The sequence below is a fragment of the Impatiens glandulifera genome, chromosome 1 (assembly GCF_907164915.1).
Source record: "Impatiens glandulifera chromosome 1, dImpGla2.1, whole genome shotgun sequence".
Taxonomy (NCBI): domain Eukaryota; kingdom Viridiplantae; phylum Streptophyta; class Magnoliopsida; order Ericales; family Balsaminaceae; genus Impatiens; species Impatiens glandulifera.
The window spans coordinates 151,746,937-151,819,025 of NC_061862.1; the positions used below are offsets into that span (position 1 = coordinate 151,746,937).

The following is a 72,089-nucleotide window of genomic DNA, read 5'->3' on the forward strand; positions in this document are numbered from 1 at the left end:
AGGCCCAGATCACTAATTAGTTCTTTCAGCCATATTCCCTCTTTAACAGCTTCTATTAATGCCATGTACTCTACTTCTGTTGTAGACAGAGTCACAGTAGGTTTCAGAGTCGCTTTCCAATTAACAACTGAGCCCCCAAGAGTAAATATATAACCAGTCATAGATCTCCTACTATCAATGTCTCCAGCATAATCAGAATCTAAATACCCAGTAATAAGACATTGTGTATCACCTGTTGAGTTATGGAGCCTACACTTATAATAAACTCTACATTGTTAATTAGAGTTTATTGGGTTTTCTTTTTTTGGTTTTAGGCTTGGGCCTGACCAAAGTTATTTAGGTTTATTACCTGAATGTTTACCCTATAAATATGTGATTATTAAGGGTTTACATTGGTTAGACAGAATTCTAGAGAGATAAAGTGTGAGGCAAAAACTCTGTATTCCTTCTTCTTCTTCATAGTAAATCTGGTGGTGGCTGAAGTGGATATAGCTCAATTTGAGTGAACCACTATAAATCTGTGTGTTCTTGTGTTCTTCTTTCTTGTGTTTTTACAGATTGTTTTCAAGCTGGTAGGATTTGGGAGATACAAATCCTAACAACTGGTATCAGAGCAGCTGGTCTAGATTTGAGGATTGGAAATGATGGAAAGTGAGAACAGTATAGGACATGGGATTGGAAGATTTGATGGAACAGATTATGCCTTCTAGAGAATGCAGATTGAAGATTATCTCTTTGGAAAGAAGCTTCATGTTCCTTTGAGTGAGAAACCAGAGAAGATGGATGAAGCTGAATGGAAACTCCTTGATAGACAGGTTTTGGGAGTTGTCCGATTGACGCTAGCCAAGACAGTTGCTCACAATGTAGCAAAGGAGAAGACCACCATGGGTCTGATGAAAGCTCTTTCTGATATGTATGAGAAACCATCTGCTAACAACAAGGTACACTTAATGAAAAGACTCTTTTACTTAAGAATGGTTGATGGTACTTCTGTCACTACTCATTTGAATGAATTTAATACAATTGTGAATCAATTGCTATCTGTTAAGATTGATTTTGGGGATGAAGTTAGTGCCCTGGTTTTGTTAGCATCTCTACCAAATAGTTGGGAACCTATGAGGGCAGCAATTAGTAATTCAGTTGGAAATGCTAAACTGAAATTTGTTGAAGTTAGAGATCGTATTCTTGCTAAAGAGGTTCGTAAAATTGATTCTGGTGAAACGTTCAAAGGTTCTGCTCTGAATGTGGAAAATAGGGGCAGAGGTAATGATAGAAATTTCAACCGAAGTAAGAGCAGATCTATGTCAAGGAGCAGGAGGAGTCAGTCCAAGTCTGGGAGGACATTTGAGTGCTGGAATTGTGGTAAACAAGGTCATCTGAAGAGGAACTGCAAAGCACCGAAGAAAAACGGTGATGATAAAAATGATGCAGCCAACGTTGTTACAGAATCTGTCACTGATGCATTACTTCTGTCTGTTGATAGCCCGATAGATTCATGGGTTTTGGACTCAGGAGCGTCTTTCCACACCATTGCTCACAAAGAATTAATGGAGAATTATGTGGCTGGAAACTGTGGGAAAGTTTATCTCGCAGATGGTGAGCCACTGGATATTGTTGGCATTGGTGACATCAAATTGAAGATGACAAATGGTTCTGTTTGGAAGATTAATAAGGCGAGACACATTTCAGGTTTAATGCGCAATTTGATCTCTGTTACACAACTTGATGAAGAAGGTCACAATTTCAGTTGTGGAAATGGTGCATGGAAGGTGACTAAAGGAGCAATTGTTGTTGCTCGAGGTCACAAAACTGGAACGTTATACACGACTTCAACCTGCAGAGAAACAGTTGCTGCTGTAATTGATGACTCGAAGAACAGTGAGCTATGGCATTGCAGGTTGGGCCATATGAGCGAAAAAGGGATGAAAATTCTTTTGAAGAATGGACAGATTCCAGAACCGAAGTCTGTTGAACATCAGTTATGTGAAAACTGCATTCTTGGAAAACAAAAACGGGTGAGTTTCTTAAAAACTGAGAAGGAGCTCAAGAAAGAAAGACTAGAGTTGGTACACACTGATGTGTGGGGACCTGCACCTGTTTCTTCTATTGGCGGATCATACTACTATGTGACTTTTATAGATGATTCAACAAGAAAAGTATGGGTTTACTTTATGAAGCACAAGTCTGAAGTATTTGCTATTTTCAAGAAGTGGAAGGTTTTGGTTGAAAATGAAACAAATCAGAAAGTTAAGTGCTTGAGATCCGACAACGGAGGTGAATATATCAATTCAGATTTCAAAGAGTATTGTGCTGAGAATGGGATCAGTATGGTGAAGACTGTTCCCCGAACGCCTCAAGAGAATGGAGTAGCTGAAAGAATGAATCGAACATTGAACGAGCGTGCTAGAAGCATGAGATTGCATGCAGGGCTGCCTAAAACCTTCTAGGCAGAAGCTATTAATACTGCTGCCTATTTGATAAACAGGGGACCCTATGTTCCTCTTAAATTCAGAATTCCTGAAGAAGCTTGGAGCAATAAAAAGGTAAACATTTCTTATTTGAAAGTGTTTGGATGTTTATCATATGTTCATATTAATGAATGTGATAGGAGCAAGCTTGATCCAAAGTCTAATAAATGTTTTTTCATTGGTTATGGTGATATCGAGTTTGGTTATCGTTTCTGGGATAATCAAAATCGGAAGATCATTCGTAGCAGAAATGTTATCTTCAATGAACAGGTTCTCTACAAAGATTGTGTTGGGAAGATATCAGGTGGTGATTCCAAGTTGGAAGAGACTGGTACAGTCGATTTGAGAGAATTTTCAGCTGAATATATACCGGTTGTCGAAGAAGAATAATGTGTTGTTGAAGATGAAATTGTTGAGAACGTGGCCCCAGAGGTAAATCAGCAAACACCGGTTATACAGTTGAGAAGATCATCAAGGAATCGAAAACCAGTTGAGAGGTGGTCTCCATCTCTAAACTATATCTTGTTGACAGATAGAGGTGAACCTGAATGCTATGAGGAAGCAATACAATTTGATGAATCAGTTAAGTGGGAGTCTGCGATGAAAGATGAGATGGACTCTTTGATGTTGAATCAGACTTGGGAGCTCACTGAGCTACCAAAGGGAAAGAAAGCACTTCACAACAAATGGATCTTCAGGATTAAAGAAGAACATGATAAAACCATGAGGTACAAGGCAAGGTTGGTTTTGAAAGGATTTCAACAGAAAGAAGGTATTGACTATAATGAAATCTTCTCTCCAGTAGTTAAATTGATGACAATTAGAACTATTTTGAGTTTGGTTGTGAAAGAAGACCTTCATCTTCAACAAATGGATGTCAAAACTGCTTTTCTTCATGGTGATCTAGATGAAGAAATTTATATGCGATAACCAGAAGGATTTGAAATCAAAGGAAAAGATGAGCTTGTGTGTAAGCTTCAGAAGAGTCTGTATGGTTTGAAACAGGCCCCAAGGCAATGGTACAAGAAGTTCGATAGCTTCATGAAAAGTAACAATTTTTTGAGGTGTGAAGCTGATCATTGCTGCTATATCAAGAGGTTTGATAAATCGTACATTATTCTTCTTCTCTACGTTGATGACATGTTGATTGCTGGAGCAAGCTTGTATGAGATTAACAAGCTTAAGAAAGAGTTGTCTGAAAAGTTTACAATGAAAGATTTGGGTGCTGCAAAACAAATCCTTGGGATGAGAATTTTCAGGGATGAAGAAGTTCTCAAGCTTTCACAAGAAGAATATGTGAAGAAATTTCTTAACAGGTTCAACTTGTATGATGCAAAACCAGTTACTACCCCTTAGCTAGTCACTTCAGACTATCTAAAGATCAGTCGCCTTCAACAGAGGAGGAGAAAAATTACATGGCCACTGTTCCGTATGCCTCTGCCATTGGTTGTATTATGTATGCGATGGTTTGCACAAGACCAGACATAGCACATGTAGTGGGAGTTGTTAGCAGATTCATGAGCAATCCGGGTAGACAACATTGAGAAGCAGTAAAGTGGATACTACGATACTTAAGAGGAAGTACGGGTCTCGCTTTGTGTTTTCGAAAGTCTAATATGGGTTTAGAAGGATATGTAGATGCTGACAATGGTGGTGATATTGATAGTAGAAAGAGCACAACAGGGTACATTTATACTCTGGGAGGTACTGCAATCAGTTGGGTATCAAAATTGCAGAAGATTGTTGCTCTTTCTAGTTGTGAAGCAGAGTATGTTGCTGTGACAGAAGCTGCTAAGGAGATGATGTAGTTACAACCCTTTTTGCGAGAATTGGGTCAAGACTACGAGGAAAGTGTGTTGCGATGCGACAGTCAGAGTGTCATTCATTTGGCAAAGATCCTGTTTATCATGGCAGGACGAAGCATATACAGGTTCGTTATCATTTCATCCGGTCAGCTTTAGAAGATGGAGTATTAGCTCTTGAGAAGATTCCCGGGAGTGAGAATCCAGCTGATATGTTGACGAAAGCTGTGACAAATGAGAAACTGAAGTTGTGTGCAACTTCAGTTGGTCTTCTTCGTTAAGACACCGGATGGAAAGCCACTACCGATCGAGTGATGATGAAGTTAGTCTCCAAGTGGAAGATTGTTGAGTTATGGAGCCTACACTTATAATAAACTCTACATTGTTAATTAGAGTTTATTGGGTTTTCTTTTTTTGGTTTTGGGCTTGGGCCTGACCAAAGTTATTTAGGTTTATTACCTGAATGTTTACCCTATAAATATGTGATTATTAAGGGTTTACATTGGTTAGACAGAATTCTAGAGAGATAAAGTGTGAGGCAAAAACTCTGTATTCCTTCTTCTTCTTCTTCATAGTAAATCTGGTGGTGGCTGAAGTGGATGAAGCTCAATTTGAGTGAACCACTATAAATCTGTGTGTTCTTGTGTTCTTCTTTCTTGTATTTTTACAGATTGTTTTCAAGCTGGTAGGATTTGGGAGATACAAATCCTAACATCACCTCCATATATGAGACCAACATCAAAATTCCCCGTAGATACCTGAATATCCTCTTCACAGCTTGTCAATTCTCCTTCCCTAGTTGTACCATAAATCTGCTCACAACACTCACTGCCTGTGTTAGATATGGTCTTGTACAAACCATAGCATACATCAAACTCCCTACTGCACTAGAATAAGGAACTCGAGTCATATACCTTTTTTCTTCATCTGTCTGAGGAGCAAACAAAGTAGTAAGATGAATATTAGCAGCACATAATGTATCTATAGGTTTAGCTGATGACATCCCAAACCTTGACAACACCTTCTAAAATGTAACCTTTTTGTGATAAGAAAAGTTTTTCTGGCCTCTATCTCTAAGAATCTCCATTCTTAGAATTTTCCGAACTGCTCCTAGATCTTTCATCTCAAACTTAGCATTTATAAGATCCTTTAGCTTCTAAACATCTGTTTTGCTCTTTGTTGCTACCAACATGTCATCTGCATACAAGACTAGGTAAATGAATGAGTCATCCTTCAACTTGTTGTAATACACACAACAATCATATGTACTCCTCTTATAGTTAAGAGACATCATAAAGTTGTCAAACCTTTTATACCACTGCCTTGGAGACTGTTTAAGTCCGTATAAAGACTTCTTCAACTTGCAAACATATTTTTCCTTTCCTGGAACTTGGAAACCTTCTGGCTAAGTCATGTATATTTCTTCCTCTAACTCTCCATGTAGAAAGACTGTTTTCACATCAAGTTGTTCGAGCTCCAAATCCTGATGTGTCACTATTGCTAGTAACACCCTGATAGAAGTATGTTTTACTATTGGTGAGAAAATTTCGTTATAGTCTACTCCCTCCTTCTGATTGAACCCCCTTACAACAACTCAAGCCTTAAACTTGACTCCTTCAACAGCTGTTATACCTTCCTTTTTCTTGAAAACCCATTTGCAGGTAATAACCTTTCTCCCTGTAGGCAAAGAGACTAACTCCCAAGTATGATTTTTGTGAAGTGATTCCATCTCATCTCCCATTGCTGTGAACTACTACGCAGCTTCAAACCCGGATACAACTTCTTTGTAAGTGGATGGTACAAACGTATTCACTTCCTCCTCAACAACATGTAGTGCATAACCAACCATATCTTCATAATTGTATCTCTGAGGTGTTCTAACTTCAATCCTCCTTAACCGACCTTCAACTACACTCTCATGAATAACTTCAGACGGTTGAGAATCTAATTGTTCAAACTCTGGAAGTTGACCCTCAACGTGGGGTTCTTTTTCCTTTTGTAAAGTAGTTTCTAACTCCACCTATTTGTTAGCACTATTGCTTTCTTCTACAGATTTCTCAATAGAATTAAGTATAAAGTTCTCATCAACGATCGAATGACCCATGCCTAGGCTTAGAACCCAAACCTAGGCCCATGTGGACGTAGAAGGCATAGGCTCTCCAAGCAATTTTCAAACAGTTCTTAATTTTCTTTAGTTGTTCCTCCCAGATTCTTCGTGAAAGACCAACAACAGCCTCAACTTTTCATTCGATTTCAGAAAATTTGATTTCAGAAAATGATGATATCTCGCTAATTTCTCGGTCAAATCGACCCAAAAAAGTCAAGTACTCGGGGAAGTAATGAATTTGATGGTGTCAGAAATTAAAATTAAATAAGAACAATCTCATTAATTTTATTAATAAAATAAATGATCATTTAGAGTTATTTTTGAAAATTGAGGAAGCTAGAGTTATCAAAGCCCTATTCCTATAAAATATATTTGTTTGGAGGATACCAATCCAAACTCAATTTTTTCAGACTTTTGATTTTTCTTCTTAAAACAAATCAAACTTATCTTCTTGATACAATACTTATACTTGATTTCCTTGATTGTTGTTGCTCATGGGTTATTATTAGACCATTTATAACAATTATACGGTCATAAACTCTTTCAATTCATTGTTTTGTAAGCTCAATTTTATAATATCGTCATATTGACATTTTTGAATTATTATATGCCCATATTTGTTAATTCATTTTTATTTTAAAGTCCTCAAATTAAAAAAAAAATATCGATTTGATTGACTCTTGCCACCCCTAAAAATGAGATTTTAAAAGACAATCATTTTTTAAATTTTGGTGATGAACACCTTAGGTTTCTTTGATTTTTTATTTTATAGATATTGTTATTTTAGATTTTCATTAATTTAGATTTTAGGCTAGGGTAAATTTTAGAATTCTAGTTACGTGACCATATGGCTAGAGTTTTGACCGAGTTTTCCCCATGCAATCGAATGTTGAATGCCACTACCGTATTCTATAGCCATGCGACCAAGTTTCTATTGGGAGACCGATGCTGCGACCGTGTGGCCTAACATCTGACCAAGGATGCTAGCGACGCGACCAAGAATCTCTAATGTGACCAATGCATGCATGCATGCATACAGATAAGTCTCATGCTCTCATGCTGGCCCATGCTCGTGCTAAGTCTGACTTGTGACTTTGACCCATTAGCCTTAGTGCCTATTTATTTGCTTAGTTATATAACTTTTTTTTATTTTTTTTATTTTGTTAGTTGTATTTGTTTGAATGATTTAATTCATTTTTTAAAATCACAAAAAATAAAAAATATTTTTCGACTAACCTGTTTGGCTGCATTTTCATAGTTTATTTGGCTCTATACGTCCAAAAATTATGAGTTTGATTTTTTTATGCTTATTGAATTATTTTGAACCATAAAATCAATTTTCTACATTTTTTCGACAACTTTGACATCTTCATCATTTTTGTTATGCTTACATTATTGCCTTGTTTGATTGTCTTAAAATTCTCTTTCATATTCACCAGAATCTATGCTCACATGAATGCCTATATTCCTGGTATATTAATATGTTCATCTATGCTTTTATGTTTGAATAAATCCATATTCTATTAGGTGGCGTTTAGTACATTATACTATTTATACAAGTATAAATGGTAAAGTATTAAGATGTATAAATTATATATATTATTAGTGTTTGGTTAGAATGATAAAATAGGTATAAATTATATAGGTTTTATAATTTTGTGTTTGGTTGATAGTATAAGAAAAAATAGTAAAAAGAATAAAATATTTTAATATTTATCTTATTTAATTTTTATTATTAATTATATTTAAACTAATAAAATATATTTAATTATCGTATAAATATTTTAAAAAAGAAATAATAATGCTATGATTATATAATTTTTATAAATATATGGTTTATTATATTTAAATTCCTTTAATTAAATAAATATTTAACAATAATTAATATTAATAAATATATAATCATCAAATCACAAATTAATTAATAAAAATGAATCATTTTCTTAAGCCTTTCATTTTATTTATTTACTAGAGAGACTATAAAAAAAAAAAAATTTTAAAATAAATAATAATTATTATTTCATAATTTAGTTTAAAATATAAAAGATAATAAACTAATAAGTATTTAATATAAGAGATGATAATTATAATTAATAATAATAATATTATTTTTTATATATTACTAATTATAAAACAAACATTAAAATTCTTTTAAAAAAATTAAAATAAAATTTTAACTAATAAATTTATAAAATAATTTAACTTTTAAAAAATAATAAACAATAAATACTCAAATTAAAAAAAAATAAAGCTTAATAATTAAAATTTAATAAGAGATTAAATTATAAACGAATAAAGTTAATATTTAAAAAATATGATTAAAAAAATAAAAAATTTAATACTTGTTGTAATATAGGGTAGTATTATTTTATACCCCTTTCAAGGTATAATTGAAAGTTATATAATAATTTTACTGTTAGTATAAAACTAATATAACCAAACACTAATATAATTTTACTATTAGGATAGTTATATCCAAGGTTTTGAAAATCGTTTCAGTCATCAACCTGGTTTTTGTGGTATACTTCGGTCCGACCGGTTCAACCGGTTCAACCATCAGTTGAACCGGATTTTTTTTATATATTTTTTTAAATAAATTTAAATATATTATATATATAAATTAGTTAGGCATATAAAAAATAATCAATTAAATACTAATTAAACTTAATAATTGTCAATTAAATTTATATTATACTAAATATCCATAATTCTCTACCATCAAATTAACAAATAAAATAACCATAATTCCCTACAAACAATATAACAATCACACCAAATATCTAAAGTAGATAGTCGTGAGAAGAACAGTCGTCTTTCTTCTTCAACCTTTCTCCTTCGTCGTCTTCAACATATTTCTTCTTTCTTTCTTTGTTTCTGTTTACTGTGATAAGTTAACTAAAAAAACAAAAGTCTAAAGCAAAAGTAAAAACGAAAAAACAAAAAGTAATAATATAGGCTCACAGATCATTAATAGGTTTAATAGTATAATACTGAGTACTGGTAAAGAAATAAATAAATATTATTATAATAATAATTATATAAACTTTATATAATTTACTTTTCCAACCGAAAAAAACCGGTTTGTTTTACAGGTTAAGTCGGACGGTCGGACCGGAATTTAACCGGTTCGAAAGGTGACCGTTTTGAAGATAAAACCCGGACCGCTCACCAAACCGTTTCGCGGTCGGACCGGTTGGACCGTCGGTCGGACCGCGTATTTTAAAACCTTGGTTATATCATCCTAACAGGGTAATACCCACTACCAAACACCACCTTAGTATAATTTATATGATTCTTGTACATTACCTTATATGTTTATTATTTATTACAAGTGCCACATAAGATGAAATATTTTTATTTATGTAATACGAAATTAGTTCGTATCTCTAATAAATGGTCAACAACCATCAATGTTGAATCCATACTTAGTACTATGATTATGATTATCATGATAAGGAGAATTTAAAATATCAATAAGTAAAGTGTGAGAATATTTTTAAAAATGGCCAAAATAAATATTTTGAACTTTATTCATGTAGATATTTGAGGTTCATAAGAAAGAATCATTCATTTATGTTATTATATGTTAACTATTGTTGATTACCTGAGTAAATGTACATTTATATTCTTATTACATGATAAATGTTCATTTTATGTTAACTATTGTTGATTACCTGAGTAGATGTACGTACATTTATATTCTTATTACATGATAAATGTCTAGTTCATGACACACTTAAGAGTTTTTGTTAATATGGTGAAAACTCAATATGAATTTAATGTAAAAAATATGTGAAGAGATAATGCTTTTTAATTTGTCAATTTTAAATGTTCATAATATTGTAAATCAATGTAGAATATTCATCAAAAGAAAATTTGTTTATAATACTCAACAAAATATAGTTGTTAATGTAATAGAGAGAATTGTATGATGAAAAAAAAAAGTAATAGATAATATAAGAATTATTCTAATTAGATTTTAATTTAAGTGAAAAAATTAAAATGAAAGCAGAAATTCTTAATCTTTTATTTCCTTAGAATGTAAATATTTTTTAATTCTATCTTTCCTTAGATAGAATTGTTTTTTAATTTTCTCTAGATGAAATGGTCATTCCAGTTGATGAGTACATAATTATTTCTCTCTATGTTGATGAGAACGCAAAATGGAAATAATCGTACCTTAAATGGGGACCAATATTATTACAAAATAATCAAAATATCAGTTATTTTAGTTTAAATATTTTAATTTGGGCATTCATAAAATTAGAAATATCACTTAAGTTATACTCACTTTACATTCATGACAAATATACTCATAAGTCATAAATTTAATTTTAATTTAGAATTCACACTATTGCAGTATGTTAAAAAATTCTTAAAAAGTGCAATTCCTTGAGTAACTCTTCAATCACAAGTATGAGAAAATTTTCTTTTATAAGCGCATTGTGACTAGGTTGAATAACACGTGCTCAAGTATTTCATCAATAATTTTTTCAATTTATGCATTCTAGAGGGAGGGATATCACTATGATCTTAGACATATCGGGTTGGTTCCTTCCTTAAGAGGTATTTGATGGTCTTGATTTCTAATTGGAGGTAGGTGGTTGGGATGTCGGAACATGTCTTCAAACTGGACTAACAGATGACTTAATTCCTCCTCTCCATGCTCATCAAATTATCCTTGACTAGTAAGTAGAAACAATTGACATTGATTCGTTTGAGGTTTGATCATATGCACTAGCGTTGCTTGTACACCTTTCTTTAACATTCTTTCGAGTTTATATTCTTCCTTGATACAAATGTCCATTTGGTTTACTCCTTGTAGGATAGTGGGTTTTCATTCTTGCATAATGATAACATTAATCTCTTATAGTCCCAAGTAGATGGACCGAAAGTGATGAGCCATTCTATCCCTAGAACCATGTCATCGGAAGCAATGTCCAAAACTCTTAGGTTAGCCATAAATTCGATGCCATCCATTATTTATTTGAGATTTTTACATCTCACTGTGCTTAATATGTTCGATCCATCAGCTACTTTAATAGGTAAAAAAAAATTTTTCGCACTTGACGACTCATGTTTCTCATTACCCGATTGTTAATGAAATTATGTGTGCTCCCTATGTCAATGAGAATAATGATCGATAGCTGACCTATTTTTCCAAATATCCTCAGGGTTTGATAATTCTTCAATCCATCAAAGGGCATGTATAGGTATAGATGCTTCATCCACTTGAGGGATAACCTCACTAGTCTCTTTAGCTTCAGCTCCTTGTCTCCTATTTCCTCTACATTAATCATGAATAACTTAGCCTTGTATTGGTGTTTAGAATCGAACTTAGCATCACAAGTATAACAGAGTCTCTTTCTTCTTTTCTCTTCTCTTTTCTTCGGATTTTGTGATCTATTTGTTGGAGATACTTATTCCTTTGGGAGAGTGTGTGGAGGTGAGTAATTTGGTCGTGAATAAGTTGGTTTAGATGGGAGATAAGTTGGTTTAGAAGATGGTGGCCAAGTAATATTAGATTGGGTGTGGGTTGGTGTAGAAAGGATGGGAGGCTTACCTGAGTATAGACTACCTCGAGTAAACAGGGATTTGAAAGTGGATTCTTATACTTTGGATATTGTCATTGCCTCATTTAGGGACCTTGGGTTTAATAGTCTAACTAGCCTAACTGTATTAGCTAACTCTTCATATATTCCACCCAGATAACAATCAATCACATACTAATCAAGCATATTGAGTAACTTTTGAGATATAACCATATATCTCATTTTATATTCTTGTATAAACCCTGTCAGTTTCAGATTCATGAGTTGACTAATGGGACTATCACAAATAAAAGGTCTAAATTATTGAAGGGAAAGTTTTAAATAAATGTCATGTGAGGGCTACCTTAGGACTACGAGTTTGAATAAAGGATCCATACCATAATCATGCGTCCCCTTGAAAATGTATCGGGGCGATTTCAACTTTAGTAGCATCGTTTGTATAATTAACTAGAAAAAATTGATCTGTTGAAATGAGCCATCCTTCCACATCAACGTCACCGAACTTCGAGAAATCAACCTTAGTCAAGCGGGTTGGAGATACATACAGTCTTTCTCTGGTTGGTGTAGTGCGGGAGCATTCCGCTGAATCTACTGGTCGTCCTAGACTCTCTTTTGCAGAAATATTATCAAGCTTCTATTCAAGTGAGTTCACCTTGTTATCCATCCATTTCCTTTGTTCTTCTAGTGATTGTGTAATCGACGTCAATGTTGCTCGCATGGAGTCGTTGTCTGTTTGGTTCCGTGTTTCCACCATAGTCGTCCGATCGTCGGCTCTGTTACCAATTTGTTACACCCTAAGATGTAATCTGAGAAGATAAAATAGAGTTTGGAACAAGAGACAAAAATGAGGAAAAGAAAGATAAGAGAGTCATGAGGTGAGGAAAGAAGGAAAACATTCAATATCGTTCATAATCTTCCATAGAAGATATTCAAAATCACATAATCCGATTCTAAATATTCTCTGATAGATGGTTACATAATGATAAATTGACCTAATAAGTTGGTTAGTTCGTTAAAACAGAAAATAAAAATAATTTGAACCTAAAACATAAAAGTCAGAATGAATCTGTATAAATGAAAATGCTGACAAATAATAGTGAGTGTTCTTGTATTCTTTTAATACTTTAATAGTAAATGCTTCTCCTAAGGATTAATATGTCAACTATGTCCTAAGATTTCTTTTAAACTAAGCTATACCTTTCTTTTGCCTATAGATTATTCAATCTAGAATTCATGATCATATGATAAATTTAATTTTAGTATTTGCCCAATTTGTGTATTTATAATGGGAGGTGCTTTACCCACCCCCTCCCATATTCCCACCCCCTCCCTCACTCCTCAATCAACTCTAAAATGACTTATTTATGTCTGCCACCTTTATATATTTACATTTCTAATTTTATTTATTTTACTTATTTTATTTTATTTTATTATTAAATTTTTTTATTAAATATAATTAATTAATTAATTTTTAATATTTTTTAACTTTATTTATTTAATTAAAAATACAAAATATTATTATTTTTATATTATAATTATTTAAAATATATTAAATATTAAAATGTATACAAATTTAATAAAATATAAATATTTGATATTTTATTATATTAATTATATATATTTTTTAAATACTTATAAAAATTAATTTTTTTTATAAATAAAATTATCTAACAAATAAATAAAAATAAATAAGATAAAGTCTTTAATATATTATATATAGTAATAATTAGTGATAATGCATAATATTTTTAATAATATTTTTTATTAAAATATTTTATATTTAACTTTTTAAAATATTTATTTTATATAAAATTATTATTTTATTTTAATTAATTTATTATAATTTTATTATTAATATATAATATTTAAAATTAATTATATATCTTTTAGATTTTTTTATCTTTTAATTTCTTAATATTAAGTATTTTAACCCGGTTTAGAAAAGAGTACACGTGTCATAAAAAAATACACCTAAATAAAAATTTAAAAATATAAATTCTAATAAAAATACACCAAAGTAAATAAAAATATAAAAATAAAAATTCTAATCGATATTTCCTCCAAATTCAGCACCGCCGTTAGGTCCTGTACCCGTTATTTCGTACCACAAATTAGCACGTGTTATATAACTAGTTGCCCATCCTTTAGCTTCGTCAGATGAATGATTACACCACCACATTGGAAAGGGTGGTACAGGATAATGAGGGTGTAAAAAAACTTGCACGAAGTGTTGGCCAACAAGGGCGATAGCTATTTCTCGGCGCTCTAGGTCTGGAACTGGAGGGGACCTTAATGGTAAGTGAGTAAAACAACTACAATTATTCTCACCAAATGTATGTAGTACAAGGTTGTATCTTGATGCGATGACAATTCCTAAAGTCATACAGTCCATCCAATGCCTCTCAGGTGTCGGTTGCTCGAAATATTTTAATAAAACTAATAGATTATCTGCCATTTCCCGATCTGGATAAAGTTGATCATATTGACGCTTATTTTGTAGAATCTCCTCCATAAGATCGTATCGTACTTGAATCCAACATTCTTCACCATACCCGATTAGTGCGGCTATCGCCCTAAATCCACAGTGACCGTCAGGTTCAACGTCAACAATATGAGAAATATAAGGCTGCACAACCGTAGGTAATTTCTCAATGTAGGTATCACGGAAGGGTGAAACGGGAGGGTGATCATGGGTCGACAGAGTATTGCGAACCCCCGACCCCCTCCCACGTCCTCTCTTTCGAGACGTTGCATTCGTTTCAGTGGCCCTAGAACTTGAAGTGGATATATCAACAAAAGAAGGTATGCGACGTTTGCTCTGCTCATCTTTTTTTGTAGGTCGACCTCTATATTATGTATTGTACGAAGGGGCTCGAACTGTACTTTGAGATGGATCCGCAATATTAAAAAACCGATCTATCATTTGCTCTCGCATTTGTGGATCCATCCCATCTAATATCTCAACAACTTTAGATGTCCTGTTAGCTCGTGCTCCGTCGTCATGGTATTCATGACCGTTCATAGACAACCTTCTCCAATGAGCGTTGATACTCTGTATTGGAATTGGAATGGAAAGGAACCGATAATGTGCAAGATCATGCTTGCAAGGCAATCCGTATATTATTTTAATTGAACAGTTGCATTTTCCAGCTAGTTGGTGAGATGCTTCCTCGACGCATTTCAGCTCAGCATTAATAAACTCCATTGCCTGTAGTGAAATTCGACACCTTACTTGATAAAAAATGTTGTCATGTAAATGTGTATGGCGTGGAATGTTGAGAGATCTCTCGAACGACTTTTGAATTTCTCCAAACTGATTTGTTAACATCTTATGTATTTTTATAAAAGATGTTTCCAGGGATGACATGGTATCTCCCAAATACATTTTAAGTCTCGCATGTGCCCCTTCCGCCCTGCAATAGAAAAATGCATTGTGTTTTAATAATGGTTGGAATTTAAATAGTACAATATTTGAAGTTAAAAAGTAACTACACCTTTGACTTGAATTACTCCCGAGGTGCATACATGTATGAATCCATGCTGAAACAAATCGCTCTTTGTAAGAGTGTAACCATGTCTCCCAAAGGTAATTTAGGGCACCCTGGAATCATCTGTACTCCTCGCGCATGACTTTCCACTTATGATGGTAAGACCACTATGTGGATGAATTAATGAGCGAGTGCCATGACGCATTAAACTTGTTCCACTTTAGACCAAGCATAGGACTACATTTTTTCATTACGCACTGGTTTATGTGACAAATACAGAGGATGTGACGTGCCATAGGAAAACATATTTCAATGGCATTAATAAGCGCCATATCCCGATCGGAAACAAACACTGATGGCAACGATGCCCCCTTTTCAAGCATCCACTTTTTTAAGGTACCTAATGCCCATGTTAGTTGCTCTTCCCTCTCATTGCTTAGATATGCGAACATAAGCGAGTAAGTTTGCATTGTGGATGTGATCAACACAGATGGACAGTTGACAAAAAGTAACAAACTTTTAGGGTGAACCCAAATAATATCCGTAATTTCATTGGTGTCTGAATTTGTACGGTAATCATGAAGGTAATTTTTTTTAATTAACTACTCCAAGACATACTGGACTTGATTTAGGCCGGCCCGTTTGGCGGATTTATTTGTGAAAATGGCATTGTAAATGGTTTTGATCCCTGTAGTGTTTGACGGGTCTCTTTGTTTCAATATATTAAGAACTTCACGAGGTGCGGTGCTATTGGCCATGTCGAGCACAAACTGTAGCTCCATTGGTTTTAACCTAGACGGGTACTCATGACCATACATAGATTCTGCTAATTGATGGTTATGGAAACCACATACAACCCTTAAATTCCACATCACACCTTCTGGAGGTATTGGTACACCTCGTAGCTCGAATGAGCATTCACATTTTTTTGTCCCTGTATTCCTTTTAAAGGATTGCCCATCAACAAAATACCGTGGCAGTTTGTATTTTCCTCCTCTTTCACACATTAAATGACATTTTGGCAACTTACATCCTTTTAAATTCGCAGATGTTTTAATCACTACCACAATACCATTTTCCAAACCAGCTCTTTTCGCTCAATTTATCATATCTTCTCTACTTTCAAATAACTATATAAAATAATAGTGAAATAACTCAATTAGTTTTTTATATTAGTTTTTATTATAATTTTATAATTGATATTAATCTTTTCCAAAAATAAATAAGAAATATGCATAAAACAACGATAATAACTAACATGTGGTAAATTCGGGTGTATAATCGCGATTGTTGTTGGAGATGCTCTCTCCACTAGTAACATCATTATCAAATGACCAATTATCTGAAAATGGATCGAAATTGTGGTTATTCATGTTAAAAGTATATTTGATTCTTGATTTATCAACAAAAACAAATTTTGTTATTTAGATTTGATTTTGTTAATTTAGGTCGGCGGTGAAGCGACTTATTATTGAAAATATTATGTTTGACTAATTATTAATATATAATATTATTAAGACTTATTATTAAAGATATTATGTTTGAATAATTATTAATATATCATATTATTAAATAAAATATTATGATTAGTAATTATTATATTAATTAGTAATTATTATTTAATAGATAATTTTATTTATAATCGTTACATTTTAAAATAAATTTTCTCCATTATATTGATCAATCTTTTGTTTTAAGCTTGTATCTTATCTTCTCATACAAATATGTTGAGAGTTATAATTCATCATTAATCACAATCTTATTCTGAATCCCATTCACCTCAACAGTATTTGTTCTAAGAACAAAATTTATCTGAAATATTTGCTTCCTTCTAAGAACAGAGTCAGTCAATTGAACGGAATTCCATTCTGATTCTTAAGAATCTTAATTCTTAACTACCAGTAAAGTTCAATCAGCGATTAACATTGCTACAACAATGGTATGTATGCAACAGTTATCATTATTCATTACTAAGAATCAGAAACAGAAAAGTCAAGTAATAATAATGTGAGAAACCAGAATTTAAGATTTTATAATATAGGTTTGATGGAGGGAGGCTCAGATCTGTATAGAGGAGGAGGATGTGAGATGAGAGAAGATTGTTTGCCCAACCATGGCTGCAAAATCCATCTAAAACGGGTTGCCCCGCCAAGGAAACGGGTTGCTTCTTCTCCATCTCCACCCTCAGAGAGAACTCTAGACCAAATATTCATCATCTTCACTGCCTTGTTTCAAAAACAAATTAAATATAAAAATATATATATATATATATATATATATATATATATATATATATATATATATATATATATATATATATATATATATATATATATAATGTTTGTCTGTCTGTCTGTCTGCCTGAACAAACATACTAAATGGTTAAATGGTTTTGTTTGTTTGATTCAGCTTAACTCAGCCTGACGCTGTGTATAATAGATAGAAGAAGAAATAGACGCACACACCCAGCCAGGGTTGTTCGATCGATCGGGAGAGAAGATCATAAATCATCGGCGCAGATCGCCGGAAAATATCGCCGGCGACGGAAAAAGGGAGTCAACAACCCTCGATTAAAATTCCTAACCCTTTCTCTCAGTTGCCTCCTTTCTAGAGTTCTATCACCTCCCAAATTTCCGGGAGAGAAGAAATAGACGCGCACACACACACCCAGCCAGGGTTGTTCGATCAATCGGGAGAGAAGAACATAAATCATCGGCGCAGATCGACGGAAAATATCGCCGGCGACGGAAAAAGGGGTACCCTCGATTAAAATTCCTAACCCTTTCTCTCAGTTGCATCCTTTCTAGAGTTCTATAGCCTCCCAAATTTTGACCTAATCTCTTCTTACTTTTATAGTGAAAAAAAAATGTGATCTTCCATATTTAACCTTTTTCATTTTACAAATAAAACAGGAAAAAGCTGTTCATAAGGGTACTTTTGGTAGTGTAACATTTTAATATCCTTGCCCCTAGACTGATTTCATGCCAATAAACTTGCACAAAAACTAATTTTTAACTAATTATTGATTTTAATAAAGTTATATTATATTTATTTTTTGAATTAAGTAAAATTAGCATCACACTCTATGACTGTATTTTACTATTTTAAAGAATTTCATATTTGATAGATGACTAGATTAACTTGATTTAAATTTTATAACACTACTTTAAAAAGGATCATTTAAATATTAAAAAGTTGTGTGCTAAAATAAAAAGTGAGTTAGGAAGAAAAATGTTTGTGTAGAAACCTTATTTAAGTTAATTCATAAATCATTATAAAACTGAAATACAACTCATGAGATATATTGGTAGATGATATAACGAAAAATATAACATTTTTCATTAACGGACCAACCCTCGGGAGAAGCAAATACAACTGGCTATTATTGTAGAAATTTTTGGACTTCAAATACTAATATTACAGATTTGAGTGTTCTTTGTACATAAACCCTTGTAATTGTTTACTTCTTTTTTATTTTATTTATTATTATTATTATACTTTTTCTTCTAGTTATGGATCTTAAATGGTGTTGTGTTTTTGTGATTCCATTGCTATATTGGTTGGTTTGAACATAGTTTTGTGTTAAGTTTGATGTATTTCGATTAAGAGGTTTGTAAATTTTCAATTTGATAATTCAATTAAGGCTTTGTATTTTAAGTTGAATTTCAAGTTTGATAAGGTAGATTGTGAAAATTAAATTTCATTATAAAAATTCAGGACCTTAGAGACTAGGGTATCTCATTCTTGTTGTCGCTAATTTAGAAGAGAAAATTGAGCATTTATATCTACATTAGTCATATGAGTATTTATAATAAGAAAAACACACTTTACAACATTATTAATGAGGAATGTTCAAATGAGTGTTGTCAGATATTCATTTTGGTAAATTCAAAATGATATTTATTATTTAGTTTTAATTCAATTTATAATTTTTTTTTGAAAACGTTGATTCCGCTTCTTTTTTGGATTATTTTAGAGTGCGACTAATCCCGCGGATTAAATACATACCGCAAACATACTTAACTAATTATTCAGGCGAACCAAATTTGTCGCCTAACAAGCTCTTCATTAGGATATTGTTTTTAATTATGACAATATCAACCTATCGAACTAATGGTGCTTTATATTTAAATTCTTAACTAGTAATTGAAGATATGTAAAAAAATATACTAAAAATGAATAATTAAGATAATGTGCTCTTATAAGAATGAAGAAATAACATGATATTTTTATTTTGGAAAAATATCCATGTGTATTAAAAATAAAAATAACCATTTAAGCAAACTAACATTATTGTCTTATTTGATATGTTATTCGACAGGGTTGATTAAATTTCTTATACATCATAAAAAAAAGGAACATTATAAAAATAAAAATAAAATGAATAAAAAAGAGGATTTTTAAAAGAGAAAAAATGATAAACTTATAGGGAGGGTAAAAGAGAAACAATTAGTTTAGTAAAAAATAATTAATTACTTTCTTATTTCATATATATTTTTTAAAATTTATTTAATTAATTTTATTTATTTACTCTCTCTATTATTATTACTCATTTTAAACACACCTAAATTAATAAATATGAGAAATGTTAAGATTTTTTTTTTGTTTGTTGAAGATCAATCTTATTTAGAAAAAGTATAAAATTATCCAAATATTCTATAAAATATTTCATAAATATATCAGTCTCAATCAAAACTAAGAAAATAGAAATAATTAGTTAATGTAAAAAAGTAATTAATAATTTTAATTTTAATATTAAAATTAAAATTTGTATTTTCTTATATATATTTATTCAATATATTACATATTTTATTATTTTTATTTATTCACATTCTCTATTATTATTTAAAAAAAAATATATAAATAAATAAATTAATTAATATAAAATGTATAAATATATATTTAAAATAAATGAATGAAAAGAGTCTTTATATCCCTTGTATTAATTTAATACCAACACTTTTTGAATAATAGAAACTCATTTATATTGATTCCAAATTTAAATGAAATTGACCTTTCACCGTAGTTTTTCTTTTATAAGAAATACTATTAAAAAAAGAAAGTTATAAATTAATAAACGGTAATAAATACACTGTACCATCTGATATAAAATAAAATGTATGGTATATATGAGAGAGGATTTGAATATTTTTATCTTGTTTGAGACTTGTACTTTTTTGGACTTATATTTTATCTAATCGTCCAATTCAGTTTATGGTCATCACTTAATTAATTTAATAATTTTGCAGAATGGTCATATTGGATCATTTAGATTTGGTGAATAAATGATTATTCTCTTCAATATATTTTTATTTATTTTGATCTATTTGAATTTAGCTATAAGAAAATTAGATTTGGATCTACTATCTTTTCTCATGAAAAATTGTGTCCTTTTTAACATAGGTACTTTAATTCATTTATTTTGATTTTTATTATAAATGCAATAATAAATGGAAGTTATTTTGTATTATATCTATAAATAGAACATATATGTAAACACACTAATTTGACAAACAATAAGAATTTATCTCATTTTAGTCATTTGAGATCCTCTACTACCAAATAAGTATGCTCCTCCTGTTGTCTCTCACAAGGGGAGGGACAATATGGTAAATAAATAAATAAAAATCCATTTATTTACCATATTACCCCTCCCCTTACGAGAGGCAATAGGGGAACATGCTTATTTGGTAGCAGAGGATCTTTATTCCATTTTAGCTCTATCTGGTTCTTTGTCTTGTTTACAAGTTATCAACACGAGTGTCCTGTTTATGAAGCAAAAGTTCCCCTCCTCGGGTCCCTCCCTTAAAATTCCTACCCCTCCCTTTCTCTCAATTGCCTCCTTTCTGGAACAAAAGCAATATTCCCTATTTTAACCTTTTTCATTTTACAAATAAAAGAGGAATTCAATACTTTTGTTAGTGTAACGTAACATTTTAATATCCTTGCCCCTGTATTGGATTTCATGCCAATAAACTTACTCAAAAGACTATTTTTTAACTAATAATTGATTTTACCAAAGTTATATTATTTTACTAGGGCTAAAAATAAATTTTCAAATAAACCTTTTTTCTCCTCCTGAACTCAACTTTTATGGCATTAAAAATGGAAAATAAAAGAACCTCAAATCTTTTTTTAATATAAGTTAACAATCGAAGAACAAATAACAAAAACGAAACAATTTAACTTGCTTCATTTTTATCTCTTAATGGAGGATATGTACAACACGAAAAGTCTTTGAAAGAATCATTTAGTTCTCAATTGCCCTAATAGGTTGTAGTTTTTAGATCCTAATTTCAATCTAATTTTGTTGATAATGGGAAAAAAATATATTAGGATCATTGTCCAAGTGAAATAAATACAAGAAGATTAATGTGTGCAAGAAATGATTTTACTAGTATATGTTTTATATGTCAAATTAATTAATTAGTTTGTAGCATAACAAGAGAAGACAGAGCTAATATTTATAAGATGAATGAGCTAATATATAACTATGAACCGTGAGAGAGAGAAAAGAAATAAAGATATCATGAAAATTTTTAAACGACAAATGCTGATAAAGATGTATTTTACTATTTTTGAAGAATTTCATATTTCACAAATGACTAAGTCAAAATGATTTAAATTTTATAACACTACTTTAAAAAGGATCATTTAAATGTTAAAAAAATTGCGTGCCAAAATATTGAGTGAGTTAGGAAAAAATATTGTATACGATCTTATTTAAGTTTATTCATAACATTTTTCTTGTTATAACCAAATTATTATAAAATTACAATGAAACTCATATAGGTATACCGGAAAATAATATAGAGTAAAATATAACATATTTGTTAGTTGACAAAACTTAGGAGGCAAATACAACATGTTATTTTATTGTAGAAATTTTTGGACTTTTATACTAGCCGTATAGAATATTTGACGGTTCTTTGTACATAAACTTTACTTCTTTATTATTATTATTATTAATATTAATATTATTATTATTATTATTATTATACTTCCTTTCTTCTAGCTAGCTATGGATCATAAAGAGGGAGAGTGTTTAGTTTAAATATTAAATAATAATAATAATAATAATATGTAAATAACTTCACAAGCCTTATATAAAATAAATTTGTTTTCTATGAAATTTTATTTTACTCTTGAAATAAAAATAATTTATTAACCAATTAAAAATAGAAGCAGTACAAGTTTAGGAATAAATAATTAATGTTAAAGAGTTGATATGAAAATTAACAATATTCAAAAATTTTGAAAAGTTCAAATTTACGAAAACGAATGATAAATTATGTACCTAAAGATTTGGGCAAGCAAGGCCCATGCGCTTTGAGTTGGGCCAAATTAGGTTCATTCGGTTATTCAAAAGGAAACCCTAAAATTACCTTTATATATGTGTTTTAGTTAAGCTAAACTCAGCATATTTGGCTAAAGGCCGCCTATCTCTCTAAAAACTCCTATTTTGAGTAAAATCTCTTCTTGAGGCCAAGTTATTGTTTTCTATTGTCGTGCTAGATTATTATGTTATTTGTTTGACAACAATGTAAAGTTGATTTTTTTTTACGTTTTATCAATTGTTTGAAAAACTAGATCGTGTTATTATTTTTCGCTGTAAAAGATTTGCAGAACGAAGATCCAACTCGGTACTATATTGCACGTCTAGAGATCTAGACGTCACTACATTAGTAGAGGTGTTGGGTTAGACGTCTTTTGCAGATTGTTTTGTCCGCGGTCATTTCCCTGGTTGATAGTACATTAAATTGGACTATCATTCTATTCTTAGGTCATTGTGAGGGTTCACATGAATATTGGTAAAAGTATCATTATTTCGATTCTTAGTCTAAGATGTAACAAATGTCGTCTTCTTGATAAATTACTTTATGTGAGAATACACATTAGAGACTACATCAAAGGATAAAAGTTAGGTAAGATTATATATTTTAATCTATGTATAATTAATATTTTACATGAACATGTCTATGATTGTTTATATTTGTAAAATTAATTAATTATTGTATAGATTAAAATAGATAGATATTTTTATCATTGTACAAAGTCTAAGGACTAGTTTAATAGCTAAGAAAAGTCTAAGGACTTAAAAAAATTGTTTGATCATCTCATAATTTTTATATATACAAGAGAACAACTTACTTTTTGGGTTAATGCTTCTTTGTTATCTTGTTTTCTTTCGACTTAAGTTTCATATCTTATATTATATTGATCTTGGATAATTTCATATGGTATCATAAATAGAGGAGGATTCTTTAAGTTCCATCAACTATTAAAAAAAAAACAATTTACAAATAAAGAAGTGAAGACAATAGTGCAAGTGATTGATATAAAATGAGATCAGTGAAGATTTTTTAAGTTCGGGAGAAGATATTGGTAATCTCTTGATAAAATTTCTTAAAGAAAGAAAAAATAAATTGAAAAAGCAGATTATTAATAACAATACTTCTAGTTTAGAAATTTACTAGGATGAAACTCTAAAATTTTCGGTGAAATAGAAAATCAAAGGAACGCAAAGAAGTCTCGGAGATGATTCTCTTTTGATTGGAAACAATTATCATCCAAGTACTCCAACAGTCAATGCTACATAAATCAATAAAAGATATTTCTTCGTTCAAGATGACAAAAATATTAAAGATGGATTAAGGTTGACTCACTTGTTCAATCTTAGTTGTTGAATTCTAAAAAAAATAAAATAAAAATATTTCATACATATAAAATAATAATGGATTTATGGGATGGATTGAGAGGCCAATATTAAAGCAGCAACGGACATAATTAATTTCAATTATAGAAGGACATAATTAATTTCAGTTATAGAAGGACATCAATAACCACATCAATAGCCTTAAACAAGATTACATGATGAAGATTTCATACATATAGAAAAAAATAATGGAGCTACGGAAATGATTGAAATGTTGGTAACATGTCAAGAACGAACAAAATTGTTTTTAATTGTAAAAAATAATATCAACAACCTTAAACAAGATAATATAGTTGTGAAAAATATATTTTTATAAACTAGTAGCTAGTCAGATGGATTCAAATGCATTATACCATTATGAATATATGATTGTAAGGAAATAATTAATAAGTGAGGCATGATTTCAGATCAAATAGAATTGGAAGATGTTATTCCTAGTCAATTCCTTGCCTAATTGAATGAGTATAGAAACACCTATTTTTCACTCCTTCATTTATAATATATTTTTAATCAAAGACTTTTTTATTTTTTTTGAAGATTAATTAAGGGAATTGCACGAATTTTAAATAAATTATTATTTTGGAGACAATGTCGTATCAGACTAGGGCTGAAAACGAGGTCTACTCGAGCTCGAGCTCGAAAAAATTTCAACGGCTCGAACTCGAGCTCGATCGAGTATCAAAATTAAAGCTCGAGCTCGAACTCGAACTCAAAACAAGTACTCGAGCTCGACTCGAACTCGACTCGATTAGCTTGAATTTTACCGAGCTCAAGAGCTCGGCTCGAGCTCGACTCGATTAGTTCGATTTATAGCTCGAGCTCGAGCTCGAACTCGACTCGAAACATACAAAATTAAAATATATCAACTAAATAGTTTCACACTTTCAATATATCAAAAGATCACAACAAAATGAATAAACATATAGAATTATTCATTTCACCTAAAACATAAACATTCCATCAAAATCAAATAGAACACACAACATTACACGTTAAAACATTCAACTTAAAACATAACTATTCTAACTAAAAATATCTAAAATCCAAAGTCCAAACATACAATATATTAAATTAGTCCAACATAAAACAACCAAACTTACTTAATCAAAACTCCAAAGTTCCCAACATTCCAAAGTCCAAACTTACTTAATCCAAACTTCAGGATTTAGCCATTTAGGGTATAAATTTATATTTTATATTTTAATACTCATATTTTATATTTAATTAAAGTATTACAATTTTTTATATTATAAAAAGTAAATATAAAATATAAAATATAAAATATAAAATATAAAATATAAAATATAAAATATAAAATATAAAATATAAAATATAAAATATAAAATATAAAATATAAAATATATATATAATATAAAATATAAATTAAATATAAAATATATTAATATAAATTATATATATTCGAGTAGCTCGTCGAGTACTCGAGCCGAGTATATAACTACTCGAACTCGGCTCGATTATATAACGAGTCGAGCTCGAGCATGCTTTAGCTCGAGTTTGACCGAGCTCGAGTCGAGCTTTGACCGAGCTACTCGCGAGCAGCACACGAGCAGCTCGTCTCATTTTCAGCCCTATATCATACTCTAAAAATAATTAATTTCAGAATATAATATTTAATATATGCAAAATAAATGATAAATTAATAAATAGGTTAAATTTGAACATATTTATATATTATTAACGCTATTTTTTTTTCTTTTGTAATTTTTCTAAAATATAAATAAATAAACTTAAAAAAAATATGTCGTTGGATTTTGGCCGAAAAAGTTGTCGGTCGGCGAGCCTTCAGTAGGCCCACCGGTGGGTCAAAGATTGAAGGACCCATGCCTAGGCTTAGAAGTTAGAACCCAAACCTAGGCCCAAGTGGACGTAGAAGGCGTAGGCTCTCCAAGCAATTTTCAAAAAATCTTCATTTTCTTTAGTTGTTCCTCCCAGATTCTTCTTGAAAGACCAATGACAGCCTCAACTTTTCATTCGATTTCAAAAAATGATGATATCTTGCTAATTTCTCGGTCAAATCGACCAATAAAGCCAAGTACCTGGGGAAGTAAGGAATTTGATGGTGTTAGCAATTAAAATTAAATGAGAGCAATCACATTTAATTTTATTAATAAAATAAATGGTCATTTAGAGTTATTTTTGGAAATTGAGGATGCTAGAGTTATCAAAGCCCTATTTTGAGTAGGTTATGATTTTTCTTCTTAAAACACATCAAACTCTCTACTTGATACAAATTTTGATTTCTTTGATTGTTGATGTTTATGAGTTATTATTAGACCATTTATAACAATTATACTGTCATAAACTCTTTCAATTCATTGTTTTGTAGGCTCAATTTTATAATATCATCATATTGATATTTTTGAATTATTATATGTCCATATTTGTTAATTCATTTTTATTTGAAAGTCCTCAAATTAAAAAAAAAAAAAAAAAATTGATTTGATTGACTCTTACCACCCCTACAAAAGAGATTTTAAAAGACAATCATTTTTTTAATTTTGGTGATGAACACCTTAGGTTTCTTTGATTTTAAAATTTAATAAATATTGTTATTTTAGGTTTCCATTAAATTAGATTTTAGGCTAGGGTAAATTTTAGAATTCTAGTTATGTGATCATATGGCTAGAGTTTTGACCAAGTTTTCCCATGCGATCCAGCGTTGAATGCCACTAACGTATTCTATAGCCATGCGACCAAGTTTCTATTGGGAGACCGAAGATGCAACCGTGTGGCCTAACATCTGACCAAGGATGCTAGCCACGCGACCAAGAATCTCTAATGTGACCAATGCATGCATGCATGCCGACCGATAAGTCTCATGCTCTCATGTTGGCCCATGCTCGTGCTCAGTCTGACTTGTGACCTTGACCCATTAGCCTTAGTGCCTATTTATTTGCTTAGTTATATAATTTATTTTTGTTTATTTTGTTAGTTGTATTTGTTTGAATGATTTAATTCTTTTTTTAAAATCATTGTTAGAACGGAACGCGTGAGAATGACGTAAACAATAAAAATGACAGAGATTTAACGTGGTTCATCAAGATAGAACTTGACTATGTCCACCCAAAAGAGAGAGATTATTATTGAAAAAATTGTTTACAGAGATGATATAACAAACTAGGATTATAACACGAGTTTATATAGCACTCGGTCCCCTGAAACCCTAATACAGAAACCCTAACAAATAGAGAATTGAGTCGGCCCATTAAGAAGACCCAACTATTCAAGTCTATTCAACAAATCTCCACCTTGACTTGAATTCTCTTAGATGTCCCAGGTGCATTAGTCAATGCCCAGATCTCTCAAATACATTTGTCAATGTCAGATGGCCCAAATGCACTCGCCGATGCCGAATGACCTAGATGCACTCGTCGGTGCCAGATGGCCCAGATGCACTCACCGGAGTCGGATGGCCCAGATGCACTCGTCGGTGCTAAATGACCCATATGTATTAGTCAATACTAGATGACCCAGATGCATTCGTCAATACTAGATGGCCCAGAAGCACTCTACGGTGCTGGATGGCCCACATGCACTCGCCGGTGCCGGTGACAGATGACCCAGATGTTCAATCTTCTCTATCTCTCTTCTAAAGTTGATCCTAGGGTAACTAACAGTTTCTAACATTAAGCAAGTCCAAACAATGTTGGAACTTGCTATGAGGAACTAGCTTGGTGAACATATCAATAAGATTGTCAACAGTTCCTACATTTTTCACCTTTATCCTCTTCTCAGTCCTTAGGAAATGATATCGCACGTCAATATGCTTAGTCCGTTCATGATGAACTTGATCTTTGGCTAAGCATATAGCACTCAGACTGTCACAGAAGACAGTTGCTTGATCCTGATGTAGGCCCAAATCACTAATTAGTCATTTCAGCCATATTCCCTCTTTAGCAGCTTCTGTTAATGTCATGTACTCTGCTTCTGTTGTAGACAGAGTCACAGTAGGTTGTAGAGTCGCTTTCCAACTAACAACTGAGATCCCAAGAGTAAATACATAACCAGTCATAGATCTCCTACTATCAACGTATCCAGCATAATCAGAATCTGAATACCCAGTAATCAGACATTGTGTATCACCTCCATATATGAGACCAACATCAAAAGTTCCCCGTAGATACATGAATATCCTCTTCACAGATTGTCAATGATCCTTCCCTGGTTGTACCATAAATCTGCTCACAACACTCACTGTCTGTGCCAGATCTAGTCTTGTACAAACCATAACATACATCAAACTCCCTACTGCAATAGAATAAGTAATTCGAGTCATATACTTTTTCTCTTCATCTGCCTTCTCAATGTAACCTTTTTTTTTTATAAAATGAATAAAAAAGAGGATTTTTAAAAGAGAAAAAATGATAAACTTATAGGGAGGGTAAAAGAGAAACAATTAGTTTAGTAAAAAATATTTAATTACTTTCTTATTTGATATATATTTTTTAAAATTTATTTAATTAATTTTATTTATTTACGCTCTCTATTATTATTACTCATTTTAAACACACCTAAATTAATTATTAAAAATAAATAAACATTAATAAATTTGAGAAATGTTAAGATTTTTTTTTTTTTTTTGTTGAAGATCAATCTTATTTAGAAAAAGTATAAAATTATCCTAATTTTCTATAAAATATTTCACAAATATATCAGTCTCAATCAAAAATAAGAAAATAGAAATAATTAGTTAATGTAAAAAAGTAATTAATAATTTTAATTTTAATATTAAAATTAAAATTAAATTTTTTATTTTCTTATATATATTTATTCAATATATTACATATTTTATTATTTTTATTTATTCACATTCTCTATTATTATTTAAAAAAATATATAAATAAATTAATTAATTAATATAAAATGTATAAATATACATTTAAAATAAATGAATGAAAAGAGTCTTTATATTCCTTGTATTAATTTAACTAGCCTGTATCCCGTGCATTTGCACGAGTAATAATATAAAAAACCGTGAAAAAAATATTACCATAAATTTTTATGGGCGGATCAACCCACAATCCGACCCAAATATCCATTTACTCTCACATATATCCAAATTAACCACAGCTCTCGACCCGACAATCCGGACAATTTAAAAATTAAGCATCATTATATATATAGATTAGTTAGTTAAAAAGCTGAACTTATATTGTTAAAATGTCACGCGTTTATCAAATTTTGGGTTTGTGTTGAATTTAAAATATAAAGTGTTATTAGCCTAGTTGGTTAAAAGATTGTACGTGTTTTTGTTAGGTTGCAAGTTCGAACATACCTATAGCATTTTTAATTTTATTTTTAACCGTTTTAAGTTTATGGGCGGGTCAACTCACAATCCGACTCAAGTATCAATTTACTCTCACATATATCTAACTTAACCACAACTCTCGACCCGGTAATCCGGACACTTTAAAAATTAATCATCATCATTATATATATATAGAGAGAGAGAGATTAGTTAGTTAAAAAGTTGAACTTATATTGTTAAAATGTCACACGTTTATCAAAATTTGGGTTGATTTTAAAATATAAAGTGTTATTAGTCTAGTTGGTTAAAAGGTTGTACTTGTTTTATTAGGTTGCAAGTTCGAACCATACCTATAACATTTTCAATTTTATTTTTAACCGTTTTAAATTTATGGGCGGGTCAACCCACAATCCGACCCAAGTATCAATTTACTCTCACATATATCCAAATTAACCACAGTTCTCGACCCGCCAATCCGGACACTTTAAAAATTAAGCATCATTATATATATATATAGATTAGTTAGTTAAAAATCTGAACTTATATTGTTAAAATGTCACGCGTTTATCAAATTTTGGGTTTGTGTTGAATTTAAAATATAAAGTGTTATTAGCCTAGTTGGTTAAAAGGTTGTACGTGTTTTTGTTAGGTTGCAAGTTCGAACATACCTATAGCATTTTTTATTTTATTTTTAACCGTTTTAAGTTTATGGGCGGGTCAACTCACAATCCGACTCAAGTATCAATTTACTCTCACATATATCTAAATTAACCACAGCTCTCGACCCGGTAATCCGGACACTTTAAAAATTAATCATCATCATTATATATATATATAGAGAGAGATTAGTTAGTTAAAAAGTTGAACTTATATTGTTAAAATGTCACGCGTTTATCAAAATTTGGGTTGATTTTAAAATATAAAGTGTTTTTAGTCTAGTTGGTTAAAAGGTTGTACTTGTTTTATTAGGTTGCAAGTTCGAATCATACCTATAACAATTTTAATTTTAACCGTTTTAAATTCATGGGCGGGTCAACCCACAATCCGACCCAAGTATCCATTTACTCTCACATATATCCAAATTAACCACAGCTCTCGACCCGCCAATCCGGACACTTTAAAAATTAAGCATCATTATATATATATAGATTAGTTAGTTACAAAGTTGAACTTATATTGTTAAAATGTCACGCGTTTATCAAAATTTGGGTTTAATTTAAAATATAAAGTGTTATTAGCTTAGTTGGTTAAAATGTGGTACTTGTTTTGTTAGGTTGCAAGTTCGAACCATACCTATAGCATTTTAAAATTTTTTTTACCCGTTTTAAGTTTATAGGCGGGTCAACCCACAATCCGACCCAAGTATCCATTTACTCTCACATATATCCAAATTAACCACAGCTCTCGATCCGGTAATCCGGACACTTTAAAAATTAAGCATCATTATATATATATAAACCCTAAACCCTTAGTTACAAAGTTGACTTATATTATTAAAATGTCACGCGTTTATCAAAATTTGGGTTGAATTTAAAATATAAAGTGTAATTAGCTTAGTTGGTTAAAAGATTGTACTTATTTTGTTATGTTGCAAGTTCGAACCATACATATATCATTTTTAATTTTATTTTTAACCGTTTTAAGTTTATAGGCGGGTCAACCCACAATCCGATCCAAGTATCCATTTACGCTCAAATATATCCAAATTAACCACAGCTCTCGACCCGGTAATCCGGATATTTTAAAAATTAAGCATCATTATATATATATATAGATACCAACACTTTTTGAATAATAGAAACTCATTTATATTGATTCCAAATTTAAATGAAATTGACCTTTCACCGTAGTTTTTCTTTTATAAGAAATACTATTAAAAAAAGAAAGTTATAAATTAATAAACGGTAATAAATACACTGTACCATGTGATATAAAATCAAATGTTAACTAATATGTATGGTATATATGAGAGGATTTGAATATTTTTATCTACCTCTCCTTGTTTGAGATTTGTACTTTTTTGGACTTATATTTTATATAATCGTCCAATTCAGTTTATGGTCATCACTTAATTAATTTAATAATTTTGCAGAATGGTCATATTGGATCATCTAGATTTGGTTAATAAATGATTATTCACTTCAATATATTTTTTATTTATTTTGATCAATTTGAATTTAGCTATAAGAAAATTAGATTTTCTCATGAAAAATTGTCCTTTTTAACATACTTGCTTTAGTTAATTTATTTTGATTTTTATTATAAATGCAATAATAAATGGATTTCTTGTATTCAATCATTAATAAAACCTTTTATTTCATATTTTAAGTCCTATAAATTGGACATATATGAAACAGTGTAAACACACTAATTTGACAAGTAATAAGAATTATCTCATTTTAACTCTCTCTTGTTCTTAGTCTTGTTTATTTATAACACGTTATCAACACGAGTGTCTTGTTTCCGAAGCAAATGTCAAGACCCCCTCCTCGTATGTGGTAGCCAAGTTTTGCGTCTCATTTGCAAAAGTCAAGTCGATCGAGGTTGACAATGGTATTCTCGATAACTTTCAATCTTATTTATTTTATCTCACAATTGCATGTCGAACCTCACGAAATTGGAGTTCACGGCTCTTGACATCGCCGAAAAGAATTACCTTTCATGGATTCTAGATGCTGAAATTCATCTTGAAGTATTCTGAATTGATATCATGCATATTATTGGCCGAACAAAATAATGAGATTTAAATAAAAAAAAAATCATGAGGCACGTCCAACTGGATCGACTCATTCCTTGAAGTGAATGTGACATGTTGGAAATAATGAATGAGTCATCATTGGGTAACGTATAAGTGTCTTGGGGAATATAAATATTTCCACCTTGGTTAATGTCTAAGTCAAACTTGGGAAGTGGAGTAGTGGTTTGAATAATGTAAAGGTTTCTAGGGTAGTGTAAATGTTTCTTGTATATTGTATATAAATAGGGCTCTCCCCTCTCATGTAATCAATATAATAATAAATAATATATTACAACTTTTTTCTACATGGTATCAGAGCGGGTACTTGTGTCCTGACTCTCTTTCAGCACTATCTTTACTTTATCATATTCTTTTTTAGCACTGTTGTGTTGTTTAGTTTGAAATTTCAGAATATTCTCTGCTTTTGTTAAACACGACAATGACTACTTTCGGGAGCAATTTTTTTGATGGGCACTCAACCGGGAAGATGACCTCGGTTCTTTTGAATGAAAAGAACTACATCACTTAGGCGCGGTCAACAACTATTTTTCTCAAAGGGAAGCTCAAATTTGACCATATTTCTGGGACATCAACGCAACCAACCATATCAGAGAAATCCACTGAGGAAGATTAGAAAAGGGCCGAGGAATGGGAAGCCCATGACTATCAAATCATGAGTTTTCTTCTAAATTCCATGGAGACGAGAATTTCCGAATTTTTCTTGGGCAAAAATTCAGCAAAAGAAATTTGGGATTCGGTCAAGAAAAGATATAGAAATACTCAAAATTATGCTCACATATATCAACTGAAATCTGAAATCCAGTCCCTCAAAAAGGGATCGAAGTCGGTTACCGAAATTGTTGGTGAGTTAACCAGAAGACAAGAAGAACTCATGATGTACTTACCTCGGACCAACGATGAGAATACCTTGCAAGAGCGAGATGAACAAGAAGGGATATACCAGTTGCTTGCCTCCTTCGATCCGAGTTGGGACACCATTCATGCTCAAATCCTCATGACGTCTACTCTTTCAGATTTCGATGATGTTGTCTCAAGGCTACAACAAGAGGAGACACGGAGAAGCACCATGGGAGGTGAGGGGCAAACAACAGGTGGAAATCAAGCATTTTTTGGTCACAAATCCCAAAATTTTCAACGAACCAGCAATCTCTTCTGTAATCATTGTAAGAAACAGGGTCATGCTAAGGAGTTTTGCTTCAAACTTTATCCTCATCTTCGTGCGGCAAAGAAGAATGGCAAAGAAAAATGTAGAAATTTTAATGGGAGAAACCCGAAAGGATTTCTCGCTCAAAACAATGGAGGAGAAAGCAATGATCAAATGGGCTGGAATACTAGGCCAACTATTGGACAACACAACTTTAACATATCAGTAGGGTCAAACAATCAAACAGATTTCAATCATCTTTTTGACCAGTTTACCAAATTCATGCAAACACAAGAGGCTCGGTCCACATCCAAAGTAGACCCAGGTATTTTTTCAAAATATTTTACATATTTTTGCAAAAATCCTAATTATTGGGTAGTTGATTCAAGAGCCTCAGATCATATGACTGGAATTAAAAATTATTTTTTGGATTTTTCCATTAAAAATTCACAACAAAGTGTTAAAACAGCTAATGATTCAAATATGCCTATCTTAGGAACTGGGTCTATCAGAGTATTTTCAAAAAATGTTGATAATATTCTTTATGTTCCACAATTATTTCCTAACGTATTATCTGTTAGCAAAATAACTAAAGATCTTAAATGTCTTGTTATTTTTTCTAATGAATGTGTTGTGTTTCAAGACCAGTTGATAGGAATGAAGTTTGGTGAAGGACAACTTGTCAACGATATTTATATTGTTGATCTTTCTAGATGTGCTTTCAATTCATACACTAATTTTGAGCAAGATTTATGGCATCAAAGGCTAGGACATCCTTCTAATAAAGTTGTAAAACATCTTTTTCGAATAGATAATTTTTTTTCAAATTGTGATATTTGTCAATTTTCAAAACAAACCAAACTTCCTTTTTCCATCTCTACAAATAAAACCAAATCTCCTCTCGAATTGATACATTCAGATGTATGGGGTCCTGCACCTATAGATTCGTATAATAATTTTAGATATTATGTTAGCTTCATCGATGATTTCTCACGAACAACTTGGATTTATCTTTTAACTTCAAAGATGGAAGTGTATGAAAAAATTTTGGAATTTAATTCATTTGCAGAAAATCATTTTAATGCCACAATTAAAAACTTTCGATCTGATAATGGTACTGAATACATTAACTCAAAATTTTAAAATTCTTTAAATCAAAGGGCACTGTTCATCAAAAAACTTGTCCTCATACACCTGCCCAAAATGGAGTTGCTGAAAGAAAAAAAACACCTTCTTGAAGTAACCCAAGCTTTACTTTTCCAGTCTAATGTCCTTAAGAGATTTTGGTCTGATGCCCTTCTCACTGCAGTTCACCTTATAAACAGAATTCCTACCTCTGTATTGAATGGAAAAGCTCAACTCAATGTCTTAAATAACAAAGAAATCTCTTATGAACATTTGCGTGTTTTCGGTTGCACATGTTTTGTTCACACTAGTCGCACCGATAAACTTAGTACAACTTCCATTACAGCTTTGTTTCTTGGATATTCAACGACTCAGAAAGGGTACAAATGTTATGATTTTGAAACTAATAAAATTTATATATCTAGAAATGTTATATTTAGAGAGCATGAGCCATTTTTCAAAGAAAAAATTAATGATTATGATTCTTTTAACGGTTTTATCCATACTCTTAACTCTTTTACAGATGTAACTACAGAAATGAAGCACTAAGGTCATGCTCATGCTCATGCTCAGGGGAAGATGAGGTACCAAGGACCAAAGATAATGTGGAATCCAATATCATCTTAGGGGGAGAATTAGAGAGTTCAACCTATTCAAGAGAAAATCAGGAGTCACATGGTTCGGAAAATCCATTAGAATAAGAAATACAACATATTTTAGAAGAAGTTCGTGAAAACCTATCAGGATATGAAGGTGTAAGAAGATCCGTGCGTCCTAGCCGACCACCTGCAAAACTTAATGACTATATTTCTTATGAAAATATTTCTCCAACACATTTTAATTTTTTAACTTGTTTAGATAACATTGAGCCTAAAAATTTTCAAGAAGTTGTTTCTAATCCTCTTTGGCAACAAGTTATGTGTGAGGAACTAGAAGCACTTGAAAAAAATCATACTTGGGATACTGTTGTTCCTTCTATAGGAAAAAGACCTGTCGGCTGTAAATGAATATATAAAATAAAATATGATAGTAATGGTAAAATAGATAGATACAAGGCACGTCTTGTAGCAAAGGGATATACTCAAACATATGGTATAGATTATGAGGAAACATTTGCCCCCGTAGCCAAAATGAACACGGTTAGAATTCTTTTATCGATTGCCACTAATAAAAATTGGAATATTTTTCAAATAGATGTAAAAAATACTTTTCTCCAGGGTGATTTAGAGGAGGAAGTGTATATGGATCTTCCTCTAGGTTACAAAGACAACTTGAGTTCTAAACTTGTTTGTAAACTTAATAAAGCTATATATGGATTAAACAATCTCCCCATGTTTGGTATGCTAAATTAAGTAATGCTCTTCTTCAAAATAGATTCACAAAAAGTACGGCAGATTCCTCCCTATTTATTAAAAATTTCTCTCTTTTTGTTCATATATATGTTGATGATATTATAATTACTGAGAACAATGACGAAGAAATAAATAAAGTTAAAAAGTATTTACAAAAAAAATTTGATATCAAAGACTTAGGTATTCTTAAATATTTTCTTGGAGTAGAGATAGCCCATTCACAAAAAGGGATATTCTTGTCTCAAAGAAAATATACGTTAGATTTATTAAATGAAATAGGGAAGTTTGGATTAAAGCCAACTTATACTCCAATGGACACCACTACTAAACTTAATTCTGAAGATGGTGAGTTGTTAGTGGATATTGGCAGGTATCAAAGGTTAGTTGGCAAACTTATATATTTAACCGTCACTAGACCAGATATTACTTTTTCTGTTAGTACAGTGAGTCAGTTTATGCATGCTCCACGAACAAGTCATCTAAAAACAGTCGAAAGAATACTTCGATATCTTAAGGCTACTTCGGGGCAAGGAATCTGGCTTAAAAAAATCAGTTCTTAAACATCATTGGATACTCGGATGCAGACTGGGCAGGAAGTTCTAATAGAAAATCAACCACTGGATTCTGTACATTTGTTGGCGGGAATTTAGTCACTTGGCGCAGCAAGAAGAAAAACGTGGTTGCAAGATCCAGCGCTGAAGCAGAATACCGGGCTATGGCTATTACAGCTAACGAACTTATTTGTATTAAGCATCTACTCCAAGATATGGGGATATCTCATAGTGAACCGATGAAAATGTATTGCGACAACCAAGCAACATGATATATCGCATCTAATCTCGTTTTTCATGAACGAACGAAACATATTGAAGTTGACTGTCACTTTATCAGGGAGAAAGTACAATCTAGCCAAATTGAAACACCTTACGTAATGAGTAAAAATCAGTTGGCCGACATCTTCACGAAGTCTCTAGATAGAACCTCCTTCGACCACATTCTTGACAAGTTATGAGTTTTCAATCTATTCACTCCTAACTTGAGGGGGTGTTAGAAATAATGAATGAGTCATCATTGGGTAACGTATAAGTGGCTTGGGGAATATAAATATTTCCACCTTGGTTAATGTCTAAGTCAAACTTGGGAAGTGGAGTAGTGGTTTGAGTAATGTAAAGGTTTCTAGGGTAGTGTAAATGTTTCTTGTATATTGTATATAAATAGGGCTCTCCCCTCTCATGTAATTAATATAATAATAAATAATATATTACAACTTTTCTCTACATGACATCATATAATTATAGAGGACAACATCGTGGTCATGACCGCGGTCACTTTTTAGATCGTGCCCGTAGAAATGGCCATGGACATGGTGGTGGTGGTCGACACTATATCCGCAACAAAGAGAAACATAATGACAAAAAATGACCAAATCAATAAGACAGTGGAAAACATGTGATATCATTGTGGCATAAAAGGTCATTGGTCACGTACCTTTTGTACGCCAAAACATTTTATCAATGTTTTTCAAATATCACTAAAAAGAAAAGGGACCATCGAGACCAACTCTACTTGTACTTCTGGTGATGATAAAATAGTTTTTGGTCTCGATGATTTCTCCCGGTTTGATGTAGCTGACTTTCTTGTCGAGCATGAAAATAAGAATGAGGTCATTCGATACTTGTGTTTTCTTTATAATGTTTAATAAAATTTTATAAAATAAATTCTATAACTATCAAGACTATATTTAGTTTGATGTTGCGTTTGTATTATTATTGTTTGTTCATTATTAATTCTTAATATTTTATTTTTATTTAATGAAGAAAATGAAGGTTCTTGGAAGCGAATACTCGATGAATGAAAGATGTCTCGTAGACAACTTCAACACATACCATTTTGAAAAGCAATAAATCTTTTTTTTGGTGATGAAGGAGACATATGTGAATACGATATCGGGTAGTTCAAAAATGATTGAAGGCTCTAGAAGAGAAAATATTATATTACCCAGAGGAACAAACATTTGTATTGATAATGCGTTGTATTCGTCCAAGTCTCAAAGAAACTTGTTGAGTTTTAAAGATATCTGCATAAATGAATATCACATTGAGACTTCAAATGAAAACAATAAAGAATATTTATCTATCACAAGTATCATCTCGGGTAATAAAAAATGTTTCTTAGAAAAATTACCCGTAGTTTCCTCTAGATTATATCTCACAAACATAAGTGTTGGCGAAGTACATGTCATTACAAGCCAGACGTTTGTCAATCAAAATAATTTTATTACATGATAGATTGGGACATCTTGAAGCTATTATAATGCGAAGAATAATTAATCATTCATGTGGGCATTCACTGAAAAACCAAAAGACTTTTCTACCCAATGAATTTTCTTGTGTTACTTGTTCACACGAGAATATAATAATTAGGCCATCACCATCTAAAATTAGGGTTGAGCTCTTGAAATTTATTGAAAGAATACAAGGTGATATATGTGGGCGTATTCATCCACCATGTGGACCATTCAGATATTTTATGGTATTAATTGACGCATCAACAAGATGGTCACATGTGTGTTTATTATCAACTCGTAATAAAGCATTTGCAAGATTGCTTGCTAAAATTATCAAACTACGAGCTCACTTTCTGGACTATTTAATTAAATATATTCGTTTTGATAATACTGGAGAATTTACCTCCCAAGCTTTTAATAATTATTGTATGTCAATTGGGATAAGTGTTGATTATATAGTAGCACATGCTCACATACAAAATATCCTTGTAGAGTCATTGATAAAACGTCTTCAACTAATTGCAAGACCGTTGTTTATGAAAACGAAACTTCCGATACAAGCTTGGGGACATTATTTTGCACGCGGCAGCATTAATTCGTATTAGACCGACACATTATAATGAGGTCTCCCTTTAGAAATGGTATATGGTCAGGAACTAAATATTTTCCATCTAAGAATTTTCGGATGTGAGGTAAATGTGTCAATTGCTCCACCACAACGCACAAAGATAAGACCTCAAAGGAGATTAAAGATATATGTTGGATATGAATCACCATCTATAATTAAATATCTTGTGACTTATTCACGACAAAGTTTGTCGATTATCATTTCAATGAAATGATATTTTCAACATTGAAAGGGGAAAATAAGTAGTTGGAAAAGGAAATAATCTATCGTGAGTTATCATTAGCTCATTATGATCCTCGTACAAAACAATCTAAACTTGAAGTTCATAAAATCTCACTTGCAAAATTTAGCAAATCAATTACCAGATACTTTTATTGACCCTAAAAAAGTTACGAAGTCTTATATTTCAGCTGCAAATGCTCCAATTATGATTGGTGTCCTTAAAGGATAACCCATTACTGCTAACGAGCCTAAAATGCAAGTGAAGCATGGTAGACTAGTCGGTCCAAAGATAAAAATCCTCAAAAAAGAAAAGAAATACATGCTCAAACTGAGGAAACAATTACTCCAAAAGAGTATCTAGTCATTGAAAAAATGATTCCAGAGAAATCACATGTACTTGAAAATGAAGAGATCTCTATAAACTATGTTTTGAACATGTACTTGAAAATGAAGAGATCTCTATAAACTATGTTTTGACTAGAAAAAGATAGAATCGAAATGAAATCAACGTCGATGAAAATTTTGCATATGTTATAGCATGCGGTATTGTTAATGAAGACGATGCTCTTGAACCAAATATGTAGAAGAATGAAGACGGAGAAATGATTGGTCAAACTAAAAAGTTGCGATTGAAACTGAATTAAAATAACTCGCAAATCATAAAATTTTTGGACCTATCGTCCGTACCCCTAAAAGTATTAAACCGATCGGTTATAAATGGGTATTTATAAGAAAAAGAAATGAGAAAAATGAAATTGTCAGATATAAGGCACGACTTGTTGCCTAGGGTTTCTCATAGAGATCTGATATTGATTATGAGGAGACATATTCTCTTGTGGTGGATGCAACAACATTTAGATATCTGATAATTTTATCAATACACGAGAAATTGCAAATGAGATTGATGGATGTTGTTACGACATACTTATATGGCTCCCTTGATAACAATATATACATGAAACTCCCTGAAGTATTTAAAATGCCAGAAGCATGTAATTTAGAATGTCGAGACCTTTACTCGGTTAAACTATGTCGATCTCTATATGAATTGGTGGACGTATGTGGTATAAACATCTCAGTGAATATTTGTTAAAGAATGAATTTCAAAATGACCCAATATGCCCATGTGTGTTTATTAGGAGATTTAGATCACAATTCATAATAATTGTAAATTATGTGGACGGTCTAAATATTATTGGAACTACAAATGAACTATCTGAAACAGTTAATTACCTTAAGAAAGAATATGAAATGAAATATCTCAAAAAAACAAAGTTATGTCTTGACTTGTAAGTTGAGCATTTAGAGATATGAAATTTTGTTCACCAATCTACTTATACATCAAAAGTACTAAAAAGATTCTTTATATATAAAGTGCATCCCTTGAGTAGTTCAATGATCGTAAGATCGCTTGATGTAAATAAAGATCCATTTCGACCTCGTATGAGTGATGAAGAACTAATTGGTCTTGAAGTACAATACCTTAGTGCTATTGGAGTGCTAATGTATCTGAATAGTCATACTATACCTGATATATCATTGACAATAAAATTATTAATGATATATAATTCTTCACAGACAATGAGACACTGGAATGGAGTTAAGCATATTTTTCGGTACCTTCGAGTAACTATGGACATTGGATTATATTATTCATATGTATATGAAGCTGAATTGATTGGGTACGCAAATGCATAATATTTATCTAATCATCATAATGGTAGGTCTCAGATGTGTTACGTATTTACATATGGTGGTACAACTATATTTTGGAGATCTATGAAATAATCAATTACCGCAACATCTACAAATCATTCCTAGATCATCGCTATTCATGAGGCAAGTTGAGAATGTGTATGGTTGAGATCAATTATTCATCAATTTGAGAGTCATGTGGATTATCCGTAAATAAGAATTCTCCAACAATTTTATATGAGGAAAATGCTACTTGTATTGCAAAATTAAAATGAGGATATATTAAAGAGGATAGAACCAAACACATATTACCAAAATTCTTTTTCACTCATGATCTCTAGAAGAAAGGTGATATTGATGTTCATCAAATTCGTTCATCAGATAATCTAGCAGATCTATTTACAAAAGCATTGCGTACTACGACCTTTGAAAAATTAATGTATAAAATTGGCATGCGGGGAGACTCAAGAGTCTAAAGTGATGTAACAAAAAGGAGAGTTTATGTACTGCACTCTTTTTCCTTCACCGTGGTTTTATCCCACTGGATTTTCCGGGAAAAGTTCTTAATGAGGCAATATACTAATGACATGTGAAGGGGAGTATTATAAATACAATAATAAATGGATGTCATTATGTATGACTTTTGGTCTTTCATATTTTATCATCAAGACCTTTTATTTCCTATTCCAAGTCCTTTAAATATGACATATATGAAACATTATAAACACACTAATTTGATAAACAATAAGAATTTGTCTCTTTTAACTCTCTCTTATTCTTTGTCTTGTTTGGTTATAACAATTTTAATATTTTTTCTTACTTTATTATAATTATGTTTTAACAAATTAAATTTCTTATGCAAAAGTAAGTGAGTTACCGATTCAACATCCTCGTGACACACACGACTAACCATAATACAACATTTTTTCATGTACATATTATCCGTAGGAATTCCACTGTGAATAACGTTCCATCCAAAGAACGAGATCTTGGATGAAATCTTTGACACCTAAAGTTTCTCCCAACAAAAATTATATGAACTTATCTTAGCAAATAATTTGTAGAAATACCCCATATGGAAACTATTCATGTCTTGTTCAGACGGTGACACTTGTTTGCATCCTACCAAAAGCAAAACTCTATTATGAGACGAACTCTCCATAATGTTTAATCTTCTTCTATATATAATTCAGCTAGAGAAATCACTAGATCGAGGATCAAACATGTCCTTAATTGTGGCATTTCTACATATAACAATAGAAGCAAGCTCAGGAAGCGTTAGCTAGACTTTTGACACAACATTAATTGTCGTTCCAAAAGCTGATCGAAGAACCATCTCCCACAATGAATCTAGATTGCTCAAATTTTTTTCCACATAGAATAAATTCTCCTCTAAATGCTACACCCCGCTGGCTAATTAGATATTTTTATGAATCAACCAGACCAATTGTAACCATACATTTGATCATCGATGCCCAAAAACTATATTCGGTTCCGTTGCAAATCTACAATATTATTTTGATAGAAGAGCCTTATTAAAGGAAATAAGATCTCGAATATCCAAACTTTATTGATATTTAAAACATTTAACCTTATCCCAACTAACTAAATGACAAAACGATGAGTTAGAGGATCCACATAAAAATTTACACATTATTCTCTCTATTTGTACCGCCACACTCTTGGAAAGAATAAAGACATCATATATGAGCATAGATGACAATACACTCTTAATGAGGATTAACGACCCCCTTTCGAGATTATTTTACTTTTATATCTAGATAACTTATATTACATTTTAGTGATAATTGAGTCCGAAGAGACATTGAATCGTAATTTAGCACCCAATGACATACCAATGTACGTTGATGGAAGATTATCAATTCTCAACCCCAACACAATTGCAAACATCATCATTCTTCTATTTGAAATAGGATTTGGAAAAAGATGTATGACTTATTAAGATTCACTCAAAGATCGGAACATGCACCGAATACCCATAAAATATCTTGAAGGTGTTTAAAATCCATGTAGATGGTCTGAACCATACATATCATGACATTAACGAAAAACAAATGTGATATAGAATAATAATATCTTCTTGACTCATAACACTTACGAATAAGTCCTGAGTTTTCTTACGAATAAGTCCTGAGTTTTCTGCAAACGCTATCATTTTTTAAAGAGTTTTCATAACATAATTATATTTATAAATTAAAAAAGTTATTTATTTAAATAAATAAATATAATTAATTAATTTTATAAATATAATTTTTTACAGTGTTATTTACTTTTATTATTATTTTTAATTAATTTTATATTTAAATATATAAAATTTTAAAATGACTAGTTATAAAATAATTAATTATATATATATATATAAATAATAATAATATATAACTCATATATTTTAAATTAAACTCTTAACTAACGAACTATTTTACATTTTAACTTGACATAACCACTTAATTTTTTATTTTTTTTATTTTTTAAATTTTATTTAATTTTTTAATTTTTAATTTTTTAAATTTTATTTACTATTTATTACGCTAATATATCCGTTTCATTCATAATTTTTTTTTTTTAATTTCAAGCCCAACCAAAATTATTTTGGAACCACCCAATTTAAAATCTTGAATAGTTTATAAGTTGATAAGTTTTTTTTAGGAAAAAAGCTTACTTAGACATATGTACTTGTACAAATAGCTCACTTAAACGTATGTACTAATAAAATGTCATATAAACATACGTACTATCAAAAATTGGCTCATTTAGCCTCTTTTAGTAACCATGGTTAACTTTTCTTTTTAAATTTATATATTTATTAATTAAATATTAATATATTTTCTCTCTCTTTCCTTTTTATTTATTATTTCATTTATTACTAATAAATGCACCCTTTATTTTTATCTTTTTTATAATTTTTTATTATTTTTATATGAGTATTTATGATTGATTATTTTAATTTTATTTTATATATATGAGCATTCATTATTAATTATTTTAACTCTATATTTCTTCTTCTTTTATATATATATATATTTATATTCACATTAATTATTAATTATTTTAAAATTGTTTAATCATAATAATTGAATATAACAATGAAAATTATTTCAGCAATAAAAATCCTTCAACACAAAAATAAATTAATTAAGATTTAAGAATTGAATAATAATAAAAACTCATTCATCAAACACTAAAAGAGTTATAATCAAATATTAGACAAAATAATTCATTTACTACTAATATAAATCGTGAATAAAAATTAAATAAAAAATTATTAATTTCATTTTTATTTATATTAAACTAAATAAGAAAAAACTCTTTTTCATTTTTATTATATTAAATTAAATAAGAAAAAACCCTTCAAAAAAATATTACAATAAAACATAAATTCATAAATAAGTTGTTAAATTTTTTTTAAAAAATGAGAATTTAAAAAATATAAGAAATAAAAACTAATAAAAAAAAGATAAAATATAAAAGAGAAATTAATATTAAAATAATAAAAAAATTTAAGAATAAAATAAATTACCTAGTTTAATTAATGAAAAAAAAGGAGAGAAAAAATATATTAATATTTAATTAATAAATATATAAATTTTTTAAAAAAAATTAACCATGGTTATTAAAAGAGGCTAAATGAGCCAATTTTTTATAGTACATATGTTTAAATGACCTTTTATTAGTACATACGTCTAAGTGAGCTAGTTGTACAAGTACATACGTCTAAGTGAGCTTTTTTTTTTTTTTTTTTATGTATGTTAAAGAAGAATTACTTATATGAGTTTAGTTAGAGAGAGAAAGATTTTTTTTTTTATTACCATGTCATAATTTATCGGAGTAACTACCGCACGCACGTGAATCACATTTGGTAAAACTGTATTTATCAAGATTCAAGATTTATTTAACGTTCTCCGTGAGATGGCCGTGACGGTAGCGCCCCCACCGTATGACGGCGTTTTAACCAATCAAATTTACTTCGTCACCATCCCTAAACGTCGTCTTCCTAAACAAACCCTAACCCTAACGTCCGCTCCCCAAAGATGGCGTCCTGTGACGACGATTTCTCTCTCCTTGGTGACGATAACGCTCCTCCCCAGCCTCCTTCTGCACCTCCTCCTCCTCCACCTACAAACCCATCGATTACCCACCACCACATCGCCGCTTTTTCCCATCGATTTTCTCCAAAATCGATTCCTATCGACACCCCTCCATCTCATCGTCATCCACCGCCACAACCCACTTCACGATCCGCAGGAAGGAGTCCAGATCCGCCGCCGACGGGATGCGGCGATGGAGAAGATGGAGAGAGTTTCAGTGACGGCGCGTTTTGTTCTCATGATGTTAACCATTTTGAAAACGAATCAGATCCGAGCAAATCCGCGGTTAAGAGAAAGGAAGGAGATGAATTTAGCGATGGAGGAACTACTGCTCATTATTCGTATAAAAAGCATAAGACGAATACCTCCGGAGGTGGGGAGTATAGGAAGGACCGGGAGGAATGGAGCGACACGGCAATTGGGTGTTTGCTCGATGTTTACTTAGAAAAGTTTATGATTTTGAACAGGGGGAATCTCCGAGGAAGAGATTGGGAAGAAGTTGCTGTATATGTTAGCGAAAGATGTGATAAACAGACTAAAAGCGTTGAACAGTGTAAGAATAAAGTTGATAACTTGAAGAAGAGGTACAAGCTGGAGAGACATAGGATGAACAATGGAGGGACTTCAGCTAGTCATTGGCCTTGGTTCAGTAAAATGGAGATGATTGTTGGCAATTCTCTACAGTCTAAAACTGTTTCAGAGGATGAAAAGCCTGTAACCAGTTCATCAACAAAACAAACAAAGAGGTACCTTTCTTTCACAATCTTGATTGATTTGAAATATGTCAACTATATATGTTCCCTTTGTCTTGTTCCTAATGGTGTTTTCTTTTGTTTCTTGCCTTTTAACAATTTATTTGAAAAAGATAGAAAGAAAAGGAAACTATTTGTGCTTTTCATGTTTTGATCAGTCATTTATGTTGATTTCTTGACTGGGTTTCATTTTTATATAGGTATGGAGTTTCGATAACAGCAAGTCCTGGTAGTCAGTTGACTATCGTGAAGCCAAAACCATTAAGTAACCAGCAGCCTCCTCCTAGATGGAGAAGAGTGGTTTTCAAGATTAGTGGTGCTGCTTTGGCCGGTGCTGGCGGTCACAACATTGATCCTAAGGTTATTATGTTCTTCGTAGACTAGACTTGATTAGACTAATCGTTAAAGAGGATTTTCAGCCAATTGGAATTGATTTTATCTGTGTCAAACACACAGGTAGCAATGCTGATTGCTAGAGAAGTTTCAACAGCTTGCAGACTTGGTGTTGAGGTTATTATTACTTCTCCATTTTCTTTAAAGGATTGAACTGTTTCGTAATTCATTAGTCCATATTTTGCTAATAGGTTGCGATTGTGGTTGGAGGTCGGAATTTCTTCTGTGGGGACACTTGGGTGACTTCAACTGGTTTAGATAGATGTACCGCGTATCAAATTGGGTAAAGTTTCACAGAATTGTTTAAATTAATCAAGAAAAATGTATGTTTTCATTTGTGATGTGCTTGAATTTGTTTATTTTTTCAGAATGATGGCGACTGTAATGAATTCGATATTACTACAGTCGGCTCTAGAGAAGATGGGAATTCAGACTCGGGTTCAAACTGCCTTCACTATGCCAGAAGTGGCTGAACCATACAGCAGGCAGAGGGCTATTCGTCATCTTGAGAAAGGAAGGGTTGTAATATTTGGCGGAATCGGTGCTGGGACTGGAAATCCAATTTTCTCAACCGATTCTGTATCTGCCCTTAGGGCTTCTGAGAGTAAGTCATAAAATTCTTCCTCCCCATTTTTGGAATATCAGATATTAAGATTTCTGTTTACAGTTCACGCCGAGGCAGTCTTGAAAGGAACAAATGTTGAGGGTGTGTACCTTTGTGACTCGAGAAATGCAAATGTTGTGTCTGAGCATATCTCGTTTAGGGAATTGATTTCCAGAGGCGCGTCTCCAATGGACGTGATGGCTGCAACATTCTGTGAAGAAAATGGAATCCCAGGTTTGAGTTTTTTTATATATTTTAATGTATGTATGTTCTTCCTCAAATAAACATTATGTTTTTGAGTTTTGATTTGTCCTATTGTTATTATTTACAGTTGTGATTTTTAATCTCCATGAACCTGGGAATATATCAAGAGCACTGTGTGGAGAACAAGTTGGGACTCTTATTGATCAGACAGGAACAGTGGGATAAATGATTGAATTGAATTGAATGTATATCAATGGTTATGATCCATAATCATCATCATCTATCCCATTGTTGCAGTCCTATTTGTGTATTATTATTATAATTATTATGGTCAAAGATAAAGAGAGATTATAAGATGTGTATGTACTCTGTAGTATAGTGGCTTCTGAACTTGGTTTGAACTTAATTTAGGATAAAACATTATACAATGATCTCTTGCATATAATTTTATCTATAAAAAGTTTCATTTTCTATTTGTCTGATCATTATTATAGTGTTACAGATTCAATCTATTTGCAATAGTTTATTTACTTAAGCCCACATTTACTATGAAGTTATAGAAATTTTTTAGCCCAAACTTGAGCCTAGTTAGGCACTCCCCCTAATCAGTGTCGATTTTAGAGAAAGTTCAATTTACAAATATTATTTTTTATAGTGTTATTTATTTAATATTAATTTTTATATTTAAATATATAAAATTAAAATAATTATTTAGGTATAATCTTACAAGTTTGTAAGATTTTGACAATATTGCTTTTACCAAAAATGAAATTTATTTGAAACTCTTTGATATAATTTTATTTTTATTTTAATTAGTTTTTTAAAAATTCTCTAACACATCACTATTATTCTAATTATTAAATTATTAATTTCATTAATTAAAATATTCTTATTTTATTTTTATTAAATTTAAATATATATATATATTATTTTAGTAATTCGATCAAAATTCAAATAATCCAGATCAACTTTGAAGCTCACTTTAATTTCAAAACTTATAACACTTTATATGGTTAGTGAAACAATATTTATTTCAATAATTTTGTTCAAAAAAGAGAAAGTGATCTAATATGTTGTGTACCTCCCTTTGCTATCTTCTGACTCCATATGAAAGCAAAGAATGGACCCATTTTCTACTTTATTTGATTATTTTTGGATTCTTCTTATCTTATCTTACTATTTCTCTTTTCACTCAATTTTCATAATTTAACAATTTTCAAACTTCAAATCCTTATTTCGTTTAATTACGAAACAACATAAAACAACTAGTTAAAATTTCATAACTTACATTACTCGACATACAAGAAAACAATAATAACACAATTAAAACAAACAAATGAAAATAAATCAATCATAAAGGATCTTGATTTGCACTGAGAAGATGCAAACACAATGTTCAATAACCTGCCGGCCCTTCTTCAGTGGCGGCCTGAGACGGCGAGAGTGAGCTGCGCGATTCATCGTAATCCTCACCCAACGGTGAATTCTCAACCCTAATTTCCTCTATCATCTTCACCACATCAGCCATTGTCGGCCTCTCCTCTGGCTGCTCCGCTACACATGCCAGACTCACCTGAAGCATCGCCACCATTTCTCCTTCAATATTCTTGTACCTTAACAATTCCTTATCAAAAACCTCACCAGTCCATTCATCTCTCACAACTGACTTCACCCATTTCGGCAAATCCATGCCTTCTATCTCGTAATTCTCATCATCCTCCGCTTGTCGGCGGCGAGTAGGCGATGTATTCTTAGATGGGAGTTTTCCGGTCAGGACTTCCAGTAACAGAACTCCGAAACTGTAAACATCTGATTTTTGAGAGAGTTTTTTAATCTCGATTTGTTCAGGTGCCCTGTAACCGCCTAATCTCGCAACAGCGTGGGATGGGTTGAGAAGAAGGGATAAACCGAAATCAGAGATGCAGGTTAGGCCATTTTTGTCGAGCAAGATGTTTGATGATTTCACGTTTCCATGAGGGATCTTAGTTACAGAGTATTCTTCATGGATGCGAGAAAGACCTCGGGCTGCTCCTAGAACCAAGCTGATTCTTGTGGTCCAATCTAATGGAATTCTTCCTGGTCCTCGATTACCTGTGAAAACCAACATGAAATCGATCAATCACAGTCCGTAGAATCTTAAGATTGATGGTGTAACTAGTAAGTTTACCGTGGAGAAGAGAATGTAAGTTTCCGTTGGTTAGATAATCATATACGAGAAGCTTCTCCTCTTTGGCATAGTAATAACCTCGTAATCTCACTATATTTGGATGTTTTAGGTTTCCAATTACATCCATATACTGTTCGAACTCCTTTCTAGCACATGGATTTGCATCCTTCAATCTCTTCACAGCTACGGCGTAACCGTCGTCAAGAACCGCTTTATAAACAGTCCCTAGACTACCTTTTCCAAGCATCTCCGCTGAAGCGCGAAGTAAATCCTCCAACTCGAACTGTTTCTTCTTGTCGTAGAACACCAGACGGCTACGATCTGATGCCGTCGTTCCATCACTGTCAGCACCACCACCGCCATTCCTAGCTGCGTATACTCTCTTTTCCCCGCCGGAGAATGAACTGCTCCTTCTTTTACCTCCGCCACGTTCACTACCAGTTTGTGAATATGTCTCGCCGGAACGAGTTCTACAGTAATAAGCCACGAAGAAGGAAGCCATAGCTAGGAAGATTAATGAATTGGAGATCACTATTGCTGCAATAGCACCAGGACTGAGTCCTCTGTGTTTACGCTTTCCGTTATCATCGATTATATTTGTACTCGCTGGAAGAGACGAAGGATTTGACGGTACAGTTTGAGGGGAGGTGGTTTCTGGCGGTGTATTGGCGAAGGAACAAACAGGTAAAGGATTTGTTCCGCAAAGACCTGCGTTTCCAGAGAAACTCTGTTCACCGAATCTCCTTTGTAAATTCTCAGGCAAGTGACCGTCGAATTCATTGTTCGTCAGATTGAGCTGTTGAAGAGTTTGAATTGAAGATAGAGATTTAGGTATTGGACCAGAGAGCTCATTGTTTTCGAGACGCAGAGTCACAAGTCTACTGAGATTATCAATTTCGCTAGGAATTGAACCTCTGAGGTTGTTATTAGAAAGATCGATGCGAACTAGTCTGCGAAGGGAGGAAATCGTCGGCGAAATTCCGCCGGAGAAATCATTACCAGATAAGTAGAGAAGTTTGAGACCTGTGCAATTGAAGATTGGATCAATGGTGCTGTTAAGACGATTGCCATGGAGATCGAGTAGACGGAGATGAAGGAGGGAGGAGAGTGCATCAATTGGTCCACGGAGATCTAATGAAGGAAGCTTAAGGGAGATGACTCGACCGCCTGAGCAGTTAACTCCACGCCATGAAGCTGAGCAGGCGTCGGCGCCGGAATTAAGGAGAGTCCAGTTGGAGAGAAGAATGCCGTGAATATCGGTCTGAGATCGGAAGAGGGAGAGAGCGGTTGTGTCATCATCGGCGATAGCGAGTATAGAGGATGAAAGAGAGAGGAAGAGTATAGTACAAGGAAGAAGAATCTCCATTGGAGAATAGAGAGATGTCCACACGCGGGAATTATAACTGGATCATAAGTGTTTTTAAAAATATTAAAAAGAAACTATTTATTTTCACTATCTTCTCAAGTAATTTTAATTTATCCCAGAGGAAAAGGTGGATACCATGTCCTCAGCTTTAAGTCCCGGATTCGAGCTCGTCAGACGGCAAATTCTGCTCGTCTATAAAATCGGTCTATAAAATCGGTAGTTAAATTGGTTGAGTAGATTTGCGAGCTATATGCTTAACCCGCGAGGATTAGTCGCACTCCGAAAGAGATGTGAAACCCCCTTCTAACATAGAGGTGGAAACCCCAGGTCCCAGTCTTTCTGAGGTCCTGAGTTCGAGCTCGTCAAACGACAAGTTTCACTCGTTTGGTTAAATTGGTGAATAAATTTGCGGACTATGTGCTTAATCTGCGGGAATTAACCGCACTTCCAAAATGAGATGTGAAACTCAACGTTAAAAAAAAAAAAAAAAAAAAAAAAAAAAGTAATTTTAATTTATTTTCCATATAGAAAATTGACCATATAGCAGAAAAAGAGAAGGAGGGAACACAATGAAAGCGTGCTGTTTAATATGATTAAAGAAAAGAGAAGAATCTTCTTCTGACTAAAGAAGGAATGATTATTGAGCATGAGGGAAGAAGTTGTTTGAATCATTGCTGTTTTCCACTCACTTTACCTACCTAAATACTATTTACTGGGTACTGTAAATCATTTTTTTCTATTTTCAAATAAACCCTATAAAATTCTTTAAAAAACCCAAGATCAAACAAACCCCAAATAAAATAACAAGTTATTCAAATAACCCTAAATCAAACAAGTCATAATTATGAAAAGAAAACAAAAACAAGATTTTGAAATAAATATATACTAGTAAGCTTTTTCTTTTCTTTTACTTTGGATGTTACCACCTTACAGTCTGTCTATCTATTTCTTCTTCCTATAGATTAAAGTAGTACAGCAGTTGTATGTTGGCAAAAGTGAAGGGTTTTACCTTTAAGCTTTCACGATTCTTCATGTAGAAAGATATAGAAAGAGAGAGATTGAGGCGGGATTAGCGTTCAAAATGACCACTCACCTTCCTCTCAATCATATTCAAGCCTTTTTCTTTGTCTGTCTACAATAGTAGTAATAATAACCCATTAGTCAAACAAACTGATGTACTATCTCACCTTCCTCCACACAGCCACAGGTACCAAAAAGATTAAAAAACAAAAATCATAACTAAACACTCAGTAAATCAGCTTGATATCAAATTATGATTCTCAATTCTATTCAAATTACTTCTTTATTTATTTTTTGTCAGCTCTGGGTTGCTAGCAATACCCAAGTGCTTGCACCTTTTTTTAATTCAGAGTGTTCTTACAGTGAGAATTAAACATGAGAATAACTAGTCAAATACATTTTAGGTTGGCATGGTCCTATTTAGAAACACTTTTAGAGCTTATTCGGTTGGGCTTATTTAAAAATGTTGATGGGTAGTGATTTTGAGTAGGTTATTTTCTTTTTATAATATATAATGATAAAATAAAAAATAAAAATAAAAGGTATTTTAGTTAATCAATTGAGTGATATAATGGATAAGAATGTGAATGAAATAATGTTTGATTATGATTGATTTTTTTTTTTAAAACCAACCGAACTAGGCCTTGTTATTTTTGTTTCTATATTAGTTAGATATGTTTTCAAATAAAAAACATTTGGAAACTAAATTTCATCAAAAGAAAAGAAAAAAAAATCTAGATACCAAGTATGCCCTTTTGAAAACATTTTTTGGAACGGTATTTGGGTTTGAGTTCGACTAGAAAACGTAATCAAATTTAAAAACATTATCTCACTTAAATTAATATTCAGATGAAATACTTTAATAAAAGAAAGTGTTTCCAAAATATAAGTGTTTTCAAATGGGGCCATGTTATATTCTCAATGAAAGTACCTTGATGAAGTGGTATGTCATGTCATAGCAGTGAGTTGCTCGGCTAGCCTCGCCAGAGATTTATTTGAAGGACACCCTGGTAAAATAAATAAATTAGAACACAACAATGTGAGTTTTGTTTTTGAAAAGGTGAAACGCGTCAAGTAGGGGTCGAACCCTCTCAAAGAAGCAGACTATCTAACCACTTAGAGACATTAGTAATGCTAGAACCTTCCATCAAATTGGTGCCAGTATGTGTAAGGATTGATTAATTACTATAGTGGTATACAGAGGCAAAGGTACTTTACCTTCACTTGAGCTTGTAGGATCCCAAATTTGATTGTGAAGAAAAATCTTTGCTAAAAATGTGGAAGATTAACATATTCCAAACACTTTCAGTAATCCCACATGATAAAGCACGGTATGCCTGTGTTGCTGCAAGCTGATGTGATTTCAGGAGTTCTCCGTCACTTAAAAGTCGGTCAATGATATTTGCAAGCTGCTCTTCTCCAGAAATCTGCAGTATTCATTTTTATAAATAACTCTGTTTTGTAATACGGAAAAAGAAAAACCATGACAACACTAAGTTGAGGAAGAAGTAACGGAATCATGAATGGAATACATAAAAAAAACTCAGTCATGTGCACCTGTGTTACGGAAGAAGGATTTAAACGCTGCATTTCGTGCACCATGTGAGAAAAATGACCAACATGATGTCCTGAGTTTTACCACAAACAGAATTTTCAATAAGATGGTAATAACTAGATCAGAAACAAAAGTTCTGGTAAGAAAAATAAACAGACCAGTGAGCACTACACAGCCTGCTGCAGCTGCTTCTGAAATGTTATGTCCAGCTAAACCAGGCAACAAAGATCCTCCTACTACAGCTATAGGAACTAACCTATAAAGTTGTCTCAGTTCACCTTCAAACACAAGTAGGTATAAGTTTTTATTTATTTAAAAGTCAACTTTTATTGAAAAAAAAATGCAAGAAGCGTTTTGAACATTAAATAGAAGGGGGTGGAGAGATGGGGGAAAACAAATAGGTATAAGTTATTAAAATCTATACAGTTCAAACCAATATGTCAGGCAAATCCTTTTTGCACATACACAAAGAAAAAAAATCAATCCCATTTGGAATCTTTTGTTAGATATCTCAAGTTTGGAAACTGAAATTTTCCAAATCCTTTGAAAGTTAAATGTCATAACAGTACAAGACAAACCTAAAGTGTCGACCACATAGATGCTATTTCCTTTCTCAATCGTTTCCTTTCGGGACCTCAAGGACACACCAATTCCTTGTTTCTGCAATTCCTGCATTACAAGGGACAGGTATATGACACTTGATTAACGTATCATCCGAATAATACTGGTTGTAAGTCTCTGTCATCAGGAAATAAACAAGAAAATTTCATCATAGTGAACTGAACTACGGTAGATTCCAAACAAATAGCTAGCTTATGTTAATAGGGAATATACTTTGATCAGAATTTCAGGCATCAACATTAGATGACATCATTGTCAGCAGATTCACTTCCATCTTAAGATCTTTCCCAAGACAGCAAAAGTGTACTGTGAAATATATTCCTTGGCTTTTGAGTACTTGGACCTATGGAGAACTCTTTTATATTTCTTTGCTCATCCGTGTATTACAATTGGGTAAACATAAGTACTTGTAAGTTGTAAATCAAGAATCCCTGTGAATCTTACATGAGCAATCTCCTGCCCATGATGTGGATGCCGAGGCACAATAATAGTGACTACATCAGGATGCCGTTCCTTCAGGCACTTGTGAGCTCCGAGAATAACTACACATCAAATGGAAGCATTTTAAGAGATAATCGCTGAAATTGAATTACTGCCAGTAGTTTCTATAGAGATGTAAACTACAAAATCAAGGAATGAAGCCGTTTAAGATTGACTGCACAAATCAAGGGATTTGAATAATTATGTTTTTCCTTATGTAAATAATTGCAGTACAATTAGTAGTACATGTTACATTTGTACAAATTCGTAGTTTATGTACATATAGAAATCTCAATAAAAACTTCAGACTTAGTCTGCAATATATCCTCTCATTCCTGTATCTCTCTCTCTATATATAATAACTTTAGTTTTCATTAGGATATAGAATCCTACAAAGTTGTTCAGTTGATTGTGATAAACATAAGAGTTTCATATCAAATGAAAACTCTAGATTATGGTCATAAGCTTTAATAAGTGGCTTGTAATATGATGATAAATTATGTGTAACTTTTTCCCTAACAAGAAAGTGCAATTTATCCTAAACTGATCTAGTCCTCTATGAATAATGAATTGATGGAGCACTCAGTTATACAATGTTTTATTTGTTTGTAAGCCACTCTTATTCTACTCCAATGTTAAATGTTTTTGTCAGACAAGTTGCCATAAAGTACCTACAGGTTCTACACAAGATTGTGTGCTCAAGATTTTAAGAAGTTACTTCATTTAGTTGGCTTTTTAGTCCACTATGTGATGATATCACTGTCACATACTGAAACAGAAGGGAACATCATTAAAAAAATACCTTCTTCTTCTCCTTTGTGTATAGATGCAGCCATCCACACCTGTCTATTACCAATGAGTGCCCGCAGATCTTCAATATCTCCAGTGTCATTATTAATCATCTCAAACTCTTCCATGACTAAAACAGAAAATAAAAAGAAAGTAATTTCATTATGTGAGAAAAACAGTGAAATCTTCAAATGCTATAAAATATTTCACATTTTCATGTTTTTTCAGAGTCTTTTTTTTAAATGTCAAAGTTTACTGAAGCTTTGTGCATGAAAACAGGCTTACCATATTTCAAATCACCAGAAAAATTAATGATAAAAGGGGGAGCTTGAAGCAGCTGAAGATTGATTCCCTGAGTCATGCTCTATGAGATGCATGGAAGAAAAAATAAGTTGTCACTCAATAGGAGGATAAAGACACCAGATTATTGCACAAAAAGAAGGAAAATACCAATGGGGAAATCAAGGAAAACTTTGACAACATCAGCGACACCAGAGGAAGTGCAACAGGTCCTGACCAACTTGCAAAGGATTTAGAAGACATCCTAGCATTTAGTAATGCCAGTGCGACCTGATAAGTTAGAGAAGGGCTTAATTTATGTGTTAAAGAACAAACCGGCTAATAAGGCAAAAGCTGAATGCAACACAAGCCGGAATACATTGGGACATCCAGTCATCTCACTCTACGCCATAAAGACAAACTTACACCATTTCTGGATGCATGCATGATCAGATTGGGCCAAAGCTCACTCTCCATTAACAAGATTGCATTTGGTCTCCAATATTCAAGAAAAGCATCTACAGCAGCAGGTATATCAAGAGGGGCAAACTGGTTCAAAAGTAGAGTTCAAACAAATGAGAATATAATGATGTTGGGTTCATAAAATGCATAATTTTAAAAAGGAAATTGGACGGAAGTTATTGCGCAGTATAGACATGTTTCATGTCATCTAATAAACTCAACACTATTAGCATAAACAAAATCCACAGAGGAAGAAATCATTTCACTTCATTGGAGGATGGTGCAAAAGGAGCAATGAAATCACCATTCCTTTCTTAACATACATGAACAATGATGGCTACTAAGTACATTCCAGAATATAGCAAGAACAAACTTCAACTTTGACTGAAATCTTTGTTCTTCATTGGTTTGGGATAAAGTGAGCCAGTATTTTCCATTACTAGACCATTAAGTTCAAAATACTTCTGATTTGGACCATAATCTAGGGATGAAACTACAGATAAGACCAATCTAGGCTTAACTGTTTCCCTTGTTTCATAATCTTGTTCTCCCAATTTTAATCTGCAGCACCTGTTCAATGCAAGTTACAACATTTCTTCATTCACGTTGGGTTGTGGACTAGGTGCATCCAATCACATCTCTAATGACATATCGTTTTTTTCTTAAATGGTGCGTGTACACCCTTGCAAAACATACAAATTTTACCTCACGGCTTGTATCAAATACACCTTTTTTTCTCAGGTTTGACTTGGTTGGAGAAGTCTCTTGACAATGCTGAGGTAGTGTAGGCTTGAGGTTTTTCCTTCTTTCATAAACCATCAGGGAATAATCAGGAAAAGATGTTTTGATATACATATGGAGAAAGTTGATCATGCTCGAAAGTTAGCTCATAAACAAGGCTAGACTTAGGATAGGTGTTTTGTGGGACAAGTTGGGCAATACCGAAGATGAGGAAGTTGACACTAGATATGAACCCGATGTTGCAATTCACTAGTGCTATTCTTCCCTTGAATAGCAGAATGTAGGATGGAATATTTTCAATGAATGTGACATCCATAGTATTGTATATTTTTAGAGTGAGGGGAGAGAAACAAATATAGCCAAGTTTTCATTTGCTAAATAACCAAAAAACTGTATTCCTAACTCTGTTTATGACAATTGACACTACAAATTATTATTTTTTCTAAATGGAACAAAGCAATCCAAGGATAATATCCTGCACATGGAAAAAAATGGCACATGTATCACATCAGAGCTATCACCACACAAGAAAATAGTGGGTTGTGAGTGGATATTCTAAGTCAAGCAGAAGGAAAATGGAAAATAGACACAGAAAGTCTAGTGGGAAAATGGTACATTTAGACATACAAGATTTGATTATTACAAGACATTTGCTCCTGAGCAAAGCTAAATGCAATGTGTCATATGTCTGTTGTTAACTTGAATTGATCATTGTCTTAGCGTCATGTCCTAAAGGCCTTTTTGAATAGAGATTTGATGGAATAAAACTATATGGACATTTCGCCTATGTTTGAGACTAAATACACAAGAGAATATTTGCAAATTGAGGAATACACTGTATGGACTTAAAACAATTACCTAGAGCCTAGTTCAATTAAGTATAGACTAAGACAGAAGCATACCACACTTTAATTATGAAACACTTCATTGATGGAAGAATCATAGTTTTATTGTATATGATGATGAGATTGTTCTTACAGGAAACCATGAAGAAGAGAGCACAAGGTTCAAGTCTCTCTTCTATAAAGAATTCAAGACGACATTTGAGGTATTTCTTAGGGGTGGAGGTAGCATGGAGCCACAAAGGAATCTTAGTCGCTCAACGCAAGTACATTTTAGATCTCTTATGTGAAACCGACATGAGAGGGTGCAAGCCGGCTGAGACTCCTATGCATCTTCATATCAAGTTGATGCATTGAACCAATGGATAGACGGATGATAAAATGCAGTACAAATGGTTGGTGAGTAAGCTGATCTATAATGTGACACAATCGTCCAAATATCCACTTCACAGTTGGCGGTAAATCGCATGTTCAGATTAGACAATCAACTGAACTCTAGAAGTTTACAAAGATGCTGATCATACAGGTTCTCCTAGTGATAGGACGAACTCAAGAATGGAGTTGCAGATCCTATCCGGATTTTGTGTCAATCAACATGCAATCGCAATTATAAAAAAAAAATGTTCACCACATCAAACTACACATATCAAGATTGATATACATTTTATGTGGAAAAAAAAATGAAACCTAGTCAATCATTCTCAACTGCGTTCCATCAAGGCAACATGCAACTGATATTCTAACCGAAGTCCAGTTTCAGCCTTGCCTGAACTAAACTATGTTCGGTCCTTGTTTTGGAGAACATCAATCGCTTGAGGGTATGTATAGAAAATATCAAGCTACACTTAATTGTTTTCCTACAGTAATCCTTATTTTATTTCCTAGATATTAGAATAAATTAGGAAGATCTCAAAGTTCCTAATTGATCTTGATCAAGGAAAAACAGATTTAATATTGTATACATAGGTGTAACCTATTATGTGAATAATGGTAAGGAAAAAATTATCACTCAAAGCAACATATAAATAAGCACACCCAGGGAGGAGAAAATAGTGTACAATAATTGCACTCTTTTCAATAACATTATTAGTTACCACACACTGGCCTCCTACTGTGCTACTGCTTTATAATTTCCCAAATAATGGAGATTCCCTTTTATGGTTGTTCTTCCTATTACCATGTTAAATTTGTTAACAAATGTAATGTTGAAAATAGATAATGAGATGTGAAAAAAAAACACCATAAATCTGGAGCTTGATAAAACCTGTACATACACACCTGATATATGACATTACTCGGTAGACGATCCTTCAGTACTTGACTGTGTATGAAAGGAAAAGGAAATGTAAGAAGGAAGAAAACAAGTGCAATATAAAAACTTAAGTAGTATAATAAAAGGGGCCAAAGAAGTAACTGTTTTCTTAGTGTGTATAATTTTGGATGATTAGTATGACTATTCTTACTACCTACAACCTGCAGATCAAAGAAACTTCAACAAAAGCTAAGGCTAAACACATTGTTTATATTTTCATTCTTAGCTGTAAGAAATTTGAAATTATTGTAGAAGACTAAGTAACAGATGGAAATGAGTATATTCTTTATAGCTGTTGGAATTATTGGACCCTACTGCTCTACTCAACTTTCATAATCAAGTGAAAGTATGCAAAAACAAATTTCTACAAATGCAATATCTTTGGTGCTGCACACAAGACATTATCTTAAGTGTTGAAGAATCGTAGAACCAGAAGAACAAATAACTTTAAGTGGTTCTCCCCTGTTCAATTAATCAATCACAAAATAGGCTTACAATGCTGATAGAGTTGTGGTTGTCATCAGTATGTTCATGTTAGGTCTCCGTTCAATGCAGCATTTAATCATGGGAATTGCTGCCATTCCTTCACCTGATTAGCAATCAAACCATATCAAATTAAACTATGAAATGCAACTTGTCTAATTCACAATTCACTTCTCCTCGTTTGAACATGATAGAAAATGTTAAGATATCTCCTCGTTTATAATTTTTAATATTCTCTACTCATTCAGTTTGGAGAAGAATGAAAGAAAACGTAAATTATTCAAACAAAATTAAACATTCTTTCACTCGCTGGCTTGATAAGCAATGTGTATAAACGATCATATAGATAAGAATGTAAAACCTAGAGAAACGGCGTGAAACCAGAGGAGATGACCAGGAGGGCGATCGCGAGATGGAAGGCCGAGGCGCTCTCGCCACCGAATAGGATGTTCGAGACCGCGAAAGTGGCGCCATCGTAAGTGTAGGTATACCAACGGAGTAAGGCCGTAACTCAATCCTCTGTACACCAGGTAGAGAATCTTTCCGCCTTCCGTTGCCATCATTATCAGAGAAGGCGGCTTCGTCCGCTTCTCTCACTCTCGCGCGCGACTACTGGATCAATAGCCCATTCAAGCTCTCAAGCTTGTCTGATATTTTCAAATATACCCATAGATCACATAGTGTTTCAAAATAGACCATATGACGAAGGAAATTTGACGAAATGACCTCAAAGATGGGGTTATTTGATCTGGTGGTAAATTATAATTTTTATTGCGTTCGTGGTCTTTTTATATTTTTTTGATGAAATTGCCTTTGTAGCAAAACGCTAAGGGACTTAGCGTTTCGCTAAGTGGATTAGGTTTAGTATAAATACTCTAATTTTTCCATTTTCTTTCTCTCTCTTCCCTCTCTTCTCTTGTTCTTTCTTTAACGGCGGCGACGGAGGCGGCAGGCAGGGCTTACATGATCTTGATTTCAAAACGTAACCTAAATCGATTTATGTTTTTATTTACACGATCTTCATTTCAAACCCTAACCCTAAACTTATTTTGCATGCAGATGAATGATTCTAAGGATTTGAAGGTCGAAGAAAAAAAGAGAAGAAGATCTTCATTTCAAACCTTAACCTAATTCGATTTATGCTCATGTTTCCATTATTTTATCTTCATTTCAAACCCTTTGATTAACCTGTTCTTATTTGGTTCATATTGGTTCCGTTTCAGGGAAGATTCGCTAAGTGCTTACCGTTTCGCTAAGTGCTTATCGTTTCGCTAAGTGCTTACCGTTTCGCTAAGTGTTTACCGTTTCGCTAAGTGTTTACCGTTTCGCTAAGTGCTTACCTTTTTGTTTCTTTAGTTGTAAAGAATTGTTTTTGTTATTATATGTTATCCCCGCAACGGTGTTTCTTTTTTAGACCTTGTTCGGATAAGGGTATGAAAAAAATGTTTTATGCAACTAATTGAAAATTTCACTGAAATCTCTTGCATATGGTGCAGACTGATAAGGAGTCAAAGATGAGGAGCGATAGTTATAATCCATTTTTTGAAGATCATCACTCCCATGAGTACAGATACTAAGTTTTGCGACTTATTGTTGCTTTTATGATGAAGACTCTTTGTTTAGATCGGGATGGATGGAATAATGTATTATTATTATTATTAGTTATGTGTGTGTGAATGCTACTTAAGATTAAGATGATGACGATGTTTTGCTGTTTGTTGCAGCAAATACAGTTCATGTTCTTTCTTTTTATAAGGTTGCTAGAGACAACTAAACTAAACTTGGCTATATAGATATAATTGTTTTAACTTGTGTGCTTCTTGTGACATTAATATATAATGTTCTTTTTTTCAGTACTTTTGACATTCATCATCTTTTTATTTTGATTGTTTTTATATATGATTAAAAACAAATTCTAGAGTTTACTCTTAAAAAGTATATTAGTTATTGTAAGACGTGAGAAAATAAACTATAAATATCCAAAAACAAACCACAAATATATCATTATATTAACTGTGATTTTATGATGGGGATTTAGTCGTCGCGATCTCTTTAAGATTCAAGAGGTACTCTTCGTGACACCTTATTCCTATTATCGGGTCGGTTTTGATACAAGTATCGTTACCCGTGAAGAAATATACTAAAAGTACATCAAGACCAGTATAATCAAGCTCAAGAGGTACCATATAAAGGTATTTATAGTTTATTAGTGAAGTACATATTTACAGTAATTGATACTAATAAACAAATAATCTTTGCTCTTGCTAACACTACAAAAAGCTTCGGGGCTCCTACTAGCACTACAAAAAGCTCTGGTCCTTTCCTCGGGTTCATAGAGTCGTGTTTTGTTAACTAACAACGGAGGACCCCACAATGCAGGTAGCAACAACAGTTAGGAACAAGATGTCGTCAGCCTCAATGAAACTCCAAAAGAACATTTATTGGAAAGTCTATTGTGTTTTTTCGCTTCTATTTCTGTTTCCTCTTAGAGGAGATCAACATTTTTTAATTCCATCATATTCTTTGAAAGCATTTATGCTTTGTTCTAATTTAATAACATCATATTCAAAAAAATGTTATCTAATAAGTGTAAGATAATGATAGCTTGAAAAAAATTGATCAATAATATAAAATTTGGTGGCAAAAACATATACAAATGCTAGACAAACCAAATATAGCGAATGATGAGACTGATTGATGAAATAGCTAGACAACTCGATATAGCAAACATATTAGGAAATGTGTTTTAAAATCAAAGTTTCATCGAAATGGATGTAAAGAAGAAACTCGTCATTATCTGTAATGACAATATTATCTAATTTATTTGCAGAGAATATCATCTATTATTGCAACCAAACTTGAACATATACAAACAAATAAAAGAAGTAAGAAAATAGAATTGTGATCAAATTCATTAGTAACCAATAGAAATTATAACAATGACAGAATTACAACAACAATAACCAAAATTACAAAGCCAAAAAACACCAACTTCATCAACATCCCACCTCTCTCTTTGTTAAAAAATTACAACAAATTATCTTCCTTCAATTTCCCCTGTCTAGATGATGTATATGTTTCTTCTCCATGTCTTGATGGGGATTGGGGAAGAAGTAGAAGAAGATTAAATCCAGCGATTGCGTCCTCCTCGTGAGTTATGAGCTCCTTGAAACCACATATCCCATCCTACCACTGCTGGACCTTTAGTGTTGCATGCAGTTCAGTTCAGTTCATTCTCAACAATGTTAATCATCTATCTATCTACTACTTCTCTTAACTCTTTCTATAAATCAAACAAGTTAACAGCAAATAAAATGTAAAGGGATTGATGAAATTGTACATACACATGGAGCAAAGGATCAGACAGACTTTGTCCAAGATTATCTATCATCTATCTATCTACTACTGCTCTTATTTCTGTTTCTTGATTATCTAAATACATCTCCAATATACACCATAAGAAAATATATCTATGTACTTTAAACGGGCAGACTTTGTCCAAGATTATCTAAATGGTTGAAAATGCTTAACATATCATTTGTATTATGTATAATCTTCAAAAGAGATGGGAAAATCTCTAGATAGCTTAACAATGCATAATAATAATAATAATAATAATAATAAAAATAGGGTTCAATATATCCATTTCGAAATGCTAAGCACTTAGCGAAACGCTAAGCACTTAGCGAAACGCTAAACACTTAGTGAAACGGAAAGTAAACCCTAAACAACAGATTCGAAGATGCATAAACCAAACATCAATAATAAACTTTAAGTATCATAGGATAAACGTACCAAGTGGAACCGTGCTTGTGCTCGTCGTGGATTTCGCCGTCGCCGCCGATCGTCGCCGCCTAGTTTAGAGAGAAGGAGGAGAAGAGCGGGAAGAGAGAGAAGGAGAAAAAAAGAAATGAAAAAATAGGTTTGGATATATTAAATAGTAAGGGTAATCTGGACATTTCACACATTACCACTTAGCGAAACGCTAAGTCCCTTAGCGTTTCGCTGCAAGGGCAATTTCGTCAAAAAAAAATAAAAGACCACGAACGCAATAAAAATTATAATTTACCACAAGATCAAATAATCCCATCTTTGAAGTCATTTCGTCAAATTTCCCTATGATGATATAGGTATAATTAAATATAGGCCTTGTTCTCTTTGAGTTTTTTAAAAAATCCATTCAAAATCAATTTTCCAATCAATCACTTCTTAACAATCACATCACTCATTTCATTAACCAAAATACTAAAATACCCTCTATTTTAAATTATTATTTTTGATTTTATTCATATATATCAATACCCTTTAAGTCTTTTTACCAAAAATAATCATCACCTCATCAAAATCATCACCAATCATTACTTTTTTTCTCTCTCTAGGTTTTTTCAAAAACCCCAATCCGAACAAGGCCATATATAGTTGTGAATAGGGCTGCAAATGAGTAAACCATCGTGAGACAGTCAAATTTTGACTTGAGTTTGATTTTGATTAAGTTTGAGTCGACTCGAGTCAGTTTGTTTAATATTCGAGTCGAGCTCGAGCTCATATTCGATGGCTTGTCGAGTTTTTTCGAGCCTAATAATAAATAATATATTTATTTATTTAATATTAAAATTTAAAATAAATATTTAAAATTTTAATTTTAATTCAAGTTTGTCGAGCTGAGATCGAGCTTAAATTTATAAATTCATTCAAGACCGAGTTCGAGTTAAGCTAATAAATATTTAATCAGGTCGGTTCGAGCTCAAGCTAGTTTGAGCTTGACTTGACTCGTTTGCCGCCCTAATTGTGAATTGCTATTTTTTATCTATTATTTTATCTATTTTTTTTAATATTGCATATTACAAAATTAATAAAAGTATTATATTTCCCACATCTTACCTTTGTTTAAACTTTAATATTAATATATGTATATTAATATATAACAATAATACAATACTTCTAATGGAAATATGTGCTACTAGTTTTCTAATCCCCTCTAGGTTTGTTCAAAGTTATTTTGATTTATATTAAATTTAATATGCATAATTGATAATACATTTAAATGGATTACTTGTTTGAATATATGTTTGGTTGATCATTTAATTCAGATATTTACATAGCATAATTGATAATACATTTAAATGGATTACTTGTTTGAATATATGTTTGGTTGATCATTTAATTCAGATATTTACATACTTGAAAAAATAATAAAGAGTTAAAATTAAATATAATAATTAACTAATTGAAGTATAAAATGTAAGTTTTTAATTTTCATATTGTTTGTATATTTGTTCATTTACATAAAACGACTCAATGCCTAATAAAATATACTAGTCTTTTTCCTAATAAAACATGTGTCATTTTTTTTCTTCTTAAAACGGTTTTCATTATATATTTTTGTCTTGTTTTCTGATCGCGTTTCCGATTTCGATGAAATTATGATCTTTAACGAAGAGTGGATCTCTTTGTCGTTTAGAATTGCCATCCATCTGAAGAGGAAATGCATCTTGTGAGTGGATCGAATAAGAGACGGTGTACCGACTGAACGGGGAGATAGGGATCACACACTTGTTATTCCTTGTGGCATTAAATTTGGTTAGGACGACATTACGGATGGATCCCATTTGGATACAGGAGAATCTATGTGGAGGGAGGTATGCATTGGCTGATAAGTTGCTTCATTTGACTATGGTGACTTGTTAAAACAGATTGCGAATGATGACGTAACAATAACAAAAATACAAATTTAACGTAGTTCATCAAGATAAATTTAGTTACGTCCACCTAACAGAAATAATATTATTGAGAAAATCATAACAAAGATAACATCATAACAGATTAGGATTATGACACGAGTTTATATAATATTTGATCTCTTAAAATCTTAACATATACAAACCTCTAATAAATAAAAAATTGCGTCGGCCCATTAAAAAGCTCAAATATTTGAGTTTATTCAAATCTTTACATTGACTTGAATTCTCACAGATGCTAGATTCATTAGTCAATGTCAGCTGACTCGATTTCATTAGTCGATGTCAGATAACCTAAATGCATTAGTCAATGTTTAAATGTTTTATCTTCTCTCTTCAAGAGTTGTCACTATGATAACTTAACATCTTCTGACATTAAACAAGTCCAAACAATATTGAAAATTACTATGAGAAATCGGCTGGGTGAACATATTAGTAGAATTGTCAGTTATTCCTACTTTCTTTACATTTATCCTCGGTCATTGGCTAAGCATATAACACTCGGACGGTCTAATGTAGACTCAGATCACTAACTAGTCATTTCATCCATATTCTTTTTTAAAGCTTATGTCAATGTCATGTACTCTACTTGCATTGTAGACAAAGTCAGAGTAGGTTGTAGAGTCGTCTTCCAACTAACAACCAAATCCCAAGTGAATAATAACAAGTCATAGATCTCATGCTATCAATATCTCCAACATAAATAGAATGCGAATAACTAGTAATCAAACATTGTGTAACACCTTCATATATGATATCAACATCATATGTTTTACGCAGATACATCAATATCCTCTTCACGGCTTGTTAGTGCTCTTTCCCTAGTACCATAAATCTACTCACAACGCTCATTGTCTGTGTCAAATCTAGTTTTATACAAACCGTAGCATACATCAAACTCCCTACATCGCTAGCATAAGAAACTCGAGTTATATACTTAGTATCCTCATCTCTTTGAGAAATAAATAGAATAGTAAGATGAATATTAATAGCACAAGGTGTATCTATAGGTTTAGCTTACAACATCCTAAATCTTGACAACACATTCTCAATGTAATATTTTTGTGGGGAAAAAAATTCTTGTAATCTCTATCTTTAAGAATCTACATTCCTAGAATTTTCTGAGTTGTGTTAGATTTTATAAACCAAATCTAATAATACTTTATATAAACTTTAAATAGCCATCAAATGATAAATAAGGGATTTGAGATGATAGTTCAATTCAATTACTAGAAGCGGAACATACATTTAGCTTCCATTATTCTTGATAGTCCTTTGGATGAATTTCGGTTGATGATCTTCCAATCTAGCACAGCCCTTAACTTTACTTTGAGATTTCTCACTCTATGAATCCTCTCTTTCGATGGGGAGAAAAGAGAGATGTCTTACCTACTGAATTTCGTAACCCTACTAATATCAATCGACATGTATTAAGTCCAATTGGCCCGATCTAGAGTTGTGTTGTGTAGATTGGGGACCATAACTATCTTTTTTAGATTTCAGTTATTTATAAATTAGCCCCTCATAGATATTTAAATAACCCTTTGATCTCTACGCATTTATTCAATAACATACGTACCCCATAAACCTCCTTAATATCTGTTAGAAAATAATTGTTATAACTTATGAAATGTTTAATTAATAGATAAAACTAAGTTCAAATATATATGTTAAACTGCTAAGTTATATCAAGTATACTAATTGGTTTAAATATAACAAGAAGCTGTTGTAGCGTAGTGGTAAACAGCTCTGTCTGTCACACTATATATCGTTCGGTTGTTTGACTTCGGTTTGAAGTAAAAGCTCGGTCAACCGGTTCGGCCAAGAAGTTCAGTCAGCCGGTTGGTCAACTGGAGTTCAGTTAGGAGATCGGTCAAACAGGCATTTAATAAAAAAAGGCTTGGGTCAACCGACACTTAATGTATCATGGCCGGTCATAAATGAGTTCCGGTAATAAATGCTCCGGTTAGTAAATGAGCCGCTCTAGTCATAAATGAGTTCCGGTAATAAATGCTCCGCTCCAGTCATAAGGCTTATCCAAGATCTCTAGCAAAATGCATGTCTGCCATGTGTCCAAAATGCAAACCGACTAAGTGCATGTCTGCTATGTGTCCAAAATGCAAATCGGCTAAGTGCATGTCTGCCATGTGCAAGCCTCTTGATCATTACCGGTTTCCAGCGGCCAATCTCCTGGAGAGAGAAAATATGACCGTTGTCATATTTTTCATATCAATAGAAGCCAAGAAAGAAATTTTGCCAAGCATCAAATTGACATTCAACAGTTCTGAAACAAGCAAGAGAGAGAAAGAAATCTAAATAGTTGTTTCATTTATTGAAAGCATTGTTGTTATATTGAGTTATTGTATTACATCATAGTGAGTGGTGTAACCGACGAGTAGCGATTAAGGCTCGTTCGGCATTGTGTGAGTGTTGTAACATTCAAGTTAATGGAGATCCTTCTCATAATCTGAGAATAAGGGGTGACGTAGGAGGGTTTGCTCCGAACATCCATAAAAAATCTTGTCTCGTATAATTTTTTATTTCCGCCTTACTCACTCTAAAACCGAACTATCACTCACTTTAAACGAAACCGGAACATAATCTTAACCAAACCAGTCTATTCATCCTCTCTAACCGACTCCTCCTAAATACTCTCCAAACCGAATCGTATTCGTTGCTTCAGATTGAAACGGACATTTCCGCACTTGAACTCGGTTCAAGAGTCTGTGACAATCTGTGTAGTGTTGAGAGCGATTTTAGTCTCTAACCGGACTATCACCAAAGTGTGTTGTGTTGTGTAAGAGGCCACCCTTCCTAAAACCGGAAACACCCCGGTCCTCCAAGGGCGTCCCCGATCCTAACAAGTGGTATCAGAGCAAGGTTCTTAACACTCAAGCAACCGAATATCATCATGTCTTTCATCAACGAGCCCCCCATGTTCTGCATCGAAGAATATGTTGATTGGAAGATACGGATGGAAGTGCATTTGGCCTCACAAGACGATGACATGTGGTATGTTATTACTGATGGCCCGATAAAGATTGATAAGCCAATATACAAATGGACGACGGAAGAAAAGAAGATGAATAACCTAGATAATGTTGCCAAAAACATTTTGTTCAAGTCGTTGGACAGAAACATGTTTAGTAAGATCAAGTTGTGCTCTTCTGCTAAAGAAATTTGGGAGAAGTTGATCCAACTGTGTGAGGGCAGCGACCAAATAAAGGAGAACCGGAAAGAGGAGAAGGCTCTGATAGCTACTGAAATCAATAGCAAATGGGCCGATAGTGATTCGGACGACTCATCATCCAACGACGGTGATGATAAAGTTGATACATGCTTCGCGGCTGAGAAAGAATCTAAGGTATTTGATTTTTCTTCTGAAGAATTTACTAAAGAAGACTTAGTTATTGCACTCAACGACATGGTCGCTGAGTTCAAAAAATTGTATTTTCTCATACCGACCCGGACAAAATATGAAACCGGAGAGTCAAGTGGTACCGCTGGTGAGCCAAGCGGAACCAAGCGGAACCAAGACTTACGAACCGGTTGGACTATCCTTAGAGAATGAGAAGCTCAAGGAGATAGTCAAATCGTTAACCGAAGAAAATGAGAGAATCAAATATGTCACGGCTTCTTGGAAGAGATCTAGTGAAGCGGTAAGCCAGATGTCTAATTACCAAAGACATCCCAAATGTAAATTTGGTATTGGTTATAACAAATCCGCCACTCACAATCATTCCAACGGGATGAAACTCACAAAAGACAATCTTCCTTTCATAAGATTTGTCAAGAGTTCATCAACCGACAATGAGGCACAACGTGACTCAAAACCGGAAAAAAAAATAAAATATGTAAGTCCAGCTGACTCGGAAAAATGGCTTCATCCTAAGAGAAGGAAAGTCAACCGGCCAGCAGATAAACAAACCGATCTACGACCACATATAATTAATCAAAAGTCACCACAAAATAAGGCACTCTTAGGACAACAGAAAGATGTCAAGCCAAGCACCGGAAAAGTAATTAGAACCATAACCGGGAAAGTTATCCGACTTATTAAAGTCTGGATTCCCAATGGACTAATAAGCCACGGACCCAAAGAAAAATGGGGACCAGATTCTCTATTGTCTATGAATGTAGGTAAATCAAGACAGAAGCTTGGAAGAGACAACATTGCATCCGGACAGCCGGCTGCTGACGAACACATCACATGAAGGGAACAAGAATGAAGTGGCTAACATCCTCACAAAGCCACTTCTCGAGTCTAAGTTTTCTTCCCTTAGAAATATTTTAGGATTGTTAGATTACAAAATTTGAAGAAAAATTGTTAGAAAAATAAAGTTCTCCTTGAACCAAACTGTTTTTCCAAAAAAAAACGGCCAAACAAATATAAGTTTTTTAAAAACCGGTCAAACAAATATAAGTTTTTTTAAAAAAACCGGCCAACAATTACAAGTTTTGAATATTTATTCTAAATAATCAAAAAGGGAGAAATTGATAAGAAAAATTAAGTAAGTTATTTTTTAAACCGGCCACACATTACAATTTTTGAATATTTATTCTAAATAATCAAAAAGGGAGAAATTGTTAGAAAAATTAAGTATATTAATTTTAAACCGGCCACACATTACAATTTTTGAATATTTATTCTAAATAATCAAAAAGGGAGAAATTGTTAGAAAATAATTGTTATAACTTATGAAATGTTTAATTAATAGATAAAACTAAGTTCAAATATATATGTTAAACTGCTAAGTTATATCAAGTATACTAATTGGTTTAAATATAACAAGAAGCTGTTGTAGCGTAGTGGTAAACAGCTCTGCCTAGAGATCAAATCTCACTGGCTGCAAATAATATTTAAAGTTTTGCTATTTCAGGGAAATTGAGCTAAATTCGTTCGGTTGGAAATATATATATCGTTCAGTTGTTTGACTTCGGTTTGAAGTAAAAGCTCGGTTAACCGGTTCGGCCAAGAAGTTCAGTCAACCGGTTGGTCAACTGGAGTTCAGTTAGGAGATCGGTCAAACGGGCATTTAATAAAAGAAGGCTCCGGTCAACCGACACTTAATGTATCATGGCCGGTCATAAATGAGTTCCGGTAATAAATGCTCCGGTTATTAAATGAGCCGCTCTAGTCATAAATGTTCGGGTTATTAAATGAGTCGCTCTAGTCATAAATATGCTCCGGTTATTAAACAAGCAGCAGACATGCTTGTCTAAATCCAGAAGCAACCTCCAAGTAGAAGATAGCTGTCAGGCAGGTTTATCCAAGATCTCTAGCAAATCTCTGAAACAGGCGGCTGACTAAGTGCATGTCTGTCATGTGTCCAAAATGCAAACCGACTAAGTGCATGTCTGCCATGTGTCCAAAATGTAAACCGGCTAAGTGCATGTCTGCCATGTATCCAAAATGCAAACCGGCTAAGTGCATGTCTGTCATGTGTCTAAATTGATTTGTCCAAGAGGGAAGGCATGCAAGCCTCTTGATCATTACCGGTTTCCAGCGGCCAATCTCCTAGAGAGAGAAAATATGACTGTTGTCATATTTTTCATATAAATAGAAGCCAAGGAAGAAATTTTGCCAAGCATCAAATTGACATTCAACAGTTCTGAAACAAGCAAGAGAGAGAAAGAAATCTAAATAGTTGTTTCATTTATTGAAAGCATTGTTGTTATATTGAGTTATTGTATTACATCATAGTGAGTGGTGTAACCGACGAGTAGCGATTAAGGCTCGTTCGGCATTGTGTGAGTGTTGTAACATTCAAGTTAGTGGAGATCCTTCTCATAATCTAAGAAGAAGGGGTGACGTAGGAGGGTTTGCTCCGAACATCCATAAAAAATCTTGTCTCTAGTCATTTCTTTTATTTCCGCCTTACTCACTCTAAAACCGAACTATCACTCACTTCAAACGAAATCGGAACATAATCTTAACCAAACCGGTCTATCCATCCTCTCTAACCGACTCCTCCTAAATACTCTCCAAACCGAATCGTATTCGTTGCATCAGATTGAAACGGACATTTCCGCACTTGAACTCGGTTCAAGAGTCTGTGATAATCTGTGTAGTGTTGAGAGTGGTTTTAGTCTCTAACTGGACTATCACCAAAGTGTGTTGTGTTGTGTAAGAGGTCACCCTTCCTAAAACCGGAAACACACCGGTCCTCCAAGGGCGTCCCCGATCCTAACAATATCGTATTTGATCACTTTAGTTTAGGTTTATTACATAATAGCCCAACACTATAAATATTACATTAAAGACCCAATAATTATTGAATTAATTATAAATTAATCCAACAATCTCCCACTAGGCCGAATATATAAATCCACAATAGTGTAACCTTATTGCTAACTAAAATGATTATTATAAACTTTAGGGTATCCCTTACAATCTGGTTCATTAACTATATTAATAAAGGATCATGGAGGCTTTCGTTAGCATCATAGTAACTAAACATTCCATTGTCACATTACCAACATAGCTAAAAGACATAAATCAATTATGGATGCTTAACATGAAAATACATGAATGTGATCACTACATGTCTATTTTCAACTGGTCCTCTTTAAAATATTAAAAAAACTTTAAATTTTAATTGAGTGAATAAAATGAATACTTTAAAATGGATAAATCTAATTAGTAAAATATCCAAAACTTTATTGACCGAAATACATAAAATCATACGTCTAGAACAAACAATAAAGTATAAAAATAAAATAAATACAAACTCCCACTAAACTAATATATCATTGAATAACTTAATACCCATGTGAGAAGTATTCTCATGAAACGTTTTAGGTATTAATGTCTTAGTTAGTGTATCTACTAACATGGAGTTTGTACCTATGTGCTCTATTGAAAGTTGACCATCTTGAATTTTCTCCTTCACAACTAGAAACTTAATGTCAATATGCTTTGACTTGTACGAGCTTATGTTGTTATTGAAATACACAACTGCTGATTTATTGTCATAATATAACTTTAGTGGTCATTTAATACCCTTTATAACGCGCAGACTAGTGACAAAGTTTTGCAACCATACTATGTGATTTGATGCCTCGTAATAAGCAACGAACTCTATCGCCATAGTGGATGACGCAACAAGTGTCTATTTGACAATTTTCCATGAAATCAATCCACCGACCAACAGATATACATATCCAGATGTAGATTTCCTACTATCTACGCATCCCACAAAATCAGAGTCGGAATACCCGATAATCTCCAAATCATTTGATCTCCTATATGTGAGCATATAATTCTTTGTTATATTCAGATATCTCATAACCCTTTTGGTTGCGCATTAATGGTCCATCCCAGGGTTACTTAAATATCTACCCAATACTCCGACTATGAATGCAATATCTAGACACCTATATACTTGAGCATACATTAAATTCTTACAGTTGAAGAGCATGGAATTAACTCAATTTCCTTAATTTTTGAATTGTTCTTAGGGCATTGACTAAGACTAAATTTATCACCTTTAGCGACAGGGGTGTCGATCAACTTAATTTTAAGCATGTCAAATCTTTTAAGTACTCTATCGATGTAGCTT

General features: G+C 32.6%; 5 protein-coding genes across 5 annotated transcripts; 1 reads left to right on the top strand and 4 right to left on the bottom strand.

Moving 5' to 3' along the window:
- Positions 1–13,973: 13,973 nt before the first annotated feature.
- On the bottom strand, positions 13,974–15,134 carry LOC124911226. Its single transcript, XM_047451684.1, has 2 exons — positions 14,842–15,134; positions 13,974–14,697 (listed from the first exon to the last, which is right to left on the bottom strand). Exons 1-2 carry the CDS (start codon positions 15,132–15,134, stop codon positions 13,974–13,976), a joined length of 1,017 nt encoding a protein of 338 aa, XP_047307640.1.
- An 885-nt stretch (positions 15,135–16,019) lies between these two features.
- Positions 16,020–16,424, bottom strand: LOC124911237. Its single transcript, XM_047451693.1, has one exon. It carries the CDS (start codon positions 16,422–16,424, stop codon positions 16,020–16,022), a length of 405 nt encoding a protein of 134 aa, XP_047307649.1.
- A 28,119-nt stretch (positions 16,425–44,543) lies between these two features.
- Positions 44,544–47,152, top strand: LOC124920176. Its single transcript, XM_047460605.1, has 7 exons — positions 44,544–45,465; positions 45,672–45,831; positions 45,928–45,981; positions 46,056–46,147; positions 46,233–46,468; positions 46,532–46,702; positions 46,800–47,152. The coding sequence occupies exons 1-7, from the start codon at positions 44,663–44,665 to the stop codon at positions 46,895–46,897; spliced, it is 1,614 nt and encodes a 537-aa protein (XP_047316561.1). The 5' UTR covers positions 44,544–44,662; the 3' UTR covers positions 46,898–47,152.
- A 742-nt stretch (positions 47,153–47,894) lies between these two features.
- On the bottom strand, positions 47,895–50,266 carry LOC124920177 (leucine-rich repeat receptor-like protein kinase PXC1). Its single transcript, XM_047460606.1, has 2 exons — positions 48,840–50,266; positions 47,895–48,763 (listed from the first exon to the last, which is right to left on the bottom strand). The coding sequence occupies exons 1-2, from the start codon at positions 50,203–50,205 to the stop codon at positions 48,069–48,071; spliced, it is 2,061 nt and encodes a 686-aa protein (XP_047316562.1). The 5' UTR covers positions 50,206–50,266; the 3' UTR covers positions 47,895–48,068.
- A 786-nt stretch (positions 50,267–51,052) lies between these two features.
- Positions 51,053–59,390, bottom strand: LOC124920180 (probable 3-deoxy-D-manno-octulosonic acid transferase, mitochondrial). Its single transcript, XM_047460607.1, has 14 exons — positions 59,151–59,390; positions 58,802–58,895; positions 58,273–58,315; positions 55,376–55,498; positions 55,121–55,240; positions 54,956–55,034; positions 54,684–54,800; positions 53,846–53,943; positions 53,359–53,449; positions 52,939–53,058; positions 52,783–52,853; positions 52,444–52,652; positions 52,157–52,232; positions 51,053–51,337 (listed from the first exon to the last, which is right to left on the bottom strand). Exons 1-12 carry the CDS (start codon positions 59,350–59,352, stop codon positions 52,446–52,448), a joined length of 1,365 nt encoding a protein of 454 aa, XP_047316563.1. The 5' UTR covers positions 59,353–59,390; the 3' UTR covers positions 51,053–51,337; positions 52,157–52,232; positions 52,444–52,445.
- Positions 59,391–72,089: the final 12,699 nt, after the last annotated feature.

Excerpts from the sequence above, each read along its gene's own strand:
- LOC124911226 (XM_047451684.1), bottom strand. The coding sequence starts at position 15,134 with ATGGAGTTTATTAATGCTGAGCTGAAATGCGTCGAGGAAGCATCTCAC. Across the intron at positions 14,698-14,841 it reads CGAGAGCAAATGATAGATCG|GGCCACTGAAACGAATGCAA; the intron begins GTTTTTTAATAT and ends TTCAAGTTCTAG.
- LOC124911237 (XM_047451693.1), bottom strand. The coding sequence starts at position 16,424 with ATGTGTGAAAGAGGAGGAAAATACAAACTGCCACGGTATTTTGTTGAT.
- LOC124920176 (XM_047460605.1), top strand. The coding sequence starts at position 44,663 with ATGGCGTCCTGTGACGACGATTTCTCTCTCCTTGGTGACGATAACGCT. Across the intron at positions 45,832-45,927 it reads GTCACAACATTGATCCTAAG|GTAGCAATGCTGATTGCTAG; the intron begins GTTATTATGTTC and ends TCAAACACACAG. Across the intron at positions 46,148-46,232 it reads TGTACCGCGTATCAAATTGG|AATGATGGCGACTGTAATGA; the intron begins GTAAAGTTTCAC and ends TTATTTTTTCAG.
- LOC124920177 (XM_047460606.1), bottom strand. The coding sequence starts at position 50,205 with ATGGAGATTCTTCTTCCTTGTACTATACTCTTCCTCTCTCTTTCATCC. Across the intron at positions 48,764-48,839 it reads CTTACATTCTCTTCTCCACG|GTAATCGAGGACCAGGAAGA; the intron begins GTAAACTTACTA and ends TGGTTTTCACAG.
- LOC124920180 (XM_047460607.1), bottom strand. The coding sequence starts at position 59,352 with ATGATGGCAACGGAAGGCGGAAAGATTCTCTACCTGGTGTACAGAGGA. Across the intron at positions 58,896-59,150 it reads GTTTCACGCCGTTTCTCTAG|GTGAAGGAATGGCAGCAATT; the intron begins GTTTTACATTCT and ends ATTGCTAATCAG. Across the intron at positions 58,316-58,801 it reads ACCACAACTCTATCAGCATT|TCAAGTACTGAAGGATCGTC; the intron begins GTAAGCCTATTT and ends TTTCATACACAG.